The sequence below is a fragment of the Symphalangus syndactylus genome, chromosome 17 (genome assembly GCF_028878055.3).
Source record: "Symphalangus syndactylus isolate Jambi chromosome 17, NHGRI_mSymSyn1-v2.1_pri, whole genome shotgun sequence".
Taxonomy (NCBI): Eukaryota; Metazoa; Chordata; class Mammalia; order Primates; family Hylobatidae; genus Symphalangus; species Symphalangus syndactylus.
The window spans coordinates 19,924,935-19,995,620 of record NC_072439.2 but is presented as its reverse complement, the minus strand read 5'-3'; the positions used below and the strand labels follow the sequence as shown (position 1 = coordinate 19,995,620).

The 70,686-nt window shown below is 45.7% G+C and overlaps 1 protein-coding gene and 1 long non-coding RNA gene across 19 annotated transcripts in view; both read right to left on the bottom strand.

Annotated features, from left to right (window-relative positions):
• Positions 1-22,397, bottom strand: part of LOC129466613 (uncharacterized) — a 26,688-nt gene extending 4,291 nt beyond the window's left edge. For 2 of the 15 annotated variants that reach the window (XR_010116570.1, XR_010116573.1), the window contains exons 1-7: positions 18,757-22,397; positions 10,266-12,442; positions 8,766-8,822; positions 5,406-8,606; positions 4,990-5,054; positions 697-810; positions 459-604 (exon numbers count right to left, since the gene is read on the bottom strand). This is a non-coding gene — a long non-coding RNA (uncharacterized lncRNA). Of the gene's footprint in view, positions 1-44; positions 605-696; positions 811-1,471; positions 5,055-5,405; positions 8,607-8,765; positions 8,823-10,265; positions 12,443-17,955; positions 18,116-18,756 lie in introns of all 15 variants that reach the window. The other 13 variants (XR_010116577.1, XR_010116568.1, XR_010116572.1 and 10 more) reach the window with 13 other exon arrangements.
• Positions 22,398-30,312: 7,915 nt separating this feature from the next.
• LOC129466510 (carcinoembryonic antigen-related cell adhesion molecule 1) lies at positions 30,313-55,222 on the bottom strand. 4 transcript variants are annotated; one of them, XM_055250174.2, is made up of 9 exons: positions 51,927-55,222; positions 50,681-51,040; positions 45,204-45,482; positions 44,544-44,802; positions 38,260-38,348; positions 35,600-35,729; positions 34,824-34,876; positions 34,139-34,170; positions 30,313-32,526 (listed from the first exon to the last, which is right to left on the bottom strand). In XM_055250174.2, exons 1-9 carry the CDS (start codon positions 51,988-51,990, stop codon positions 32,407-32,409), a joined length of 1,386 nt encoding a protein of 461 aa, XP_055106149.1. In that variant the 5' UTR covers positions 51,991-55,222; the 3' UTR covers positions 30,313-32,406. The 4 variants fall into 4 exon arrangements, with proteins under 4 accessions (XP_055106149.1, XP_055106145.1, XP_055106150.1 ...); XM_055250170.2 differs by lacking the exon at positions 38,260-38,348 and adding an exon at positions 42,231-42,518 and having other exon boundaries at positions 44,548-44,802; XM_055250175.2 differs by lacking the exon at positions 38,260-38,348 and having other exon boundaries at positions 44,548-44,802.
• Positions 55,223-70,686: the final 15,464 nt, after the last annotated feature.

Here is a 70,686-nt window from a genome sequence, read left to right as displayed (position 1 = left end):
CTGGCACAGGATTACATGAGGCACACATTAAAAATGATGCTTACCTGTGATATCTTTTCATCTCTTGAACCCTTTTTATGAACTCTTCTCCCTCTTCTAAGATTTAAGGTATATAGGACTTTGATGCTACCCTTATCCCTCTACTTTAATATCTGATCCAGGCCTATCTTGTTCCTCATTTATGGCCCAAATTTCCTGCTTTTGAGTCATTTTCCCAATCCTACCCCATTCCCATTAAAGCTCCCAACTCAGTGTGTTAGATGGAAGCTGGGTGGTGAGGGAAAAGCAGTTTGTACAAGTGATTCATGTATAGCTGAAAGCTCTGTAATCTTCTCAGAATCATTTGCTAAATGAATTAGATGAAATACCATGTAGTTTAATAAAGTGGGATGAAAATTTTAGGCAGAGTGGGGGCAAAATCTTTGAGTAACTGCCCAATGGGAGTTACTCAACCCTACCTGGAGTCAGTCCTAGGGTTAGCATTCCTGTGCGCTTACTGCTTTGACAGATTCTTCCCTTTTCCATCTTTGAAACCAGTTTCACCAGGAGCGGTGGCTCACGCCTGTAATCCTAGCACTTTGGGAGGCTGAGGAGGGCGGATCACCTGTGGTCGGGAATTCGAGACCAGCCTGACCAACATGGAGAAACCCTGTCTCTACTAAAAATATGAAATTAGCTGGGCATTGTGGTGCATACCTGTAATCCCAGCTACTCAGGAGGCTGAGGCAGGAAATTGCTTGAACCCGGGAGGCAGAGGTTGCGGTGAGCCGAGATCGCACCATTGCACTCCAGCCTGGGCAACAAGAGACTCTGTCTCAAAAAAAAAAAAAAAAAATAGAAAGAAACCACAGTTTCTCTCAAAATATTAACAAACAAGTACTCCCACAGAAGTAGCAATGGAGATTCTACTGCTAACATAAGAAGAGAGAAAGAAGGAAACCATTAGCAGTCTCCACTGGATTTTTATAAGTTAGCAACTATTTATAGTTTTGAAAGTCCTATTTTAGAAGAATATGATTTGTTTAAAAGATGATGAGCAAATCAGTAGTTTTATATTATATGTGGTCATAATCAGAGAAAAGACCTGGTTATAGGAGAGGAGATTTTAACGTGGTATGGAGGCACTATGTTTGAAATGTTGGTAAGTCAAATCTGTCGTGAAGCTGCTCTGCCTTAAAATACTTAGGATCTATCTTATCTTCAGCTAGCTCTTCCCTTCCAGATTTTGAAACCAGCGCAATTGTCCCACAGGACTAATGTTTACAGGTTTTTTGAATAAACACAGAAATTGACCTTCCCTAGTCTTAAAACTCTAAACTTGCATTTGTCTCATCTGAGTTCCTTCCTTAGGAAACCTACCCTCAGGCAAGGAACTGAAACTCATCAGATCCTCACACCCAGACAGTGAGATACCAGATTCCTTATCCGTCATTACTGCTTCCCTACCCCTCCCTAATTTCTGTTTTCCCACCTTTCCTGCTATATAAACTCCCCAGTTTCAGTCAGTCAGAGAGACTGATTTGAGACTTTATCTCCTGTTGTCTTTCACTGCACCCCCCGATGCAAGCCCTCCTTCCTGGAAATACTTGTTGACTCAGTGACTGGCATTCTATGCAGCAAACTGCAGGACTAGGCTGAATGTCTGGTATTTCAGTAGTAATTTCCTGTGAGAAGGAAGGAAGTAGTTAGAAGAAAGAGCATGATCATAATAGGAAACTAAAAACTCTGCATCTGTTTCAATATTTTAATATTTAAATATATTTAAGCCTGTCTTATATTAAAAATACCCCTTTTGAACTCTACTTCTCTTACTGGCTTCTACCATATCACTCTCTTCTTTTTTTAGAAACTAACATTTATTTATTTATGGTTATTTTTTTTTTTTTTGAGACAGTATCTCGCTCTGTTGCCCAGGCTGGAGTGCAGTGTTGCAATCTCAGTTTACTGCAACCTCCTCCTACTGAGTTCAAGCGATTCTCCTGCCTCAGAGTAGCTGGGACTCCAGGCATGTACCACCATGCCTGGCTAATTTTTGTATTTTTAGTAGAGACGGGGTTTCACCATATTGGCCATGCTGGTCTCAAACTCCTGACCTCAGGTGATCCACCTGCCTCGGCCTTCCAGATTGCTGGGATTACAGGCATGAGCCACTGTGCCTGGCCTAAACTAATACTTAAAAAGAGTTTATAGTATACTATCTCCATTTAGTTATCTCTCATCTACTCCTGAGCATCCTAGAGTAGATTTATTCCCGTTGTGCAACCAAAACTACTCTCACCAGGGTCGCCAATGTTGACACAGTTGCAAAATAGAATGACCCTTTCTCACCCTTGTTTTACTTGGCATTGCAGCACACTTAACCACAGTCCGCTAGTGCTTTGCTTTGGAATTGCTGCTCTGGCCCTCACACTGTTGGATTCTCTTCTACCTCTCTGGCCATTCCTTTTGAGTTTTCGTTACCACCTTCTCTGATGTGTCCATTCCATTCCTTAAATTCAGTGTCCTTATGTCCTCTTCTCTTTCTATATACTCATGTTCCCTCTGTGACTTCAGTTATAATTGATACCTGATGAATGGCCCATCTCTCTCTCTCTCTCTTTTTATGAGACAGAGTCTCCCTTTGTTGCCCAGGCTGGAATGCAGTGGTGAGATCTCGGCTCACTGCAATCTCTGCCTCCCGGGTTCATGCCATTCTCTTGCCTCAGCCTCCTGAGTAGCTGGGACTACAGGTGCCTGCCACCACACCGGTTAATTTTTTGTATTTTTAGTAGAGACGGGGTTTCACTGTGTTAGCCAGGATAGTCTCAATCTCCTGACCTCATGATCTGCCCGCCTCGGCCTCCCAAAGTGCTGGGATTACAGGTGTGAGCCATCGCGCCCGGCCATCTCTCTGTCTCTTTAAACAGAGATGGGGTCTTACTCTTTCACCCAGGCTAGAATGCAGTGGTGTGATCATAGCTCACTATAACTTTTAACTCCTGGGCTCAAGCAATCCTTCCACTTTAGCATCCCAAAGTGCTGGGATTACAGGTATGAGCCACTGTGCCCAGCTAATTAAAAACTTTTTTTTTTGGTAGAGACAGGGTCTCGCTATGTTGCACAGGCTGATCTTGAACTCCTCCAGCTTCGAGCTATTCAGCTACCTAAGCCTTTCAAAGGGCTGGGGTTACAGGTGTGAGCCACTGTGCCTGTCTCGCGTTCTCTCTCTCTTTTTTTTTTTTTTTTTTGAGACAGAGTCTCCCTCTGTCGCCCAGGCTGGAGTGCAGTGGCATGATCTCTGCTCACTGAAACCTCTGCCTCCCGGGTTCAAGCGATTTTCCTGCCTCAGCCTCCCAGGTAGCTGAGATTACAGGTGCCCACCACAACACTTGGCTAGTTTTTGTATTTTTAGTAGAGACAGCGTTTCGCCATGTTGGCCAGGCTGGTCTCAACTACTGACCTCAAGTGATCCGCCTGCCTTGGCCTCCCAAAGTGCTGGAATTACAGGCATGAGCCACTGCACCCAGCCCTCCATCTCTCTTGAATTGTATATCTCAACAGTTTATTGGACATCTGCTTTTGAATATGCAACATGTCCAAAGAAACTGAACTTACTTGCCTCTAAACCTGATTGTTTAAAACAAAATTGTAGCCAGGTGCAGCAGCTCACACCTGTAATCCCACCACTTTTGGGAGGCTGAGGCGGGAGGATTGCTTGAGTCCAGGAGTTTGTGACCAAGCAAAGAGTAAGACCCCATCTCTATTTAAAGAGAGAGAGAGATGGCCAGGCGTGATGGCTCATGCCTGTGACCTGGGCAACATAATGTCTTTTTTTTTTTTTTTTTTTTTTTTTGAGATGGAGTCTCGCTCTGTCGCCCAGGCTGGAGTGCAGTGGCGCAATCTCGGCTCACTGCAAGCTCCGCCTCCTGGGTTCATGCCATTCTCCTGCCTCAGCCTCTCCGAGTAGCTGGGACTACAGGCGCCCGCCACCACGCCCGGCTCATTTTTTGTATTTTTAGTAGAGATGGGGTTTCACTGTGGTCTCGATCTCCTAACCTCGTGATCCGCCTGCCTCGGCCTCCCAAAGTGCTGGGATTACAAGCGTGAGCCACCGCGCCCGGCCTGAGACCTCATGTCTTAAAAAAATAATTATCTCTGCGTGGTGGCATGTGCCTGTAATACCGGGTACTCAGGAGGCTGGGATTGCTTGAGCCCCGGAGGTTGAGGCTGCAGTGAACTGTGATCACAAGACTGCACTGTAGCCTAGGTGACAGAGTGAGACCCTGTCTCAAAAAATTTAAAAAAAAATTTCAGTGGATGGTACCCCACAATGATCCACACCAGAAATCTGGCCACCATCTTTGATTACTCTTTTATCACCCCCACATCTAGTCAATCACTCCTCTTGACAATACTACCTGCTAAATATCTCTCAAGCTGTCCACTTCTTTTTCCAACCTTACTCACACTACTGATTCAGGCATTTCCTTTTCTAGATCACCGCAACAGCCTTCTCTCTGATTCCACTTTTTTGTCTTCAGTCTAATTCCATGCCACTCTAATTCATTTTCTGCAGTGTGGATGGAGTGGATGTATGAGACAAAATTCTAATCACATTTTCCCCAATATTAAAGCCCTTTAAATGGTTCTCTGTTGCCCTCAGGATGCACTTTGATCTCTTCAATAGGGCCCCCAAGCTTTTTTTTTTTTTTTGTCATATTACAAGTGCTAATCCTGCCCCTACCTTACTCCCATTCTTGTACTCCAGGTACACAGCACATTCTTTAATTCCTTAAATACCCCTGTTCTCTATTGTGTCTGGGCCTTTGCACTTATTCTATCTGCCTAGAATGCTCCTGTTATGCCTCTTTCTTATCAACTTTAGTTATCTTTGGTTTAGACATCACTTCTTCTGTGCTATGCTATGCTAACACCCCAACCCCAGGTCATGCTTCTGAAGTACCCAGTACTTACCCCTGTGTAGCGCTTACCATGCCCTCTCAAGATTACCTGGTGAATGTAGTGTAAGCATTTTGTATGCAGAGACTACATGTCTCACTGTTGAATCATGGGCCCTAGAAAAGTATCACATAATAGATGCTCAGTAAATACACATCATTACTTCGGGTATGTTTCTCATTAAATCAATTAAACAAGTGGTACAGAGCTGGTAGGGAATGACCAGAAATGAGGTCCTAGGCCTCGATGTTAGGTGTTTTTTTTTTTAAAGTAAAGCCAAAGTTCAGATTATTGCAGTTTTATAGGTTGGCTATGGGTCTTAATGGGCTTATGGGATGTTACAATTGAATTGAAACTCTGTCCAGCTGGTACAGTGCTTTATCCAGGCCTCAGTGTTCTTTTTTTTTTTTTTTTTTTAAAAAAAAAACAGCTTTATTGAGATATAATTTATATGTCATACCACTCACCCATTTAAAGTATATTCCTCAATGATTTTTTTCCACAGCAAGAGTGGAAGTTTATTTTATTTTATTTTTAAGATGGAGTCTTGCTCTTGTCGTCCAGGGTGGAGTGCAATGGTGTGATTTCGGCTCACTGCAACCTCTGCCTCCTGTGTTCAAACGATTCTTCTGCCTCAGCCTCCTGAGCAACTGGGATTACAGGCGCCTGCCACCCAGTTAATTTTTTTGTATTTTTAGTAGAGACAGGGTTTCACCATGTTGGCCAGGCTGGTCTCCAACTCCTGACCTCAGGTGATCCACCCACCTCAGCCTCCCAAAGTGCTTGGGATTACAGGTGTAAGCCACCGCGCCGGGCCGGGAGTTTATTTTTAAAAGGCTTTAGAAAATGAAAAAAGAGAAAGTATGCTTGGAAGACATCCAAGTGGGTGACTTGAAGAACAAGTGCCTGATTTTTAGTATAGTCACAGAATTGTATAACTATTACCAAAATCAGTCTTCAGAACATGTTCATCACCCCAACAAGAAACTCCATGCCCATTAGTAATTGCTCCTTTTTTCACCCCACCCTTCAGCCTCCTCTCTCCAGCCCCTGGGAACCCTAATCTACTTTTTTGTTTCTGTGAACTTGCCTATTCTCAATATTTCATATAAATGGAATAATATGTGTTCTTGTGACTGGCTTCTTTCACTTAGCATAATATTTTCAAGCTTTATCCATGTTATATCATATATCAATACTTTATTTCTTTTTATTTTTTACTTAAAATTTTTTTCCTATACAGATGAAGTCTCACTGTATTACCCAGGCTGGTCTCAAACAACTGGGCTCAAGCAATCCTCCCACCTCGGCCTTTCAAGTTGTTGGGATTATAGGTGTGAGCCACTGTGCCCAGCCCCGTTTCTTTTTATTGCCAAATAATCTTCCATTGTATGTATATACCACGTTTTGTAAATCCATTCATCAGTTGGTAGACATTTGAGTTGTTTCTGCTTTTGGCTATTACAAACAGTGCTGCTTATGAACATTTTTTTTTTTTTTTCTAAGAGATGGAGTCTTGCTTGGCTCACTGAAACCTCTGCCTTTCCAGTTCAAATGATTCTCCTGGCCCAGCCTCCTCAGTAGCTGGGATTACAGGTGCACACAACTACACCCAGCTAATATTGGTATTTTTAGTAGAGACGGGGTTTCACCATGTTGGCCAGGCTGGTCTTGAACTCCTGAGCTCAAGTGATCTGCCCACCTCAGCCTCCCAAAGTGCTGGGATTACAGGGGTGAGCCATCAAGCCCAGCCATGGACATTTGTGTATGAGTTTTTGTATAGGCATGTTTTTATTTCTCTTGGGTATATACCTAGGAGTGGAATTGTTGGATCATATTATTACCAGAATGGGGTCCTAATCAAGTCCCCAAGAGAGGGTTCTTGGATCTTACACAGGAAAGAAGTCAGGGTAAGTCCATAGAGTAAAGTGAAAGCAAGTTTATTAGAGAAGAAACAAAAGAATGGCTGGTCCATAGGCAGAGCAGCCCTGAGGGCTGCTGGTTGGATATTTTTATGGTTATTTCTTGATTATATGCTACATATGGGGTGGATTATTCATGAGTTTTCCAGTAAAGGGGTGGCAATTTCTTGGAACTGAGGGTTCCTTTTCCTTTTTGACCATTTAGGGTAACTTCTAGACATTGCCATGGTATTTGTAAACTGTTATGGCACTGGTGGGAGTGTCTTCTAGCATGGTCACACATTATAGTTAGTGTATGAAGAGCAATGAGGACAACCAGAAGTCAGTTCCATCTTTATCTTGCTTTGGGCGTGTTTTGGCCAGCTTCTTTACTGCATCCTGTTTTATCAGCGGGGTCTTTGTGACCTGTATCTTGTGCTGACCTCCTATCTCATCCTGCAACTAAGAATGCCTAATCTGTGAATGTAGCCCAGCAGGTCTCAGCTTTATTTTACCCAGACCCTGTTCAAGATGGAGTTTCTCTGGTTCAAACACCTCTGACATATTTCCCCCCTCCTTTTTACAAGGGGATCTTTAATCCTAAGGGTTGCAGAGGGGCAAAGATCCATCCACTGTAACTTCTTTAGGCTGAATAGGGGCAATGATATTCCTGCCTATTAGGGTCTCTTGTATCCAGGGTAGAGAGGAGCTCAGTCAGAAAGCCTCAGCATGGTGAGGGCCCTTCATAACTCTGAGTTCTGACAAAAGGTGATATCTGAAAGACTAATAAGTGCTCAATTTAAGAAAACATTGAATAAGCTTATCTTGCATTTTTACACAAAGAATATGACAGCAATATATTCCACAAAAGTAAAGCGAAATAAGTAAAATTATTCCAAGTGAACTAAATAAGAAAGCTTTTCATGAATGGGGCAGTTGTTGCAACCAAGCTGATACAGAGTCACTAGCTGATTCCAATACATGCCCAGAATTAAGATATTGATCCAGATTTTTACATTACCTTCCTCTTTTGTTTCTTCTGAGCAGCAGCCAGAGATCACTGGTTGGTTCACAAGAAGAAGCAGAGTCAGTCTAAATTGCAGAAAAAACTCAAAAAGCAACAGATGAGACTAGAATCTAATAACAGGTGTATGACAGTTTTTGAAAAATAATTTTTCTCTAATTCCCATTTTTATTAAAAACAAATCATGGTAGGACTCATTTATTTGCAAACTAAGTTTTAGTCTTATTATAGTAGGTCTGATTATTTGTATAAAGTGCAGCAAGAGTAATGATTTGCCATATAGGCTCTTTTTAAATTGGATTTGATGGAACTTTGTTCCATAAGGAATCTCAGATTAGAGCTTTTAAAGCACTCATCCTAGCCATGAGTTTGTACCTTCAAATACTTGTATGAATTGGGTACATTTCTTTCCTCTCAATTTCCCAGGATAATTGGGACTCCTGGGCCAGAAAGTGACATTTTGGCCAGGTGCGGTCATCACACCTGTAACCCCAGCACTTTTGGAGGCTGAGGTGGGTTGATCACTTGATGTCAGGAGTTTGAGACCAGCCTGGCCAACATGGTGAAAACGCTGTCTCTACTAATAATACAAAAAAAAATTTAGCCTGGCATCATGGCACATGCCTGTAATCCCAGCTGCTCGGAGGCTGAGGCAGGAGAATCACTTGAACCTGAGAGGCGGAGGTTGCAGTAAGCCAAGATCGTATCACTACACTCCAGCCTGGGTGACACAGTGAAACGCTCTGTCAAAAAAAAAAAAAAAAAAGTGACATTCTTTACTTACCACAGGTCAGGATCCCTGTACAAGGACTGCATAGACAAGGCATGAGGCCAGTTTTCCCAGGGGGCTTTTTCTGACTCTGTAAGTCAACTTTGATTCCTTAAAAGTAGTCTTTTTGTACCTGGCATGCCATTCCAGTCCAAGCCTTCATAAAATAACCATTGTCTCCAATGGTGTCCTGTTACGAAAGAAAACAGATTCTTATTGTACTTGTGCAAATATTGCCATAGTTAAGAATATTTACAGTTTCCAAATTTTGGAGAAATGAGGTAGAGAGAAAGAAATATGCTCCAAATTTTCTTTATAGGAATATATTTTACTTGTTAAAAGCTGTAAATAGCTCAAAAGAAAAGTATTCTTGACTCCGAAAAGACAGAAAGGATCAGCAATGTTTTAGGCAAAAAGTCATATAAAGATTATTTTCATCTTTTGTTAGTTCAGTCTATGCAATTAGTTCCTGTTTCACTCAACATTATGTACACATTAGTTTTCCAAGAGAGTCTTTGAAGTTCTTTCCTCTCTATTTTAATGGCACACTTTCCAAAGTTATCAAAGGCCTGCATTTAAGAGTACTCATCAGAGTCCTATAGCTGATTATAAACTGCCCTTTAAAGAGGATCAAAATAAGACAACAATTGTCTGTGGATGACAAAAATTATTATGGCAGTCATGGTTACTTCTGTGGCATACAACAATTTTACAAAACAATTATAATTATTACTGATAAGATACACTAAGTCATATCAGTATTATAGGAGTATAGCATAATTTTGGAAAACATACCAATAACACGTTTATACAAATATAGCCCAAAGAAAGCCAAACACTATTTCATATTTGACAGTGCTTCCTGTATGATTTTAATATACCAAATAAGCCAAATATGTCTCTGTTGGACTTTAGGGTACCTGATATTTAAAGGATTAATCAAGTCAGAAAAAGGCAACTTATAATTTGATTTTGGAAAGTTTTCAAATATTAAAGGTTTAAAATACTTGATATAAAATAGAATCCCAGCACACCGTAAGTCATTTAGCCAAAATGATAACTCAAAGATTTTAAAAAGAGAAAAACCTGGCCGGGCATGGTGGCTCACGCCTGTAATCCCAGCACTTTGGGAGGCCAAGGTGGGCGGATCATAAGGTCAGGAGTTTGAGACCAGCCTGGCCAATATGGCGAAATCCCGTCTCACTAAAAATACAAAAAATTAGCCAGGCGTGGTAGTGCACGCCTGTAATCCCAGCTACTCAGGAGGCTGAGGCAGGAGATTTGCTTGAAACTGGGAGGCGGAGATTTCTTATTTTATTTTATTTTTTTATTTTATTATTTTTTTTATTGATTTTTTTTGCATACAAAAACAATAAACAGTTTCTAAAAATACATACAAACAAAAAGATGCGTATCAAACATATTAGGAAGGTTGCACATGGGAAGTCGGGGAATAGAAATGGGGGTGGGAGTTAAAATAAATGAGAGAGGGACTTTATATGGATCAGTGATAATAACTCAATCCTCTATTTGACAAAGAAGAGGGAGAAGGAAGAGGAAGAAAAAGAAAGTGGGATAAAGGATCAGAAAGGGAGGAAAATAGAAAAAATTAGAGTATGACTCCAGGGTAGACCTGTTTTGTTGTCACTGAGTTGGTTGGTTGGTTTGTCTGTTGTATTCTTCATGTTTCGCCAAGTTGGCCAGACTGGTCTCGAACTCCTAGCCCGAAGTGATCAACCCGCCTCGCCCCTCAGAGTGCCGGGACCACAGGCGTGAGCCACCACGTCCAGCCCCCACATTGCTTCTGGCCTCCGTGGTAGACCTCCCAGACGGAGCGGCCAGGCAGAGGAGCTCCTCACTTCTACCCAGACACGGGGCGGCCGGGCAGAGGGGCTCCTCACTTCCCAGACGGGGCGGCCAGGCAGAGACGCTCCTCACTTCTTCCCAGACGATAGGTGGCCGGGCAGAGGCGCTCCTCACTTCCCAGACGATGGGTGGTCGGGCAGAGGCGCTCCCCACTTCCCAGACGATGGGTGGCCGGGCAGAGGCGCTCCTCACTTCCCAGACGATGGGCGGCCAGGCAGAGGCGCTCCTCACCTCCCAGACGATGGGTGGCCGGGCAGAGGCACTCCTCACTTCCCAGATGGGGCAGCCGGGCAGAGGCGCTCCTCACTTTCCAGACGATGGGTGGCCGGGCAGAGGCGCTCCTCACCTCCCAGACGATGGGTGGCCGGGCAGAGGCGCTCCTCACCTCCCAGACGATGGGTGGCCGGGCAGAGGCGCTCCTCACCTCCCAGACGGGGCGGCCGGGCAGAGGCGCTCCTCACTTCTTCCCGGACGGGGCGGCCGGGCAGAGGCGCTCCTCACTTCTTCCCGGACGGGGCGGCCGGGCAGAGGCGCTCCTCACTTCTTCCCGGACGGGGCGGCCGGGCAGAGGCGCTCCTCACTTCTTCCCGGACGGGGCGGCCGGGCAGAGGCGCTCCTCACTTCTTCCCGGACGGGGCGGCCGGGCAGAGGCGCTCCTCACTTCTTCCCGGACGGGGCGGCCGGGCAGAGGCGCTCCTCACTTCTTCCCGGACGGGGCGGCCGGGCAGAGGCGCTCCTCACTTCTACCCGGATGGGGCGCCCGGGCAGAGGCGCTCCTCATTTCTTCCCGGACGGGGCGGCCGGACAGAGGCGCTCCTCACTTCTACCTGGATGGGGCGCCCGGGCAGAGGCGCTCCTCATTTCTTCCCGGACGGGGCGGCCGGGCAGAGGCGCTCCTCACTTCCCAGACGGGGCGGCCAGGCAGAGGCGCTCCTCACTTCTTCCCGGACGGGGCGGCCGGGCAGAGGCGCTCCTCACTTCTTCCCATACGGGGCGGCCGGGCAGAGGCGCTCCTCACTTCTTCTCGGACGGGGCGGCCGGGCAGAGGCGCTCCTCACTTCTTCCCGGACGGGGCGGCCGGGCAGAGGCGCTCCTCACTTCTTCCCGGACAGGGGGGCCGGGCAGAGGCGCTCCTCATTTCCTCCCGGACGGGGCGGCCGGGCAGAGGCGCTCCTCACCTCCCAGACGATGGGAGGCCGGGCAGAGGCGCTCCTCACTTCCCAGACGATTGGTGGCCGGGCAGAGGTGCTCCTCACTTCCCAGACGGGGCGGCCGGGCAGAGGCGCTCCTCACTTCCCAGACGGTGGGTGGCCGGGCAGAGGCGCTCCTCACTTCCCAGACGGTGGGTGGCCGGGCAGAGGCGCTCCTCACTTCCCAGACGGGGCGGCTGGGCAGAGGTGCTCCTCACTTCCCAGATGGTGGGTGGCCGGGCAGAGGCGCTCCTCACTTCCCAGACGATGGGTGGCCAGGCAGAGGCGCTCCTCACTTCCCAGACGGTGGGTGGCCGGGCAGAGGCGCTCCTCACTTCCCAGACGGTGGGTGGCCGGGCAGAGGCGCTCCTCACTTCCCAGACGGTGGGGTGGCCGGGCAGAGGCGCTCCTCACTTCCCAGACGGGGCGGCCGGGCAGAGGCGCTCCTCACTTCTTCCCGGACGGGGCGGCCGGGCAGAGGCGCTCCTCACTTCTTCCCGGACGGGGCGGCCGGGCAGAGGCGCTCCTCACTTCTTCCCGGACGGGGCGGCCGGGCAGAGGCGCTCCTCACTTCCTCCCGGACGGGGCGGCCGGGCAGACGCGCTCCTCACTTCCTCCCGGACGGGGCGGCCGTGCAGAGGCGCTCCTCACCTCCCAGACGATGGGAGGCCGGGCAGAGGCGGGGAGGCGGAGATTTCAATGAGCCAAGATTGCGCCACTGCACTCCAGCCTGGGTGACAGAGTGAGACTGTACCTGAAAAAAAAAAAAAGGGGGGGGGAACCTTTACTCATTGACAGAGGGAAGACTTAGCTTTCCAAATAATCTTTCTCTTTTCTTTCATTCTTTTTCCTGTAGTTTATGCAAAAGGCAAACAAAAATCTTTCATTAAAAAAATTGGCCGGGCGCGGTGGCTCACGCTTGTAATCCCAGCACTTTGGGAGGCCGAGGCGGGCGGATCACAAGGTCAGGAGATCGAGACCACGGTGAAACCCCGTCTCTACTAAAAATACAAAAAAATTAGCCGGGCGTGGTGGCAGGCGCCTGTAGTCCCAGCTACTCGGAGAGGCTGAGACAGGAGAATGGCGTGAACCCGGGAGTCGGAGCTTGCAGTGAGCCGAGACTGCGCCACTGCACTCCAGCCTGGGTGACAGAGCGAGACTCCGTCTCCAAAAAAAAACAAAAAACAACAACAACAAAAAAAAATTACACAAAAATCTTGTTCAAGAGTGAAAGCCAAGTCTCACCTTTACATTAGTGTACTATATTGATGTTAAATCCAGTTCTTAATAAAACCTAATAGACAAATCTGTTCAGGTGCAATGGCTCATGCCTGTAATCCTAACACTTTGGGAAGCTGAGGCAGGAGAATCACTTGAGCCCAGGAGTTCAAGACCAGCCTGGGCAACACAGTGAGACCCTGTCTCTTAAAAAAAAAATCTTTTTTTTTTTTTTGGAGACAGAGTCTCACTCTGACACCAGGCTGGAGCGCAGTGGTGATCTTGGCTCACTGCAATTTCCGCCTCCCAGGTTCATGCCATTCCCCTGCCTCAGCCTCCCGAGTAGCTGGGATTACAGGTGTGCACTGCCTCACCCAGCTAATTTTTGTATGTTTAGTAGAGACAGGATTTCACCATATTGGCCAGGATGGTCTTGATCTCCTGACCTTGTGATCCACCTGCCTCGGCCTCCCACAGTGCTGGGATTACAGGCGTGAGCCACCGTGCCTGGCCAAAAAAAAAAAATCTTATACACAAATCTGCCTAATCTTAATCATTTTATCATAAGGTAAGATTCTTACAAACCTTTTATAACTCTTTACAGTTTTTTTTTGGTTAAAGAATAGAACCATGCTCTAAGAAATCCATGTTATGCTTTTATTCCAATGTTCAATTTACAGATAAATTGAATAATACCCCTTTAATTTTAGCCAATATCTTCTTATACGGAATTTCTTTTACAACACTAATCTTTCATAAACCTTTCACAACTTACTCAAACATCAGCTTTATCCTGTCCTTTAATTCTCTAAATTAGGAAAAAAAAATCCCCATACTTTCTTATAATCTTTTACCAAAAACACATTCTACTTTCCTTATATATCTTGCATGTAAAACTGTTTCTCTAGTAGTCTCAATTACATATGTTACAATGTTAGCTCTTAGCAACTTTTATTTTTGGTGAAAGACCTGGTAAGTAGGCAATTTTATTTATGTACCAGGTGTGTAGCCTAGGACACCAGACAGAAATGCAGATAAGGTCTGACTATTTCCAACATAGTTGGGGGCATGGATAACTCCATATGTCCCCAGGCCTTACCTAGAATCTAGCTACAAAGCAGGTAAGTTGTACAGTATCAAAAGTCAAAGTAGTAGTTTATAACCTTAAACCATCTAGCAAAGATAGTATTTGACCTGCCTAATTTAGACTAAATGTCTAAGTTTTGAAGATGTTTTTATTTTACCAATAATCTTGAAAAGTGTCTTTATTTCATAAAGATTACTAAAGTCATGTGAACTAAAAGGCATTAAAGTTTTTATTTTTCTGACCAAATATTTGATTTCAGCACTTATTTTTCTTAAAGCCAATTAATTAGAGCTTTTTATATAAATACCACACACACAACACATATAAATACACAGACAAGAAAAACAAAAACAAGAACAGAAAACAAAACTTAGATACACAGACAGAAGCAGAACCAATAGTTGTAAGATTTTTCATTTGCCAGTTTTTAAGTTTTTCTTTCCCATTTTATGAACCCTATCATGACTTACATAGACCATCTAGACTTTCTAACTTGTCTTATGTCTCCCTTTTTCCTAAATAATCAGTCATTCTACTTTAGGACAAGGATTTACCATACAAGATCTTTTCTCACATAATGTTTCTTTTCTTTGTAACTTTCCTTACCAAAAATACATCTTCATATCCATAACTTTCTTCACACCTCTCTCCCCTACTGTTTTTTTCTCTTTCTACCTTTTTTCTATTTTCTTCTGTTCCCTGTCCTAATTGTCAGCTAAGCAATACTAAATTACGTTTCCAAAGGGCCAACTCTTAGATGAAACAAAATAGAGAATTCATATTTTATTCAAACCAAGGAAAAATGGTGTGAATAACAGTTCAGTTAAGACAGCCAGGGCCAGGCGTGGTGGCTTATGCCTGTAATCCCAGCACTTTGGGAGGCCAAGGCAGGTGGATCACCTGAGGTCAGGAGTTCGTGACCAGCCTGGCCAACATGGTGAAACCCCATCTCTAATAAAAATACAAAATTAGCTGGACATGGTGGCACGTGCCTGTAATCCCAGCTACTCGGGAGGCTGAGGCAGGAGAAACACTTGAACCTGGGAGGTGGAGGTTGCAGTGAGCCGAGACTGCACTATTGCACTCCAGCCTTGGAAACAAGAGCAAAACTCTGTCTCAAAAAAAAAAAAAAAAAAAAAAAAAAAAAGACAGCTAGGAAAAACATACGCTCTTACACATAGAGATTTCTCTAAGGATGTAAGTTAAGTTAATTACTGACTGGCTTTAGGGTGGAGCCTTTTAAAGAACAATGCCAGGAAAGCATGAGGTTTCTAGAGCCTAGTAAGCAGACACAGCTGGAAGGCAAAACAGATCCCCGAGAATTAAGGGACCATTTTTTTTTTTTTTTTTTTGAGACGGCGTCTTGCTCTGTCGCCCAGGCTGGAATGCAGTGGTGCGATTTCGGCTCACTGCAAGCTCCCCCTCCCAGGTTCACGCCATTCTCCTGCCTCAGCCTCCTGAGTAGCTGGGATCGCAGGTGCCTGCCACCACACCCGGCTAATGTTTTGTATTTTTAGTAGAGACGAGGTTTCACCATGCTAGCCAGGATGGTCTCGATCTCCTGACCTCGTGATCCGCCCGCCTCGGCCTCCCAAAGTGCTGGGATTACAGGCATGAGCCACTGTGCCCGGCCAAGGGACCCATTTTTGTACTGGATCCTGGATCCCAAAAAAGAGGTAATCAGCCCATCTCCCATGGGAGACTCATCTCTCAGTGGGAGTTGCGGATGTTTCCATACCTTTTAGGTGGCTGAGAGCATGTTTCTCTGATCCAAATATGCAAAGAGCTGAGTATCCCCCCATAACTGCCATTAGCTGTCCCTTAAGTATATTTCCTACCTAGTTATTACACATGGAGGCTAAAAGCTCTCTCATAATGCAAAGTAATTTCTTTTTTTTCTTTTTCTTTTTTTTTTTTTTTGAGACAGAGTTTCGCTCTTGTTGCCCAGGCTGGAGTGCAATGGTGCGATCTCAGCTCACCACAACCTCCGCCTCCCAGGTTCAAGCAATTCTCCTGCCTCAGCCTCCCGAGTAGCTGGGATTATAGGCATGCACCACCACACCTGGCTAATTTTGTATTTTTAGTAGAAATGGGATTTCTCCATGTTGAGGCTGGTCTCAAACTCCTGACCTCAGGTGATCCACCCGCCTCAGCCTACCAAAGTGCCGCGATTACAGGCATGAGCCACCGCGCCCGGCCAATGCAAAGTAATTTCTGATACCCCCCAAAAGTCAAAATGTCAGGTAATGCAATGCAAAACAGAACAGAGCATTAGATTTTGAGAGGCATCTATCCGCTTTTATTTTATTTTTTTTGAGACAGAGTCTTGCTCTGTCACCCAGGCTGGAGTGCAGTGGTGTAATCTCAGCTCACTGCAAACTCCACCTCACGCGTTAAAGCAATTCTCTGCCTCAGCCTCCCAAGTAGCTGGGATTACAGGCACCTGCCACCATGCTTTAGCTAATTTTTGTATTTTTAGTAGAGATGAGGTTTCGCTATCTTGGCCAGGCTGGTCTTGAACTCCTGACCTCGTGATCCACCCGCCTTGGCCTCCCAAAGTGCTGAGATTACAGGTGTGAGCCACCGCACCCGGTCTATCCACTTTTAATTATTGCTGGGGTTCCGTGAAGAAAAGAGAAGTTTTCCCCAAAATGGGGTCTGTGTCATCCTCTGTTTTTCCCAAGGAGTCCCAGGCTGTTAGAAATTATCTTAGGTCCTCTTATGTAAGCATGAAGGTGGCAAGAATAAAAACTGGAGAAAGAGAATTCAGTCGCCTGAGAAGAAAAAGTTTTTGTTTTTGTTTTTTCCAGAAAAGTAAGATCCAAGAAAAAAACATAAAGGCCTTTAAAACGTATGTATATCTTGGACATCTGCTTTAAATTAAGCCGGCTTTTAACCAAATCTCTTATTACTAGACTCTAGTTAAAGACAAACAGCCAATATTTCTGGCTTTTGGACTTTACCAAAGGTAACTTGCCAGATGAAACCAATAAGTTTTAACTAAGGTTATGACTTAACTGTGGGTGTACCGGGTATTTCCAAAGAGTTGGTAAGCAGTTTTTACAAGATCTAGAATCTCTAAAGGTAGCACAGAGAAAGGAAAATTTGAGAAGGGAAGCCAGAAGTTGTTCATGGACGGGGGCACATGTTTTCAGGATCTCCTGAGGGTTATGTCACGGGCAAAAAAAAAAAAAAAAAAAAAAAAAAGTAATAAAAATAAAAAATAAGTTGTTCATGGAGAGGAAGAGAATTAATAAATGGTAAAGGTCACACAAATAAATCAGAAAGGACTTATTTCCCAGGCTAAAAATTGAACCCAGGCCACCATTGTGAAAAGATGAAATCTTAGCTACTGAGCGATAACATTGGGCAGTTTCTGTTATCCTTCCCAGAAGAGCCTAGAGCAGCCAATTTTGAACTTGCTAAGGCTTTTAACTGCTCAAGATAATTTTTAGGGCTATGACATGAGCCCCCAAATTCCTGCCCTCCAGATGGCAGAGACCAAGAGAAAGTACCATGGTTACAATGTCAGACTCCCAAGGACATAAAACAAGATGAGGGAGAAACCTCATCCAGGTTTTTGGTTGGTTTGTTTTGTTTTTTGGTTTCGTTAACCTGCAGCAATTTGTAACTGAACAGCTTTCTGGGGTGGCTTGAACAGAGGGCTTACAGGGGTCCTTGGCCTGCATTCTATCCTGTGGTATCTCTTTTTATGACAGAACGACACAGAAAGACAAATTCATAGCACAAATTACACTGGATTTGTTACAGCCTAAGATTAGCTTCATAAATCCTTTTTCCCAGTAATGAAAACTTTGCAGAGGAGATAAAAAGTGATTTTTACCATGCATTCAACTGGTTCGCACAGAGAGAGAGAGAGGAAAGGGAAGGGAGAGGGAGAAAAGCATTGACTGCAGCAGGGTAGGGGAGGCAAGGAGCTCGGGGGCCAGGGAAAGACCCACCCATTGCAGTGACACTGGATCAAATGTTCAGGCAGCTGATCGTCAGTCTTGAAGGGATCGTTTCTGGTAGTCTCATTGGCTCTCAAGTTTCCCCCTTTAGGGAGAAAAAAGCTCCCTGTGTCCCACGATCCTGTACATGCCTAATCCTGTCACTCATAGCCTTCAGCAAAGAGCACAAGGCAGATTAATCCAAAGAGAATAGCGGTTAACATCCTGTAGTACCAAATCCATTTTTAACCAACAATAGTGTTACCAAGGGAGACCTCTAACTCCCTATGTCTTAGGAGGGACTCTGACCTTCCTAAGTTGGGCCTTTAACCCAAGTTCAGACAAGCGTCCTTGCCCTTTACTGTGATGGGCCTTTTAACCCCTTATGCATGCATGCCTGCCTGCCTGCCTGCCTGCCTGCCTGCCTGCCTGCCTTCCTTCCTTCCTTCCTTCCTTCCTTCCTTCCTTCCTTCCTTCCTTCCTTCCTTCCTTCCTCCTTCCCCCTTTCCCTCCCTCCCTTCCATCTTCCCCCTTTCCCTCCCTCCCTTCCATCTTCCTTCCTCCCTCCCTCTCTCCCTCCTTTCCTCCCTCCCTTCCATCTTCCTTCCTCCTTCCCTCCCTTCCTTCCTTCCTTTTCTCTTTTAATATATAAAAATTTTTAGCTAATCTTCTCTGTATCTTTCCAATTTTAGTATATGTGTTGGTGCAGTGAGCACAATCCGCTATGTCTTAGGAGGTATTCTAAACCTTTCAGGTTGGGCCTCTAACCCAACTTTGTCCTTTACCCAGGATAAAATGTACCCCAGCACTTACCCAAAGTTAGCCAATTGGTGCTGCGTGGATGATTTTCCTTTGGAGTTGGGGGTCTCTCCAGTATTGTCCCTTCATGGTTCCCTGGAAGATGTTATGGGAAATGGGTCCCAATCCAGACCCCGAGAGAGGGTTCTTGGATCTTGCACAAGAAAGAATTCAGGGCAAGTCCATAAAGTGAAAGCAAGTTTATTAGAGAAGTAAAGAAACAAAAGAATGGCTACTCCATAGGCAGAGCAGCCCTGAGTGCTGCTAGTTGGTTATTTTTATGGTTAGTTTTTGATCATATGCTAAATATGGGGTGGATTATTCATGAGTTTTCCAAGGAAGGGGCAGGGATTTCTCAGAACTGTGTAGACCATATAGGGTAACTTCCAGACATTGCCATGGCATTTGCAAACTGCTATGGTGCTGGGGGGAGTGTCTTCTAGCATGCTAATACATTATAATTAGTGTATAATGAGCAGTGAGAGCAACCAGATGTCAGTTTCATCGCTATCTTGGTTTCGGTGGGTTTTGACCAGCTTCTTTACTGCATCCTGTTTTATCAGCGGGAGATTTGTGACCTGTATCTTGTGTTGACCTTCTAGCTCATCTTGCAACTAAGAATGCCTAACCGCCTGGGAATGCAGCCCAGCAGGTCTCAGCCTCATTTTACCCAGCCCCAGTTCAATATGGAGTTGCTCTGGTTCGAACACCTCTGACAGTATGGAGGGCTTACAATTCTTAAGAAGAGAGAAGTTGCTGAGCTTTAGAGAATAAGCTGAAACATGCATGAAGCACTAATAACTCTTGCCCTGTACTTTGTTACTTTAGTGATAAATTTTACAGCTGGTTCTTTGAATAATTTACATTAATTAAGTTTCTCTGTCTGATGTGAAGTAGCCAGCGAATAAGCAAAGTCTAATTCTCCAATAAAGATAAAGCCCTTTTTGGGTTAAATGGAAGTAGGAGAATGTCACGTCTGTTTCTGTCCATTTCCATTCCTGCTCCTTCTCCTCTGGACCAAACAGGGCTGGCTGATGGAGTTAACCAGGAAGACTTCAAATGGGGAGATTGGCTCATTTAAACTCCTGCTAGTATTAAACTGTTCCTCAGTCCTATGTAAGTTAAGACAAAAAAGTTATGAAACTCATGTGAGTTATAGTTATAGGATTCTGTTAACAAGTATATCATATCCAGATAAATATGGGCACCTTGAAAGTAGTTGTCCTGGGAATAAATACACATCTATTCAAAAAATTCTGTCATCATTACTCAAAATATTTTGGTCAACTTGCCATGTAGAGTTACTTTCAAAATCAGTCTGAGGCCTACAAGAAAACCAGTTTCACTTCCTTATAATCACACTTAGGATTTCAGATACTTGCTACTCTGCTTGTGTTTATTAGCCTTTTTAAAATAGTTACCCCTTTTTATTTCTCTAGCCTCAAGCAAGGAAAACTCTGGGTTCACATAGTGCTCCAAGTACAGGACAAGGCTCACGTCATACAGAACCCAAGCAATGAAGAAAGATTGGCATGCTTCACAAGACTTTGACCTTTAAACAAAGCATGGTCAGTCTGTTTTCTCCAGTGTCCTGTTTCTGCTTTGTGATCCCCTCCCCCACCCTTTTTGTATTAAAGAACCCTTAAACCTGAGGCTGGGGACATGGCCTTGAATTGTCCTCTCAGAGGAAACAGGGAGAATGGGTAGAGAGAGGTACTTCAGAGGTCTCTTTTTCCTTCTGCTTGTGGGTAGTTAGTTAATGATCTACCAGCAGTCCCCACTCTTGGGGATACTGGGATCATGTTCCAGCCCCACATCACGGCTTAGGGCAGAGGGCACTTTGTACACAGAGGGAGCTGCATCTGACTTTCCTACTTGATCTGTAGAGTCAGTAGCCATCTGTGGTCTTGTATGTTCTCAGTTGTCAGGCTCCGGTTATGAAAATGGATCTTTCAATTTTCTTTCCCTCTGAGTCTACTCTGAGGGAAAATGGGGACGTTTACTAGCAGAGGAAAAAGAAATACTGAAGTTTGCAAAAATTGATAGAAAGCTGGGCTCCCTGCTCACCATGCCTCCTTCCTCCCCAGCAGTTTCTAAACCCCCAGAACATTACAGTGAGATTTTAGCTGATGGTACAAACATGTCTACAGGATTTCCTCAAGCTGGGGCTACATTTGAAGGCTTTATATTTTGGCCATCTGACCTGCTTTTCTCTTTTTCCAGAGGATTCTACTTTTCACAAATAGGTATGATCTAGGAGTTCAGCCTCCTTCATCCTTCACTAATTGCAGAATAAGCAATGCAGAGGCTGTTCAGAGAGTATCTTATCTGTGGGGAGAGGGAGAGGAAGCACTGGGACACCTGCCAGGGGAGGGACCAGAGGGCATAATTAATAAATGAACAACCCTGGAGCAGAATAGGGGACGAGTTAGACACAAGGAAGGAAGCTAAAGGAAGCCAGAGAATTTCAGGAATTGAGGGTATCACATGGAGAAATAAAGAGCGAGTTAGACAGAGGCTGTTGGTAGTCCCTACCCTGCCATCTGAAAGAATTGCCTGATCAAGGCCTACTATGGGCATGGTCTTAGGCTAGGTTTTAGGGATAAAGAGATAAATAAGACACAGTCCTTATTTAACAAGTTTACAGTCTAACAAAAAGGAGATAAATTGACAAATTGGAGGTGATTTTTCAGAATGTGTGGTATTGTGGGCTAGGAGTCTGCTACCATTGCTAATAGCTGGCATTTATTTTTTACCCACCGTCTTCTAAGCATTTTATGCATTAAATAACTCATCAACTCCTGACATCAGCCCCTTGAAGTATATATTGCTATTGCTATAATCCTTGTTTTATAGGTAAAGAATCTGAGGCACAGAGATATTACACATAGCCTGCATGAGGTCTTACAGCAGGCACTCAGAAGCAGAACTCCAGCACAGGTAGTCTGGTTCTAGAACCTACACTGGCACTAACATAGCTGCTAATAAGTCATGTGGGGAAGCTCTACCACTTCATGTCTTCATGCCTTTGTACCCACTTGTCTTTCCTTGGCCTGAGATACTCTTCCTTAAAGCCTCTGGTCAACGAGAGACTCTTCTTTGATATCTTCTCTGACTCCTTCTGCCTATCCGAGAGCCATTGCTGCCCTTGGAGCTTACCCAACACTTTGTCATTGCATTCTATTTATTGGAATTTCTGACTCCTTTTATTATAAGCTTCTGGAGAGCAAGGAATTTTTATTCTCGGAAAACAGTTGTAAAAGTAGAGCCAATAATATAATGAGTTTAAATGTACTTATCATCCACCTTCAGTGATGAACATTTCAGTTCAATCTTATGTCATCCATACTCCTCCTTCCAACCATGAATTATTTTGTAGAAAATCATAGACATCAAATCATTTCATCTGTAGATATTTCAGCTTACTCCCAAAATAGAAGGGCATTTTAAGAAACAGTATCACGGCCGGGCGCGGTGGCTCACGCTTGTAATCCCAGAACTTTGGGAGGCTGAGGCGGGCGGATCACGAGGTCAGGAGATTGAGACCACTGTAAAACCCCGTCTCTACTAAAAATACAAAAAATTAGCCGGGCGTGGTGGTGGGCGCCTGTAGTCCCAGCTACTCAGAGAGGCTGAGGCAGGAGAATGGCGTGAACCCGGGAGGCGGAGCTTGCAGTGAGCCGAGATTGCGCCACTGCGCTCCAGCCTGGGCGACAGAGCAAGACTCCGTCTCAAAAAAAAAAAAAAAAAAAAAGAAACAATATCACAAACATATCAGAAAACGTTATCACACTAAAAGATTATTTCCTCCTGGGCCAGGCGTGGTGGCTCACACCTGTAATCCCAGCACTTTGGGAGGCCGAGGCAGGCAGATCACAAGGTCAGGAGATCAAGACCATCCTGGCTAGCACGGTGAAACCTCATCTCTACTAAAAATACAAAAAAATTAGCCAGGTGTGGTGGTGGGCACCTGTAGTCCCAGCTACTCGGGAGGCTGAGGCAGGAGAATGGTGTGAACCTGGGAGGCGGAGCTTGCAGTGAGCAGAGATCATGCCACTGCACTCCAGCCTGGGCGACAGAGCGAGACTCCGTCTCAAAAAAAAAAAAAAAAAAGATTTCCTCCTTAGTATCAAAATATCCAGCCAATGATCAAATTTCTGCAATTACCTTATAATTGTTCTTCCTTTCCGTTTTTCATTTATTTGTTCTTTCATTCCTTCCTTTGTTCTTTCCCTCCCTCCTCTTCTTCTTTTTTAAATAGTAGGTTTGAATCAGAATCCAAATCAGAAGGACTTTATTTTTTAATCTTCATGTTCTCTTCAACACCTAGATTAGTATTTGACATATAGTAAGTCCTCAATAAATGTTTGTTAAACAAATAATCAGAAACCTAGAAAAGGTCCTGTTTGATATTTGGTTGGTTTCTTGGAATGCCTTTCAATTTCTGATAACCTTAGTTTTTCAGGGGTTAACTTTGGTGCTAGCTATTATCAGTGTATGAACATTGCTAGAGGTTTGAGGGCAATGGGTATATCCTTGACTCAGATATTTCTAGGCTAGGAGGAAATGGGGGTCCTTGCTTTCTTTCTTTTTTTTTTTTTTTTGCTTTGAGACAGAGTCTCATGCTGTTACCCAGGTTGCAGTGCAGTGGCATGACCTTGGCTCACTGCAACCTCTACCTTCCAAGTTCAAGTGATTCTTGTGTCCCAGCCTCCCAAGTAGCTGGGATTACAGGCACGCACCACCATACCCAGCTAATTTTTTGTATTTTTAGTAGAGACGGGGTTTCACCATGTTGGCAAGGCTGGTCTCGAACTCCTGGCCTCAGGTGATCCGCCTGCCTCGGCCTCCCAAAGTGTTGGGATTACAGATGTGAGTCACTGTGCCTGGCCTGGTCCTTGCTTTCTTGTTTCTGTTTTTTGTCCTTGGTCTCTGTCATGGGCTGAATTGTGTTCCCTTAAAATTCTTCTGTTGAAACCTTAACCCCTAGTGCCTCAGAATGTGACTTTATTTGGAAATAGGGGCTTTAAAGGTGACTAAGATAATGCCTGTAGGGTGGGCCCTAATTCATTCTGACTGATGTCCTTAAAGAAGAGGAAATTTGGACACAAAGAGAGACACCACGGATGTGTAGGTAAAGAGAAGAGACCATGTGAGGAGACAGCAAGAAGGCACCTCCAAAACTATGAGAAATAAATTTCTGTTGTTTAAGCCATTCAGGCTTTCTGGTGCTCAGCCATATAGTCATATGGCAGCCATATAGTCTGTTATAGCAGACTAATAACAGTATCTTATTGCACGTTAAATTGTCGCTCACTCCTGTAATCCAAGCACTTGGTTAGGCGGAGGCAGGAAGATTGCTTCTGTTCAGGAGTTCAAGAACAGCCTGGGCAACATAGCGAGACCCTGTCTGTACAAAAAATAAAAATATTACCCCCATGTGGTGGTATGCGCTTGTGGTCCCACCTATTCAGGAGGCTGAGCCTGGGAATTGCCTCAGTCTGGGAGGTCAAGACTGCAATTAGCCATGATTGTGCCACTACACTCCAGCCTGGGCAACATAGTGAGATCCTATCTCAAAAAATAAAAGTTGAGGGCCAGGCACAGTGGCTGACACCTGTAATCCCAGCACTCTGGGAGGCCAAGGTAGGTGGATCACTTGAGGCCAAGAGTTTGAGACCAGCCTGACCAACATGGTAAAACCCCATCTCTACTAAAAGGAATACAAAAATTAGCCTGGTGTGGTAGCATGCACCTGTAATCCCAGCTACTGGGGAGGCTGAGGCACGAGAATCACTTGAACCCAGGATACCAGGATTGTAAAGGAGCTTCCAGAAAGCACCAGCGGCTTTATGTGTGCTTGGTACACAGAATTCTAAGATGGCCCCTAATACCTAGAACTATGAATATGATGAGATATCACACCCACGATTATGTTGCCTTGTGTGGCAAACAGGATTTTGAAGACATAATTAAGGTTACAACTTAGTTGATTTTGAATTAATCAGAAGGGAAATGATCTGAGTGGACCTAATGTAAACACATGAGCTTTTTAAAAGCAAAATCAGAGAGTTTTCTTAGGCTGGTCTCAGAAGGAAAAATCAGAGATAGTAGAAGTGTGAGAGGGATTTGACTTGAGAGAGGTTCTCCATGGCTAAGATGGAGGAGGTCACAGTGCTAGGACCTGAGAAGGTCTTCTAGGAGCTACTAATAGTCCCTGGCTGACAACAGGACAATGGGGAACTCAAACTATGACTTCAAGGAACTGAATTCTGCAAACTAATGAGTAAGTGTTGTTTTAAGCCACTAAATTAGTGGTGGTTTATTGTATAGCAATAGAACATGAATACAGGTGCTTTGTACCTGATAGATTGAATTAGTGGCTTCTTTCCTTAGTTTATATTTAAAAATTGAAGTAAAAATTTTTTTTTTTTTTTTTTTTTTTTTTTTTTGAGACAGAGTCTCGCTCTGTCGCCCAGGCTGGAGTGCAGTGGCGCGATCTCGGCTCACTGCAAGCCCCGCCTCCCGGGTTCATGCCATTCTCCTGCCTCAGCCTCTCCGAGTAGCTGGGACTACAGGCGCCCGCCACCACGCCCGGCTAATTTTTTGTATTTTTAGTAGAAACGGGGTTTCACCGTGGTCTCGATCTCCTGACCTCGTGATCCGCCCGCCTCGGCCTCCCAAAGTGCTGGGATTACAAGCGTGAGCCACCGCGCCTGGCCTAGTAAAATTAAAATACATTGAAATGTCTATAGATCTCAAGTATACAAGTTGATTTTTGGTAAATGTGTATACCCATGCAATCACTACCTGAATTGAGATGTAGAACATTTCCATCAGCCCCAGAGCTCCCTTGAGCATCTTTGTCATTAATCCCACCCTCTGGGGCGAATTCTTTTTTTTTTGAGACAAGTTTCGCTCCTCTGTCACCCAGGCTGGAGTGCAATGGCGTGAGCTCAGCTAACTGCAAGCTCCGCCTCCTGGGTTCACCTCATTCTCCTGCCTCAGCCTCACGATTAGCTGGGACTACAGGCGCTCGTCAACACGCCTGGCTAATTTTTTGTATTTTTTAGTAGAGACGAGGTTTCACCATGTTAGTCAGGATGGTCTTGATCTCCTGACTTCATGATCCGCCTGCCTCGGCCTCCCAAAGGGCTGGGATTACAGGTGTGAGCCACCGCGCCCAGCCTGGGGCGAATTCTTAACATCTTTAATTGGAATTGCCTATTCTTGAGCTTCATTTAAATGTCATCATATAGGCTGGGCTTAATGGCTCATGCTTGTAATTCCAGCACTTTGGGAGGGCCGAGGCGGGAAGATCACTTGCCTCGAGGAGTTCAAGACCAGTCTGGGCAACATAGCGAGACCTCCTCTCTACAAAAAAATAAAATATTAGCTGGGTGTGGTGGTGGCGTGCATCTGTAGTCCCAGCTACTGAGGAGGTTGAAGTGGGAGGATTACTTGAGCCTGGGAGGTCAAGGCTGCAGTAAGCCATGATTGTGCCACTGCACTTGGCCTGGGTGACAGAGTGAGACCTCCTTCTGGAAAAGAACAATGACATTATATAGCATGCGCTCCTTTGTGTCTGGCTTCTTTTGCATGGCATAATGTTTTCAAGATTTATCTTTTTTTTTTTTTTGAGATGGAGTCTTGCCCTGTCACCAGGCTGGAGTGCAGTGGCGCGATCTCAGCTCATTGCAACCACTGCCTCCCAGGTTCAAGTGATTCTCCTGCCTCAGCCTCCTGAGAAGCTGGGACTACAGGTGCACGCCACCATGCCCAGCTAATTTTTGTATTTTTCGTACAGACAGGGTTTCACCATGTTGGCCAGGATGGTCTTGATCTCTTGACCTCATGATCCGCCCGCCTCGGCCTCCCAAAGTGTTGGGATTACAGGCGTGAGCCACCGTGCGTCCTTACAGGGAGGGTCTCATTCTGTTGTGCAGGCCAGAGTGCCATAGTATGATCATAGCTCACTGCAGCTTTGAACTCCTGGTCTCAAGCAGATCCTTCCACCTTGGCCTCCTAAAGTGCTGAGATTGAAGGTATGAGCTATGCTGCCGGCCCATCCATTTTGTTTTGTCAGTAGATTGTACCCTTTGATTGCTGATTAGTATACTATTGTATGGATATTCCATAATTTGTTTATCATTCATCTGCTGATAGACATTTGGGTTTCCAGTTTTTAGCTATTATGAATAATACTGCTATGAGCATTCATGTACAACTGTTTGTGTGGATATGTATTTTCATTTCTCTTGGGTAAATATCTACGAGTAGGATTGCTGGATTGTAAAAGTGTATATTGAACTTTATAAGAAAGTGTCAACTGTTTTCTAGAGTGGGTGTGCCATTTTATATTTCCCCTAACAATACATAAGAATACCAATCATTCCCCATCCTTACTTGGTATGGTCAAGTCTTTTAAAGTTCAGCCATTTGCCAACAATTTCTTCTTGAGTACCTCCCTGTGCTTTGCAGAATAGATTATTCATCTCATGCCCATCATATAGTATGTCTTTCCAACTCTTTATAATTTAATTCCTACCTGTGCTTCAGGTCACTGTTTCCTAACACGGAATACTTGTGAGAATCACTTGGGAGTGTTTCAGAATACACAAGCCCTAGTCTCACTACAGGCATATTGTATCAGCTTTTCCAGGGATGATATATATACTTAGTTATGTTGAAAAGGTTCCCTAGGTAATTCTGATGCATACCCCTAGCTAAAAACATTGATTTAGCCCCAGGTCCTACCTATTATCTCCATCCTGGCTATATGTTGGTAGTGTCTTGGAAGGCTTAAAAATTACAAAGCCTGGGCTGGGCGCTGTGGCTCACGCCTGTAATTCCAGCAGTTTGGGAGGCTGAGAGGGGCAGATAACGAGGTCAGGAGATTGAGACCATCCTGGCTAACACAGTGAAACCCCGTCTCTACTAAAAATACAAAAAATTAGCTGGGCGTGGTGGCGGGTGTCTGTAGTCCCAGCTACTCGGGAGGCTAAGGCAGGAGAATTGTTTGAACCTGGGAGGCGGAGCTTGCAGTGAGCTGAGATTACGCCACTGTACTCCAGCCTGGACAACAGAGTGAGACTCGTCTCAAAAAAAAAAAAAAAAAAGTACAAAGCCTGGGTCCCTCTCCAGACCAATTATATTGGAATTTGTGGGTGGAGTCTGAGCATCAGTTGTTCTTTTAAAAAATTCCCCAGTTATTCCAATGTGTAGCCATATTTCCCATTAGATTTCTCTGACTTCTTGTGGCATTTACACCTTTCTTTTTTGGTATTATGATTATTTTTCAGGTCTTATCTCCTGTCTTGGGCTTTATATTCCTTGGGATAGGGACCTTGCCTTCTTCATTTCTATATCTTTCATGAACACATGAATTGGTCATCAGGAAGAGATTCTCAGCCACACATAGGTTGTGTCCTGGGTCTCAGGTTCACATGTTAATGCTATAGTCTTTGTTCTCCACAAGTTCAGAGGTTGCTTGGGATGAAGGATGTGGGTAACTCCACAGTGCAGCTGGTAGACGGAGGTCACCCTGTTTGGTATGTTTTTAGGTGTAGCATTGGAACTAAGAATTCTGTGTGTGGGATGGAGGGGCAGGGATATGTAGGGAGAGAGATCTAATTAGGATGGAGGAATTATACAAGGAAGTAGTGATAAAGGAAGGAAGAAACTTCTTTTTTTTCTTTTTTTTGAGATGGAGTCTGGCTCTGTCACCCAGGCTAGAGTGCAATAGCATGATCTCGGCTCACTGCAACCTCTCCCTCCCGGGTTCAAGTGATTCTCCTGCCTCAGCCTCCAGAGTAGCTGGGATTACAGGCGTCCACCAACACACCAAGTGAATTTTTGTATTTTTAGTAGAGACAGAATTTCACCATGTTGGCCAGGCTGGTCTCGAACTCCTGACCTCAAGTGATGCAACCGCCTCGGCCTCCCAAAGTGCTGGGATTACAGGCATGAGCCACTGCACTCGGCCAGAAACATCTTCTCTTTAGAAGAAGTTTGAACTTATCTAATAGGCCAGAGTAGGCCACTGTAGATTTTTGAATAGGGGAGTGAACTAGCTTTTAGGAGGGTAATGAAGCAGTCATATGCAAGGAAGATTTCAGAGAGACTGGAGACAAGAAGTCAAGCAAGACTTTGAGTGTTGTTGAGGGTCTGGGTCAGTTAGGTTTATGGGAATGGTGAGAACAGCATAACTGAGCGTTGTTAAAAAAGGATCAAGAGGCTTTCACAATGTATTGAATCTGGAAACAAATGAGCAGGGGCTGTGGAAACTTAGGGGGTGTCACTGGGAGGAATGAGTGAGCTGTGTGGGAGAGCTTGTTTAAATGGGTAACTTCAGACAGTATTTGGATGTGGGTGTCATGAGTTCTGGAAGTAGTTGGGGCTAGAGATATAAATTAAGAGCCATCTCCAGAGTGGTCACTAAGCTGATGAAAGAGGGTGGATGGAGGGAGACAAGAAGGGTCTGAGTACTAAATCTGGCATGAGGGAGCAGTACATAAGTGGGAAATGGAAGGAGGAGAGCTTTCCAGAACGGAAAAGTTGTCTGTGATCTTAGATATTGTAAAAGGAAAAAGTGTGAGGTCCCTAAAAATGCCTTTGGATTTGGCCAAGACATGGATACTGATTTTGTGCTGTTTCCAGCGATCTTGGGTATGGAGGCACTGCAGAGGGCCAGGAAAAATTAGGTGATGAGGGAAGGCAAAGACAGCACATGTGTTTCAATTGCTTGCAAGTGAAGGAAATGAGGTTGTAGCTTAGTACTTAGCAGAATTAATAAATGAAGGCTATTTGGGTTAGAAGAGATCCGACCCTCCTAGAGGGCAGAATAAAGGAACTCGGAACCAGGAAGAGTTAGAAGGTCTAGAGAGATTTATATGTGAATGAACCTGTGGAGACCCTTGTATAGCTACATCTGATTCACTGGAGCCACCGGTGTGGGGAGTGTTGTTGGCCCCTAATGAAGAGGCTGGGAGGTCTTTTACTCATGAGATCATCTTCTTTCCCAGAGGAAGATAGGCACTTCCTCCCAGGCAAGTTGGAGCTGTGGTCTGTTGTTCCCAGATATACTCACTTTGTTAGCAGGTATGCAAATGAATTTAGCTAATTCTCTGATCACTAGATCAAATATCTGTAGGCTTAGAAATAGTTTCATGGCTGGGCGCAGTGGCTCACGCCTGTAATCCCAGCACTTTGGAAGGCCAAGGCGGGCAGATTGCCTGAGGTCAGGAGTTTGAGACCAGTCTGGCCAATATGGTGAAACCCTGTCTCTACTAAAAATACAAAAAAATTAGCTGAGCATGGTGGCATGCACCTGTAATTGCAGCTACTTGGGGAGGCTGGGGTAGGGGAATTGCTTGAACCAGGGAAATGGAGGTTGCAGTGAGCGGAGATTGTGCCACTGCACTCCAGCCTGGGCGACACAGCGAGACTCTGACTCAAAAAAAAAAAAGAAGAAATAGTTTTACTCTGACTCCCCATTGAACAATTTGTTTATTTTATTCTGCCTGTAGAGAAAAACATTGTCTAAGGTAGTATCAACCATGAGGCAGCATGTCGATATCTGATATATTATTTTTATTATAAAAACATAGAACAATTTTCATACATAATTCAGACATGGTCTTAGCCAGGAAAAATTAAATAACACAGCACAGCATGGATGAGGGAAGGTATGCACAGTCCATGTCAGGGTTAGAAAACCCTGAAAGAGGTACCTGAGTATAGAGAACTCCAAGCTAATCCTGTTGGAGAAAGCCTCTTAGGCCTAACCTGAGATCAGGTAAGCAATATAGAATAAAACCTTTCTCTTAGCCCCAAAGGGATTCCATCTGTGTAGAAGACTGGATGAGAAGTACATTTGCCTGTCTTCCTCCTGTCCTTCCTTTTTTTTTTTGAGACGGAGTCTCGCTCTGTCACCCAGGCTGGAGTGCAGTGGCGCAATCTCGGCTCACTGCAAGCTCCGTCTCCTGGGTTCACGCCATTCTCCTGCCTCAGCCTCTCCGAGTAGCTGGGACTACAGGCGCCTGCCACCACGCCCGGCTAATTTTTTGTATTTTTAGTAGAGACAGGGTTTCACTGTGGTCTCGATCTCCTGACCTCGTGATCCACCCGCCTCGGCCTCCCAAAGTGCTGGGATTACAAGCGTGAGCCACTGCGCCCGGCCCCTGTCTTTCCTTTTTATTATAAGATACATTTATAGACCCCATAGAAGAAAAGATAAATTTCAGAGGCTGTTAAAAAAGGCTAGGCCTAAGTTATAATCTTCCTCCTCACAGCCCCGTTTCCCCAAGGGGCATTAGCACCAGTGCAGCTTTCTAGCTGTAAACAATGCCACCAGCATGAGTGATAGTGTCCCTGTAGGGTGCTCCCACTTCTCAAGGACCAAATATACCTTAGCAGAGGCCAAGGTTTCCTGACAAAGTGAATGGGGGCAAACAGAAAATGCACAGGTGCAAACATGGAATAGAATGGTAGTTGATGATTGGTCTGAGGTGCCTAGAAACTGAGTTAAATCTAGCTCTAGCCATGAATGAAGAAAACCTTTTCTTATTTTCTATTTGGAGCCTCTGACAAAAAAAACCTTGAGAGGCTCCTGACCAAGGGACTTGAGGGATTTTGGTGGTTTCTTTCATCTAAGGCAATCGGATTGGCTTACATAGCTAAGCTAAGTAAAAATAACCCTTTTCACATAAATAAGCAGTTACAAAAATTAAAATGTTGGAATGTCTCAAGAGAAAAGGAGAAAAATCCCAATATCCCAAATTGTGTATTCTTTAACAATAATTTAAATAATTGCTGAAGGGCAGATCTCTGATTCCTTTCCCAAGTTCCTAGCAGATTGTGTTTATCAGAAGCTGGTTCCCTCCTAAAGCTATAACCCCTCCCTCTCAGCACTGCCTTGAATAGAGCCCATAAAGATATTATATCTGTGCTTTTGTATTTTCCATCAGGAATTGCCTTGGATTTTGGCAAGTGATTTTCCTAGTTGCTTCTAGTGGGTTCTCTGAAGACAGGCTTGCCAGAAGGACTAGGTGGTATTCTAGCTAACCATCAAGGTGCTTAGACCCTGATCCTACAGGTAGACAACCCTGACAGTGGACAAAGGTGTGGAATTTCACTGTTGGTTATATATTTGATTTTCTTGGGTTTGGTGAGTTTACACAAGGCTTTGGAGAAATAGGAGAAGGCATTACTGCCTTTACTTTCTCTCTCTCTCTTGTTTTCTGGCACATGTACTTAATGGAAAAGGACATAACCTCAAGGCTATGGCAAATCCGAATTACATTGATAGAACAGGACTGGGGTGGGAAGGAGTGAGTGCTCTGTACAGGCAAGTTTAAAACAAGTCCAGGTTGGGAAAAGGGGAAGGGAGGGGAAGTTCTGGCCACTGTTGCCCAAAGTCAGCTTTGCCAAATTTCAGTGACAAGAAGGTTGGGTTTCCTACAGACTCCCAATGTACCTTTTCGTCTGTTGACACTGAGGGAGGGGCAGTAACCAGGCAGCCTGGAGGTGCCTATTAGGAAGGAAGAGTAGGAGAAAATTATTTCTGTCCCCACCCCCCTACCCCTACAGGGGAAAGGAATCTCCTAGTGATGAGGGTGAGAGACTTGGAATACATCAGCACTGCAGTGAGCAGGACAGGTTTCATTACTTCTTTTTTACTTCTGAATAAATTATTTCTGTGGCTGTTGGGGATGGGGAGGCTGAAGTTGGTTGTGTGGGTTGCTGGGCTTCAAAGTTCAGGGTGGAATAAGTAACTTCATTCATCTGAAAAGCACAAGTAATGATCAGTTAAGTCAGTGACACAGGGCAGGGCCTCACCTTGCCTGGTGTGATTCAGCACCACAAGCTGTTACCATTTTGAAATTTTAGCTCTGGAGAAGGGCTTTTGTTGTTACCCATTCTCTGCTTGCTGACCTCCTGATGAATGATCATTAGAAGAGAGAAATTATGGTATATATGCAATGGAATAGGATAATGCAGCAATGAGAACCAGCAAACCACAAATACATACAACAATATGGATGAGTCTCACAAAGCAATGTTGAAGAAGCCGCATAATAAGGATATGTTGTATTTCTCCTTTATATAAGAACAAAACCAAGCAAAACTAATCTGGAGCATTAGAAGTCAGGATAGTGGTTACTCTGGAGGGAAGTGACTGGTAGAGTTTCTTTCTTTCTTTCTTTCTTTCTTTCTTTCTTTCTTTCTTTCTTTCTTTCTTTCTTTTCTTTCATCTTTCTTTCTTTTCTTTTTTTTTTTTTTTGAGACGGAGTCTTGCTCTGTCGCCCAGGCTGGAGTGCAATGGCATGATCTCGGCTCACTACAAGCTCTGCCTCCTGGATTCAAGTGATTCTCCTGTCTCAGCCTCCCAAATAGCTGGGATTACAGGCATCCACCACCATGCCTGGTTAATTTTTTTTGTATTTTTGGTAGAGACAAAGTTTCACCATGTTGGCCAGGCTGGTTTAGAACTCCTGACTTCAAGTGATCCACCTGCCTTGGCCTCCCAGAGTGCTGGGATTACAGGCGTGAGCCACCACGCCTGAGTGGAAGAGTCTCTTTTTAAGGGGAGGTCATGTAGTATTTCATGATTTGGGTGCTGCTTACCTGGGTGTGTTCAACTTGTGAAAGTTCATACATTGTGAAAGTATAATTATGATTTAGCACTTTTCAGTATGTATGTTTGCTCTATTGAAAAGGTAAAATGAAAAATTCTTTTTTTTTTTTTGAGACAGAGTCTCCCTCTGTCGCCCAGGCTGGAGTGCAGTGGCGCGATATCGGCTCACTGCAAGCTCCACCTCCTGGGTTCACGCCATTTTCCTGCCTCAGCCTCCCAAGTAGCTGGGACTACAGGCGCCCGCCACCATGTCTGACCATAAAATGAAAAATTCTATAAAATTATTATAAAAAACAGGATGTCAGATCTATTAAAATTGAAATTGTCCTTTTGACAGTAAGAGAAGGATCAGACTGAAATTAGGGGAGTGAGAATGATTCAGTGCCTTCCTTTTTTAGGCCATTGTGCTGGGTGCTCTATGTAGGTTATCTTGTTTAATCCCTTCAACTTCTCTTTGAAGTAGGCAGAATGCCCATTTTACAGATGACAAAGCTGAGGATCAAAGATGTTAGGTTACTTGACAAGGGTCACAGAGCTACTAAGAGTCACATCCAGTATTCAGACACAGGATGGGAATAATTCCAAAATGCATGTTCTTGCTACAAAGTAGACTCATGGGAGTGATTACAAATAGTCTTTGTTGTTGCACTGAGGAACATTAACCCAAACTTGATGTTACATTGTGTCTTCAGGAATAATCAATTCTACACAGAATCATTTCTATGAGAAAATAAGCCCATGAAAACCGGCTATGCTTACCTTGTTAGGTGGGTCATTGGAGTGGTCCTGAGCTGGAGAAGCAAAAGAAGAGTTAGCAATCCATGGAAATGCAAAGCTGACTTAAGGTGATTCTAGCTGAAGGAGGTGGCAGTTGGAGGGTGGGGAGTTTAAGGACCAGTTAAGGAATTTACTTCCCTGAATGTATGGTCCAGACCCAGCACGTTAGTACCAGAGAGGGGTCAGGGGCAGAACCACAAGAGGCCACAATCCACTTGTGAAGAGTTCTACCAGTTTACAAGGCCTTGATTTTTGCCCAGATGTGTTTCTCAGCAACATGCTCCAGTGGCAAGGAGGGGCATTGAGACTTGTAGCACCCACAGCACCCACAAGACAAGGAAAGTCTCACCAAGGGAGAGTGCCCACATCCGTAATAGAGGCAGGAGGCGGAAGGAGTAAGGCTGAGGAAATGGCTCCTGGAAACATGGGATCTTCCTCAGGCCTGCCTGGCCTAGGCAGAGTGAGCCTCTCTCCTCAGATGTGTCTCAGGGGACTCCTGTGGCTAGGAAGGGTGGGAAGACCTATGCCACCTTAGGGTTGGGAAATAGAGATCCTTTCTGTGAAAATTCAGAAGGGAGGGAGTGGTTTGGGAATCCAGGATTCCCTGCCAGGGGAGGGCACGTGGTGGAACATACCAGTTCTCACTGGGGTAAGTGGCTTTACTTACTGTGGTTGGAGACTGAGGGTTTGTGCTCTGTGAGATCACGCTGGTCGCTTGCCCTAAATAAATATCAGACACTGTGACTGCTATTCCCAAGCATAGAATCTTTGTTCCTTAAGTTAGGAAAGACACTGTGAGCAGGTAATTCCTTGGAGTCCTTGATGTTCATACTGCGTTTCTTCTGAGGGCCTTGTTCTTCAGTCTGACTACAATCCCTTCTAGTGTTTACTCTTTTCCTGTTTGCTGGATGTTCACATTTCATTTCATTCTTTATCAGCTGCTTCTTTGCCTACTTCTATCCTTAAAACCTTTCCCATTTTGTTTTCCAGGGTAGATACTGTTCTTTTTTTCCCTCTATTTATTGTTTAAGAGGACTTTGGTTGTTTTTACTTTCTCTTAGGTTCTCTTCCTATGCTATTTCTCCCTCCTCTTCCTACTGTGGTCAACAGAGCACATGACTTGCTTTCTCCTGCTGCTTCTTTCATTTTTTCATTTGTTTTCCTTCTTAGACCTTGCTTTCCCTGACTAGGGGACAGAGGAACATACTTGAGTCTCTTCCTCTAGATTAGATGGGGATTGGAATAGCCATGTCTGAGAGATAATGGGAGACAGGGAGCATGAGATCAGAGAAGAGGAAACCTGTGGGAATTAGTGCCGAGAAGCAGGAGTTTAGTGGGAGGAGTATGAGATCCAGGCCCAGAGACAGGCAAAGAATTCTTTCCCTCTCCCAAGCATGGCAGTCAGCCTTGGAGGAAACAGAACAAGAGGAAAGGCCATCATACCTGCCAGTCTTCCTGAAATGCAGAAAACATGCCAGGGCTACTGCTATCAGAACAACCAGGGCCAGTACTCCAATCACAATGCCAGCAATGGCCCCAGGTGAGAGGCCATTTTCTGGTGATGGATCATTATCTGTCATGGGAAGAAAAGAGGAGAAGAAATGAAGGTGAAATTACTTTACAGTGGGGGCTGGGAAATAACTCTCAGAGTGAAGTAGTTTCTAATTGTTCCTTCAAGGAATACAGTTTCTTTGTAGGAAGGTTGCTGGAAGGTGATTAGCTAACTATATCCTTGCAATTTTTTTTTTCAATCACCGTGTTTCTTTTTTTCTTTTCTTTTTTTTTTTTTTTTTAAGACAGAGTCTTGCTCTGTCGCTCAGGCTGGAGTGCAGTAGCATGATCTTGGATCACTGCAACCTCCGCCTCCCAGGTTCAAGTGATTCTCCTGCCTCAGCCTTCCAAGTAGCTGGGACTACAGGCACGTGCCACCAAGCCTGGCTAATTTTTGTATGTTTTTAGTAGAGACGGGGTTTCACCATATTGGTCAGACTGGTCTTGAACTCCTGACCTCGTGATCCGCCTGCCTCGGCCTCCCAAAGTGCTTGGATTATAGGCGTGAGCCACTGCGCCCAACCCCAATCACCATGTTTCTTGGTTGATGATCTCTCTTCTGTCAGTTTCACCCCGGCCTTTCTGCACTCAGACATTTTTAAGGCTTTGAAATGTGAGAAAGGCTGATTGCTATTTTGTATGTGATTAGAACTTTCCACCTTTTTCGTGGTTGCATCTTTTTCTCAGTGTCTCAGTTGTGGCAGTCGGTGCATCCTGAATTCACCACCTCTTTTGCATAGAGAACTGGCTTCCCATAGGCTCCCAGCAGGGGTATGAAAGCAAGCCCAGTTTTGTGTGACTGTTTTACTCTGAAGTGTGAATGGCTGGAGGACTTCCTGTCAGCCTTGCAGAAACGCTATTAGAACTGCACTGCAGGCCAGGCACGGTGGCTCACGCCTGTAATCCCAGCACTTTGGGAGGCTGAGGTGGGTGGATCATGAGGTCAGGAGTTCAAGACCAGCCTGGCCAAGATGGTGAAACCCCATCTCTACTAAAAATACAAAATTTAGCTGGGCGTGGTGGCAGGCGCCTATAATCCCAGCTACTTGGGAGGCTGAGGCAGGATAATTGCTTGAACCCGGGGGACAGAGGTTGCAGTGAGCCTAGATCACACCACTGCACTCAAGCCTGGGCGACAGAGTGAGACCCTGTCTCAAAAAAAAAAACAAAAACAAACAAACAAACTGCAATCTAAAACTTCCTTCCTCTCTTTCTCTTCCACAGGAATCAGATTTGCATCATGGTCTGAGATTCCTCTCACTCTCGCCTCACTTTCCCTCACAGGCATTTACCCCAATAAATTATCTCGTATGTTTAATCCCATCTTCACTGTATCGCAGTAGATGGAAACTAACATACCAGGCTTAAGACTTTGCTTTACCTCCTTTTTTCCGCCTTTCCCATATTTGATCATAGCCATGTCCCATTTCTTGTATAATGCTTCTCCTCCCATATATGTATAAAATAAAGATATAAATAATACCTTTTGCATCTATTTCTTCTTCTTCTTCTTTTTTTTTTGAGGCAGGTTCTCACTCTGTCACCCAGGCTGGAGTGCAGTGGCACAATCATGGCTCATTGTAGCCTCTTGGGATCAAGTGATCCTCCCACCTCAGTGTCCTCAGTAGCTGGGACTACAAGCACATGCCACCATACCTGGCTAATTTTTTTCTTTCTTTGTGTTTTTTTTGAGACTGAGTTTCGCTCTTGTTGCCCAGGCTAGAGTGCAATGATGTGATCTCGGCTCACTGCAACCTCTGCCTCCCAGGTTCAAGCGATTCTCCTGCCTCAGCCTCCTGAGTAGCTGGGATTACAGGCATGCGCCACCACGCCTGGCTAATTTTGTATTTTTAGTAGAGATGGGGTTTCTCCATGCTGGTCAGGCTGGTCTTGAACTCCCGACCTCAGGTGACCCACCTGCCTCGGCCTCCCAAAGTGCTGGGATTACAGGCGTGAGCCACCATGCCCGCCCACCTGGCTAATTTAAAAACATAATTTTTGTAGAGATAGGGTTCCACTATATTGCCCAGGCTGGTCTTGGACTCCTGGGCTCAAGAGATCCTCTAGCCTTGGCCTACCAAGTGTTGGGATTACAGGTGTGAGCCACTGTGTCCAGCCTATTTCTTCTTTATATCTGTTGCAACTATTTGGGGCTTAACCCTCACCAGTCAACTCAGGCTGGTGATTAATGCTATGTTAGCTACTTTTGTGGGGTACTTCCTGTGTGCTAGGTCCTGTGCTGCTAAATGCTTTACATATATCTCATTTGATCCATAAAATAGTGCTGTCAGGTAGACATTATTTCCATTTTAAACATGAAAAAAATGGAAGCTTAGAGTGGTAAAAAGCTTACCTAAAGTCAGATGGCTAGTGAGAGGTGGATCTGAGATTTGACTCTAGGACTATCTGATTTCAAGGCTAATGATAATAGTAGTAGTAATAGCAGGTAACATTTATGAAACATTTCCTCTGTGCGTGGTGTTTTGCTGAAGGTTTATTATTACATTAAATCTTTAAAATAACACTATGGGGCCAGGTGTGGTGGCTCACACCTGTAATTCCAGCACTTTGGGAAACAGATGGGAGGATTGCTTGAGCCCAGGAGTTCAAGTTCAGCCTGGGTAACATGGTGAGATTCTGTCTCTCCGAAAACAAAAATAAAAATATATTAGCCAGGTGTGGTAGCGTGTACTACTTAGGAGGCTAAGGTGGGGGAATTGCTTGAGCCCAGGAAGTTGAGGCTGCAGTGAGCTGTGTTTGCACCACTGCACTCTAGTCTGGGTGACAGAGTGAGACCCTGTCTCAAAAACAAAACAAAAACCCAAAACCCGTGCAATTCTATGGAGCAGGCATTCTCAGTGCAATTTTCGGTTGAGGAATCCGAGGCTCAGAGTAGTTAAGAATCTTGTGCAAGAAAGAAATTTATAACTGTAGGCCAGGTACAGTGATGCGCGACTGTAATCCCAGCAATTTGGGAGGCTGAGGCAGGTGTATCACTTGAGCTCAGGAATTTGAGACCAGCTGGGCAAGATGGTGAAACCCTGTATCTACAAAAAATTACAAAAATTAGCTGGAGGTGGTAGTGCGTGTCTGTAGTTTCAGCTACCCAGGAGGCTGAAGCAGGAGGATTGCTTGAACCTGGGAGGTTGAGGCTGCAGTGAGCCATGATAAGCCTCGGTGACAGAGTGAGAAACTGTCTCAAACCAAAAAAAAAAAAGTTGTTCTTCAAAAAAGATCACTATAATTGACAACTTTTAACTAGATTGACTAAGAAAGAAAGAAGATTCAAATTACTAAAGTCAGAAATGAAAGTGAAACATTACTACTAATTCTGCAGGAATAATAAGGATTATAAGAGTACTATGAGTAATTGAATGCCAACAAATTGGATAACCTGGATGAAATGAACAAATTCCTAGAAACACAAAACCTGCCATGATAGAATCATGAATAAATAGAAAATCCGAATAGACCTATAACCAGTAATGAAAATGAGTCGATAAAAGCATTTGACAAAATTCAACATTCTTTCATGCTAGAAAACACTGAAACTAGGAATAGAAGGAAATTCTCAACAAAATAAATGCTACACATGAAAACCCCCAGCTACCATCATAGTCAATGGTGAAAGATTGAAAACTTTTCCTTTAAGATCAAGAACAAGACAAGGATGCCTGCTTTTGCCACTTCTATTCAATGTAGTATTGGAAGACCTAGACAGAACAATTAGGCAAGGAAAAAAAAGCATCTAGATTGGAAAGAAGTAAAATTATACCTGTTTGCAGAGTAGACTAACTTATATATAGAAAACCCTAGAGATTCCACAAAAAAAAAACTATTAGAATAATAAATTCAGCAAAGTGGCAGGATACAAAATCAACATACAAAAATCAGTAGTATTTTTGTATACTAATAACAATCTAAAGGAAAATTAAGAAAAAAATTCTATTTATAAGAGCTTTAAAAATACTTAGAAATAAACTTAACCAAAGAGGTGAAAGATTTGTACCCTGAAAATACAAAACATTGCCAAAAGAAATTAAAGAAGACATAAATGGAAAAGTCACCCCATTTTCATGGATTAGAAGACTTAATATTGTACCCAAAGTGATCTACAGATTCAGTGCAATCTCTACCAAAATTCCAGTAATATTTTTTGCAGAAATAGAAAAATTCATTCTAAAATTTATATAGACTCTGAAGGGACCATGGATAGCCAAAGCAATCTTGAAAAAGAACAAAGTTGAAGGGCTCACACTTCCTGGTTTCAAAATTTTTTACAAAGCTATGGTAATCATCACACCCGTAATCTTAGCACTTTGGGAGGTGGAGGCAGGTGGATTGCTTGAGCTCAGGAGTTTGAGACCAGCCTCAGCAACATGGTGAAACCCCATCTCTACAAAGAAAAGCAAAACAAAACAAAACAAAACAAAAAAACCCCAAACAACAACAATAAAACAAACAAACAAACAAACAAACGAAATCCAAAAGCTACGGTAATCAGAACAGTATGGTATTGGCAAAAAGAAATAGAAACCAGTGCAATAAAATATAGAGTCCAGAAAGAAATGTTTGCATACATAGCCAAATGGTTTTTGACAAGGGTGCCAAGATCATTCAGTGGGGAAAGGATAGTCTTTTCAACAAATGGCATTGAAGAAACTGGATATTCATGCAAAAGAATGAAATTGAACCTTTATGTAACATCATATATGAAAATTAATTCAAAATGCGTAAGAGACCTAAATGTAAGAGCTAAAACTATAAAGCTCTTAGAAGATAGAGTGAAAACTTTGGAACATTGAATTTGGCAATGATTTCTTGGCTATGACGCTAAAAGCATAGGCAACGAAAGAAGAAGTAGAGAAATTGGACTTCATGAAAATTAAAAGCTTTTGTGTATCAAAGCACATTATCACAAAAGTGAAAAGACCTCTTATAGAATGGGAGAAAATATTTGAGAATCATATATCTGATAAGGGATTAATATCCAAAATATATAAAGAACTACTGCAACTCAACAAAAAATCTCCAAACAACCTAACTAAAACATGGGCAAAGGACTTGAATAAACATTTCTCCAAAGAAGATAAATGGCCAATAAGCACATGAAAAGATGCTAAATATTGCTAATCATTAGGGAAGTGCAAATCAAAACTCCAATGATATACCACCTTATAACCATTAGGATGGCCATTATAAAAAACAAAACAAAACAAAACCAGAAAGCAACAAATGTTTTTGAGGATGTAGAGAAATTGGAACTCTAGTGCATTGCTGGTGGGAATGTGAAATGGTATAGCCACTGTGGAAAATGGTATGATGGTTCTTCAAAATTAAACAGGATTACCATTTGATCCAGCAATTCCACTTCTGAGTATCTATTTAAAAGAACTGAAAGCAGAGATTTGAACAGATGTTTGTATACCCATGTTTGTAATAGCATTATTCATAATAGCCAAAAGGTGGAAGCAACCTAACTGTCCATAGATGGATGAGTGGATAAGCAAAATGTGATGTATCTATCTACACAGCATAATATTATTCAGTCTCCAAAAGGAATTAAATTCTGATACATTCTACAACGTAGATGGACCTTGAAGACATTGTGCTAAATGAAGTAAGCCAGACACAAAAGGACAAATGTTGCATGCTTCCATCTGTATGAGAGGTACTTAGAATAGTTAAATACGGAGTGGGCACAGTGGCTCATTCCTGTAATCCCAGCACTTTGGGAGGCCGAGGCTGAGATTAGGAGATTGAGACCAGCCTGGGCAACACAGTGAAACCCCACCTCTACAAAAAAACTTAAAAACTTAGCCAGGCATGGTGGTGCACACCTGTAGTCTCAGCTACTCTGGTGGCTGAGGTGGCAGGATTGCTTGAGCCCAGGGTATTGAGGCGGGAGTGAGCTTTGATCACACCACAGCACTCCAGCCTGGGTGACAGAGTGAGACCCTGTCTCAAAACAATAAAACAAACAAAAAAACCCAGCAAACCAAAAAAAAAAAAGAAAAAAAACAAACAAACAGCTAAGTATATGTATATTTGATTCAGAGCCTGAGCTCTTTTTTTTTTTTTTTTTTTTTGAGACAGAGTCTTGCTCTGTTGCCCAGACTGGAGTGCAGTGGTGCAATCTCGGCTCACTGAAAGCTCCGCCTCCCGGGTTCACACCTTTCTCCTGCCTCAGCCTCCCGAGTAGCTGGGACTACAGGCGCCTGCCACCACTCCTGGCTAATTTTTTTTTTTGTATTTTTAGTAGAGATGGGCTTTCACCATATTAGCCAGGATGGTCTTGATCTCCTGATCTCGTGATCCACCCGCCTCGGCCTCCCAAAGTGCTGGGATTACAGGCATGAGCCACTGCGTCGGCCTGAGCCTGAGCTCTTAACCACTTTGCAATTCTGTTTGCTATAATGGTCTCTTCGTTGATATTCTGCCTCCTGTGAGTTTCATCCATTTTGCACACCATTGGCAGAGTAATCCTCCAGGGACATATAGGAAGGGGTGAGGAGTCACTTACAGTTTACGGTCAGCATGATGGGGTCGCTTTGGTTCTTACTGAATGGGTTGAAGACCTCACACCAATACTTCCCAGCATCCTCCCTCTTGACAGGGTTTATGCTGAGGGTGGTGTTGCCCTGGGACAGCTTCATCCTCTCTGAGGACGGGAGACTCTGGTTATTGAAGAACCAACTGATGGAGATTCCAGTGTCATTTGTGGAGCAGGTCAGGTTCACAGAGTCCTTATCTTCTGTGACTGTGGTCTTGCTGGCTTTGATTTGGGGCTGTGCTACTACTGGACTTAGCTCTGTGGACAAACAGAGTATCTGAGATAACCTACTGAGAATAGGGTTGGGGCCTGGAGCCTGGGGCTATGCTCCTTTCCCTGAGATCTTAGCCAGCTCTCAGGTCCCACAGTGAGCTGTGCAAAGGTGACCAACCAGGGGATAACCCTGACCCTCTGCAGAAGGTCGAGTGTCTTTGTTCAGGTGATGATCTGTAAGGAGAGGGCTGCACCTCCCTCCTGACCCCAGATCGTCTCAGAGTGATCCTCTGGATATCTCTGTATCCCCACTTGGAATCCTCTTCTCAGTGCACAGACCGAGCAACCTCATCATCAGGTAGGATGTTTTTCCCACTGACTTTTTTTTTTGAGATAGAGTCTCACTCTGTACCCAGGCTGGAGGGCAGTGGCGTGATCTCAGCTCACTGCAAACTCTGCCTACCGGGTTCATGCCATTCTCCTGCCTCAGCCTCCCGAGTAGCTGGGACTAAAGGTGTGTGCCACCATGCCTGGCTAATTTTTTGTATTTTTAGTAGAGACAGGGTTTCACCGTGTTAGCCAGGATGGTCTCGATCTCCTGACCTCGTGATCCGCCCGCCTCGGCCTCCCAAAGTGCTGAGATTACAGGCATGAGCCACCGTGCCCGGCCTCCCACTGACCCTTTCCTGGAGCTTTCTGTGATCAGGCATCCTTCCTGTGACTGTCACTTTACATACAAAAGGGAAGGTAGTGTTTTTTTTCATTAAATAATTTTTTTAGGGAATGATGATGCCCCATCCAGTCTTTATGACCTCAGTATCTGCAGAAGTTCCAATTTGAAGGATTTCTCACTGTAAAGAGGAGTTTTACTTCCTGGTCTGTGGATAGAATATCACAGTGGAGATTCCTAGAGAGTAGGCACAGTGTTAACAAAAGGCTGATATTCTTATCTTCTCTACAAATACACGCTGTTATGGCATTGCCCATTCTCTCCAATGCAGAACCCCTGTGGCTGAATCTCCCAATTTCTCCAAGTGTGGGTCACTCGCTGTGCTCTGTGTTATCCCATGTGCTGTGCCCACAGCCTCATACAGCTGGTGACTTCAGAGCCGGGACAAGCTCAGGGAGGCAGCCTGACCCAGGGGAGGCTCAGGTGTTGACTGCCTTTTTTTTTTTTTTTTTTTTTTTTTTTTGAGACAGTCTCTCTCTGTTGTCCAGGCTGGAGTGCAGTGGTGCCATCTCAGCTCATTGCAACCTCTGCCTCCCGGGTTCAAGTGATTCTTGTGCCTCAGCCTCCCTAGTGGCTGGGATTACAGGCACGCGCAACCATGCCTGGTAATTATTTTTTTTGTATTTTTAATAGAGACAGAGTTTTGCCATGTTGGTCAGGCTGGTCTCGAACTCCTGATCTCAGGTGATCCTCCCACCTTGGCCTTCCAAAGTGCTGGGATTACAGGCATGAACCACTGTGCCCAGCCATTGACTGCATCTTGATTTAGCTGGATTCATGACAGGCCACCTGGACACCTTCTGCACACACCTGCGTCCTACCCCACATGGAGTCAGGGCAGAGCCAATCACCAGGCAAGCTGGGAGTAGAGCGGGGAGCAGAGTCTGAGCTGCTCATCCCTGATGAAGGGCATTTTCTTCCCTCATTTAGGGAAAACTAATGTGAGCCTGTTTTAAAACCTCACATATTCCTTATATCTCATGGAGTAGGTAAAAGAAGGCCAAGAAGTTACAGAAAGGGACATGTTAGTGACAGAAGCAAATTGATCTTGAGGACCCTTTCTGCTTCCCCCTCCGTGAAGCCCCTCCTGCTACATGGGGCTTTCTGGGGCTGAGAGAACCCCCTTCCCACATTCCAGGCTGGACCTAAGGTCAGCTATGAGAAATCAGAAAAACAAAGGGAAGAGAGTCTGCAGAGATGAATTGAGAGGGTTCAGGGGAGAATTTGGACTTGTTTGTGCCTGTTGGATACAGGCTGGAAAAGAAAATTTCTTCTCTGCTCCTATTTGAAAACCAGAAAGCTTGTACCCTAGATCTTAGTGTCGATGCTCCAGGAATTACTTACCAGAGACTATGATTGTCTTGACTGTGGTCCTGTTGCGGCCAGTGACTAAGTTATTGGCGTGGCAGGTATAGGATCCACTATTATTCACAGTGATGTTGGGGATAAAGAGCTCTTGTGTGCTTTGCTGGAATGTTCCATTGATAAGCCAGAAGTACTGTGCAGGTGGGTTAGAGGCCGCATAGCAGGAGAGGTTGAGGTTTGCCTCTGGACGGTAATAGGTGTCTGAAGGGGAAATGGTGGGGGTGTCCGGGCCATCTGGAGCAAAGAGAATAAAGCCACAGGTGATATCATCAGAGGGAAGGGGAAGCTCCTGGTCTGGAGAAGGGCCACAGTGTTCCTCTCTACTAAGTCACAACTCTGAAGTCCCAACCAAACCTCCATTGTGTCCACTGAGTCTGGGTCTCAGACATTGACCTGTTTCTCCCATTACAGGCTGTGGACCCTGAGCCTCCCAGGACAGGAGCAGCCCCTCCCCTCTTATTCTTGGTCCAGGCTGGGGCTGCCCAGGTTTGCTTGGGACAGGAAGTCATGGCCAGCCTGGGTGTCTAGGGTTAAGGGTCTGCATCCTTGGACCTGAGAGGGACTGAGAGGCCTGCCCTCTGGCTGCATGGATTTGGGCTGGCAGCCTGGGCCACAGAGGAACAGAAGATACTCACAGGTGACATTCAAGGTGACTGGGTCACTGCGGTTCGCACTCACTGGGTTCTGTATTTCACACTCATAGGGTCCTGTGTCATTCCTTGTGACACTGAGTAGAGTGAGGGTCCTGTTGCCATTGGACAGCTGCAGCCTGGGACTGACTGGGAGGCTCTGACCATTTACCCACCACAGGTAGGTTGGGTCCTGAGCCTCAGGTTCACAGGTGAAGGTTACAGCATCCTTGTCCTCCTCGGGGTTGGAGTTGTTGCTGGTGATGTAGGGCTTGGGCAGCTCCGCTGTGCAGATAACAGAGAGAAGATTGCCCTGTGTGGCACCTTTGATTCCTCCACAGACATTTTTCTTTTCTTTTCTTTCTTTTTTTTTTTTTTGGAGACAGAGTCTAGCTCTGTCGCCCAGGCTAGAGTGCAGTGGTGCAATCTCAGTTCACTGCAAGCTCTGCCTCCCGGGTTCAAGCAATTCTCCTGCCTCAGCCTCCTGAGTAGCTGGGATTACAAGCTCATGCCACCATGCCTGGCTAATTTTTTTGTATTTTAGTAGAGACAGGGTTTCACCGTGTCTCCTTCCAGGCTGGTCTGGAACTCCTGAGCTCAGGCAATCCACCCTCCTCGGCCTCCCAAAGTGTTGGGATTACAGGCGTGAGCCACCGTACCCAGCTGGGCATTTTTCTTTCTTTCTTTTTTTTTTTTTTTTTGAGACGGAGTCTCACTTTGTTGCCCAGGCTGGGGTGCAGTGGTGCGATCTTGGCTCACTGCAGCCTCCTCCTCCTGGATTCAAGTGATTCTCCTGCCTCAGCCTCCTGAGTAGCTGGGACTACAGGCGCACGCCACCACACCTGGCTAATTTTTTGTATTTTTAGTAGAGATGGGGTTTCACCGTTAGCCAGGATGGTCTCGATCTCCTGACTTTGTGATACACCTGCCTCGGCCTCCCAAAGTGCTGGGATTCCGGCCGGGCATTTTTCAATCAGAGCTGGCATCTCCCCACCTCTCAGCCAACCTGAGTCCTTAAAAGCTCACGGCAAGTGTGTGTTTCACAAGACAGATGCGTGATGATCTGAGGGCTCAGAGACCATGAGGCTGCCTGCTCTGTGTGAGAGAAGCACAGACTTTCTCAAGTGTGAACTGAGCAGCAGTGTTGGGTCGTGGACAGACCCAGGACTGGGAGTCACAGCCCCGGGCACTTCTGGTCCTTCCCTGACTGGCTGACGCCTGCCTGACCCACCTGTGGGTCCTCACCTGGAACATGCAGGTGCTGGGTCCCTTCCAGCTTCACAGTCCTACTTTGCCCCACTAGGTGTGTTTTCTCTGCAGCTTCCCTGTCTGAGGACATCCTAGAGATGGGTGATGATGGGACCTCCCATTGTCCTTAAACCCTGAGGATACCGCGCAGCCTGGCCTGGGACTGTATGTTTCAGCAGAAATAACAGGGGACACCAGGGGCAAGCCTGAAGGTCAGCTCAGTCGTTAGGCAGCAGAACCACAAGGTAGGGCAGTTTTTCCCAGGTGTTAGATGATGACTGACTCGAGCCAGTGACCCTAAAGATAGAGCAGAGTCCAAGGAATAATCTAGAAAAGAGTGAGGGTGACAGGCAGGAGATGCCTGGATTTAACAGCATATCTATGTTCCTTTTCTTTGGTCTTTAATGTCCCTTTTCCCCCTGAAAAGAGCAGGTGATGACACTGTGGATCTTTTCTGAAATATGTGGGTTTTTTGCAAATGCAGAATAACCAACTAGTGGAATGGAAGGAGCATGAACTTGCTGAAAACCTGACCCTCATGGACTGTGTGTGTTTGGTAGATCTGGGATATAAATTTGAGAAGTTAAATTATTCCATTTGTGAAAATTGTTATTAATACTCTGGATCTAACACCAATTAATAGGAGGAATATTCTCTAGAGAGCATGATAAACTCTTAAACCAGGCTCTGAAGTCCAGTAGGATCATGTTATGATCAAAGAAAGATGCTGAAGTCAGTTTGAAATCAGTGACTCCCTGGGTAGAAGCGACTCATGGGTCCTATTAGGAAGACAGAACTTGTCAGAAAGGATATCTGAGGGTTCTTAATTGCATTAAGAGAGAAACGATGCCATATGAGGAGAAGTGATGTATGTTATGTTAGTAAATTTAGAAAGAGTTCTATGTTACAAATTTCTGTGGAAATTCAGGTAAAAAGAGGAACCCAAAACAGTCATGTGAAATGCTTTCTTCCTTTTCTCTCAACTTCAGGAAACACAACTAGAGTTTGACCAAATTCATCCAAATTGGTCAGAGACTTAAGTGAGACACCAGTGGCTAATGCATCTCCCTGTCCGAGAGACCCCACATTATGACAATGGTGTCATCATGAGGACACAGATGTATGTGGAACGGGCAGCAAACCCATCAGATAGCACCCGCCTGGCCAGCTCCACCTGGGGAAGGTCCCAGGAACCACTAGAGGATGTGAGGCCACAGCAGGACAGGGATGGGGTTAGGAGTCAAATGGGTGAAATGAGCCCATGGGCTTTGGGGACTGCAGACCTGTCCTTCTGCCTCTGATCCCGTGGTGAGTCAGTATAGAGAGTGTATGGAGGAGTCACTCGTCCCTGTCCTGTGGCCTGTTCCACATGTCAGCCTTACTGAGGGACCTGGGGACAGTGGCTTGTGATGGACCTGGGAGGGGCAGCTGCTCTGGGCTCATTTCTGTGCCTTTCCTATTGCCTGGGAGGTGGGCCTGGCCACAGTGTGAGTGGGAAGGGAACAGGACAGTCAACCTTGTTAGAGGGAGTGTCTGGGAAAGGCCTAAGAGTGGAGGAAACTGTGCAGTTCAGCTGGGATAAAAGAAGAGGAAAAGGCCGGGCACAGTGGCTCACGCCTGTAATCCCAGCACTTTGGGAGGCCGAGGCGGGTGGATCATGAGGTCAGGAGATCAAGACCATCCTGGCTAACACAGTGAAACCCCGTCTCTACTAAAAATAAAAAAAAATTAGCCGGGCGTGGTGGTGGGCTCCTGTAGTCCCAGCTACTTGGGAGTCTGAGCCAGGAGAATGATGTGAACCTGGGAGGCGGAGCTTGCAGGGAGCCAAGTTTGCGCCACTGCACTCCAGAGCCTGGGCGGCAGCACGAGACTCCGTCTCAAAAAAAAAAAAAAAAAAAAAAAAAAAGAAGAGGAAAATGAGGACATGGAGGAGCAGAGAGAGTCAGAGATGCCCATGACAGTGAGCAGTGGGGGCTAAGTGACCTTAGAGACCCCAGCAACCAGGAGCCTCTGGTGTCCCAGAACCAAGAAAACCTTCCCACAGCTGAGCAGCCCCAGAGTCACATGAAATATGGTACTTGGGGTGGCTTTAGGGGCAGATGATCAGGGGATGGAACATGGGTCTCAGTCTCTGGAGGAATGGGGAGCAGGTATGGCAAAAACCTCCCAGGATTCTGCAACCAGATCCAATCTCTAAAGAGGTTATGGATCATTCAAATCATTCATTCATTCATGAGAGAACTACTGAGTGTGTGTTTCATATTGGGCCCTGGCTGGTACAGGGTGTGAGCAAGGAGAGAAAGCAAAGTCCTTTCCTTTATCCTCCTGTGGAAGTGACACCAACACATCAGGAAACACAGGATTTCAAGTCCAGGGAGCAGAGGTGTGGGTCTGGGTCTGAGGGGATAGGCTTGAACATTTTTTTTTTTTTTTTTTTGAGATGGAATCTCACTGTCTCCCAGGCTGGAGCACAGTAACATGATCTTGGCTCACTGCAACCTCTGCCTTCTGGGTTCAAGCGATTCTACCACCTCAGCCTCCCAAGTAGCTGGGATTACAGGCATGCACCACCATGCCTGGCTAATTTTTTTTTGTATTTTTAGTAGAGATGGAGTTTCACCATGTTGGCCAGGCTGGTCTTGAACTCCGGACCTCAAGTGATCCGCCCACCTAGGCATCCCAAAGTGCTGGGATTACAGGTGTGAGCCACAACGCCTGGCCCAGGCCTGAACATTTCTGACACTGACTCTAACTGTTGAATAAGTTCCAGAATAAAACTTGGTTAATTCTCCATTTGATCTCACTCCCCAGACCAGGATCTCCCCTCTGGGTGGCAGATGCCTAAGAAGAAAGGAACTGAACCAACTCTGGTATTGGGGTCCACAGATGCCAAATAAGGCCCCTGGAGTAGAGGAGAGGTTAAGGCTGTGGCTGAAGACGAATCTCCTGTAACTGATCTGCCAGTTACGGTCTGTGTGACCTTGATATAATGACTGTATTTATTGCCATGTGGCTCAGTTTCCCCTCAGCAAAATAGTATAAATGGTTAATGGTTTTGGCTTGTTTTGTGGTCTGTGAATTAACCTTAAAATATTTATAATTATTTGACCTCAGCTCTGCATAGGGGAGCTGCCCAAATAAACAATCTTATTTTTATTTTTATTTTTGAGACGGAGTCTCACTCTGTCACCCAGGCTAGGGTGCAGTGGTGTGATCTGGGCTCACTGCAACCTCTGCTTCCCAGGTCCAAGCGATTCTCCTGCCTCAACCTCCTGAGTAGCTGGGATTATAGGCACGCACCACCACGCCCGGCTAATTTTTTTGTATTTTTAGTAGAGACAGGGTTTCACCATGTTGGTCAGGCTGGTCTTGAACTCCTGACCTCATAGTCCATCCACCTCGGCCTCCCAAAGTACTGGGATTACAGGCGTGAGCCACCGCCCCCGGCCACAGCATCTATTATTGTTGGATTCCATGAGAGTGCCTCTCAGCCTGATCCCTGGTGGACAAGGAGCTTTCAGGAGCATCTTGTCTCCTCTGTTCCTCCTCCTGGGGATGCTGAACTTCCTATGGCATCTCCTAAGCCCCCAGGGCAGTTGGCTGGTGGCCTGGGGAGCTTGTCCATCTGTCCTCTCCAGGCCGAGACTAAGGTGAAGGATGAGGCTCTGTCCTTGCCCAAGTGAGGCTCTAGTGCCTGAACTCTGGCTGGTTACCAGCTCCAGGAGCCACAGCCTTCGGATAGCTCAGATTCTTGTTCCTAGTCAGCTCTGCCCAGGCCACAATCTAGCCCTGGCCCAGGCTCCTCAGGGTCACCAGGAGTTGAGAACCTTGGGATAGTGTTTTGGAGCAGGGGATTCCCAGGGCTGAGCTTGTCTGTGAGGATCCCAGAAGGCCCCTCAGGCCACACCCTGACTGACTCCTACTGGGTTTTTCTTAGGGACATGTTCACCAGGAGGGTCCCATGGGGACTAGATTGAGACTGGTCTCCCCTCGATAAGTTGCCCACATCAGATTGTCCTTCCTCTGAAATAAATGTCTGCAGGATCAGGACTCCAGAGTAAGATATTCGATATTTTGATGTCTGTCCCATAGTGTATCCTGCACTAAATGCTCAAACCTTAACATGGGGTATATAATGCAGAGGGGGCCACAGGCACAGCCCAGGCCTGACAATCCCCTGTGTGGGAAGTAGAACTAACCCCCCAACACCCAGAGGTCATGGGGGAATCACTCACGGTATACATGGAACTGTCCAGTTACTTCTTCATTCACAAGATCTAACTTTACAACTTGTAGGGTGTAGAAGCCTGTGTCATTCTGGGTGACGTTCTGGATCAGCAGGGATGCATTGGGGTATACTGTCTCTCGACTGCTGTATGCGGGCCCTGGGGTAGCTTGTGCAGTTCCAATTGCATATGCTACAATTAAATGGTTGCCATCCACTCTTTCTCCTTTGTACCAGGTGTAGCCAATACGATTCTGGGGCAGATTGTGGACGAGTAGAAGAACTTCCTTCCCCACCGCTACATTGAATGGCGTTGATTCAACAGTGAGCTGGGCAGTGGTGGGCGGGTTCCAGAACGTTAGAAGTGAGGCTAGGAGAGGAGAGAGCATCCGTCAATATTGGGACGTATGCATTAGGGTGGAAAAACGGGGCCCTGGGTCCTGAGCAGGTGTCTTCACCCCTCCACCTTGGAGTGTGTGTGTGTGCGTGTGTGTCCTACTGGGCCAAGGTCAGCAGTGTGACTCCCATTCCCCTAGTGCCTCTGACCTTGTCATTTCTCTGGAATGCTCTTCCCCAGGGATCTGCACAGCTCCCTCCCCACTGCCCTCAGATCCTGTGCTCACATCAGGGTGCTCTTGGGAGATCCTTTCCCTGACACCTCCTGTAGAGACCCTGGGTCTTCCCTTTCTGACCTTTTTCTGCTCTGTTCCCTCCAGGGCTCTTGTCAACACCTGACCTCACATTCTAGATCTCTTTGCGTGTCTGTCTTCCCCACCCATGAGAGTGTGAGCTCCGTGAGGGCAGGGATTTGTGTAATGTTGGTTGCACCCCAGTGCCTGGGATAGGCTGCAGACTCCTGTGGATGAGTTACTGAGCCTTCCCAGGGCTCTTCACGTCCTGGGGTTTATTTGCCAACATCTGAGGTTGGTGGCTCAGGGCTCTGTTTAATGCCCCTTTTAAAATGTTTTCCTTAATTGTCACGCTGACTTAAATTGTGATTATTGTCACCAGTTTTTGAAATTTATTGCTCATTGATGATTCAGTTGGAAACGGTAAAAAATGGGAGATCGTTTATTCACTAACAGTTTCAGATCACTGAGACTTTCCTTTTATGATCTCTATCCCTTTCATGTCCTCTCTCCTGTTTGGCTCCAAGAGAAGCCCTCTGTCCCCTCTTAGAGCTCCATCCTACCCAGAGGACCCTAGCCATTCTCTGCGCCCTCCTTCCTCCCCTTCCCAGGGAGTCCTCCCCTCACCTGTGAGCAGAAGCCCCTGCCAGAGGACACGCACTCTGTGAAGTGGGGCTGAGAGGTGCCCCATGGTGTCTGCTGCTGGCCCTGTCTTCACCTGTGGAGGAGAGCTTGGGCTCCAGGAACGCTTCAAGCACGGTAGCTCTGTCAGCTCTGCTGTTTTCCACTGTCTGTGCTGAGCCTCCTCCCTGGGGCCCAGAGCTTTGTCTGATCATGTGTGCTGGGGCGGGGTTTGTCCAGGAAGCTGTTTCCTCTCCTCTCATTCCTGCCTCTTTGTCCTTACTTTCTTTTTCCTTTCTGTCTACATTTTGGTTTTCCAGACCACACTTTGAGAATCAAGGCTGATGGGACCTCTGTCCCCATCAGGGGAGGAGGATCCCCCCTCTCCAGCACTGACCTCTATTGTGTCCTGGCTATGGGTCTGTCAGCAGCACACAGAGAACCCTGGCATATCCAAATGTGGTAATTATTTTCTTTGCGACACAGTGAGCTGCCAGGTCTCCCCATGCTCTCCAGTGCGCTGGGAAGGTAGGAAGACACCCAGCAGGAAGGTGACAGAGGTGGCTCTGGGGGATGGAAAGGGGCTCACTTGGGGATGACTGGGGAGGGACCAGCCCTCTGTCTCTAGTGTCACCAGCCTGGCCTCTAACCCAGGGAGAGAGACCCAGGCCCAGGGGTCTCAGATGGAGCTGCAGCTCTTGGATATGGAGGGGGAGGTGTCCTGTGTGTCCTGGGAAGAGAGGACTGTGATAGAGGGAGGTGGGTGGCTCTGGGCTCTACTGTCCTTGGGGAAGGCTTCAGGGGGACCCTCCCTCGCCGTGTCTGTTGGCTGAGCTGAGGCTCAAGGCCTTTCCATGTTCTCCCTGACCATCCTGGTTGGTCTCTGTCCTCTGCAAGGCTGATTGTCCTGTGGTCACTGCACCTTCCCCACGAGTGGTGCCAGGAGAGAATGGGGAGCTGCACAGGGACCCCTCACAGAACAGGGTCCTCAGAGGGCCCAGGAAGGGACAGAGCAGGTACATGGGGAGGGCCCAGAAGGGTGTTTTGGAGCAAAGGATGGAGAAAGTGGGCTCTACCTTCACCTCCTTAGCAAAGCCAGGTTCATGACCAGGGGAATCTGTTTCCTGAGTGTTGTCTGTGTGCAATGTCTCCCCCTGGAGGGTAAGATGAGACCTGCAGCCTTGTCAAGGACTGCCCCAGGGATGCTGACCAGGGTCCACATGATGTGAGCTGGCCCAGACCTCTGGGCAGACGTGGGCTCTGACCTCCAGGCTTCAAGGTCAAGTCACCCCAGGTCCTGTTCACTGCGGGTCCCCAGGCTGCCCAGCTCCATGCAGTGCAGGATGAGCCCAGGGAGAGGATGTGAGTTGTCTAGAGGACTTCTGTCAAGATTCGAGAGAACTGTCCACCACGGGGATGGGCTGCCTTAGAAGGAGCCATCTGTCCCAGAAGTTTGAAAAACAAAAACAAAAACAAAAACAAAACAAAACAAAACAAAAAAACAAAGGCCCAATGAGGTGTCTTTGGGGGCTTGAGAATGAAATCCTGTCACGTGTGGCAACATGAATGGAACTGGGCTAGGAACAGAAAGTTAAACACCACATGTTCTTACTAATATGTGGAAGCTAAAAGCTAATCACAGAATTGTCATATGAAATAGGAATTTCACTGTTAGGTATATGTCCAAAGAATTGAAAACAGGGACTCAAACAGATACTTGCATGGGAATGTTCACTGCAGCATTATTCACAATAGGTAAAACGTAGAAACAACCCAAGCGTCCATCAACACATGAATGGATAAACAAATATGGTGATACATACAACAGAATGTCAATCAGCCTTAAAATGGAGTGAAGCTCTGACATATGCTGCAACATAGATGGACCTTGGAAACATTATGCTAAGTAAAATAAGCCAGAAACAAAGTGACATATGTGTATGATGCCATTTACATGAAAAATCAAGAATGGGTAAATTCAGTGACAGAAAGTAGATTAGGGATTATCAAGATCTGGGGGCAGGGAGCAATGGGGAATTATTTTTTTTAATTTTTAATTTTTGTGGGTACATAGTAGGTGTATATATATATATGGGGTACATGAGACATTTTAGTACAGGCATGCACTGTATAATAATCATATCATAGAAAATTGGGTATCCATCCGCTCAAGCATTTATCCTTTGTGTTACGAACAATCCAATTGCATTCTTTTAGTTACTTTAAAATGTGTAAATAAATTATTGTTGACTATAATCCCCTTGTGCTGTTGAATAGTAGGTCTTATTCATTCTTTCTATTTTTTTATACCCATTAACTGTATACCCGCCTCTCCCCTATCCCACCACTACCCTTCCTAGTTTCTGGGAACCATCCTTCTCTTCTTTATCTCCATGAGTTCAATTGTTTTGATTTTTAGATCCCACAAATAAGTGAGAACATGTGATGTTTTTCTTCCTGTGCCTGGTTTATTTCACTTAATATGATGACCCTTGGCTCCATCCATATTGTTGCAAATGATAGAATCTCATTTTTTTTATGGCTGAATAATACTCTATTGTGTATAAGTGCCACCTTTTCTTCATTCATTCATCTGTTGATGGACACTTAGGTTATGTCCAAATCTTGGCTGTTGTGAACAGCTCTGCAACAAACATGGGAGTGCAGATATCTCTTTGATGTACTGATTTTCTTTCTTTTGGGTATATACCCAGCAGTAGGATTGCTGGATTGTATGGTAGTTCTATTTTTAGTTTTTTGAGGAATCTCCAAACTGTTCTTCATTGTGGTTGTACTAATTTACATTCCTGCCAACAGTGTACAAGGGTTCCCTTTACTCCATATCATTGCTAGCATTTTTTATTGCTTGTCTTTTGAATAAAAGCCATTGTAACTGGGGCAAGATAATAGCTCATTGTAGTTCTGATTTGCATTTCTCTGATGATCAGTGATGTTGAGCACCTTTTCATATGCCTGTCTGTTATTCGTATGTCTTTTGAGAAAGTCTATTCAGATATTTTGCCCTTCTTTTAATTGGATTATTAGATTTTTTTCCATAGAGTTGTTTGAGCTCCTTATATATTCTGGTTATTAGCATTTCTAGTTCTTTAAGATGTATCATTAGGTTTTAGGTTATTTATTTGAAGTTCTTCTCTTTCTTTTTTTGACGTAGGCACTTAGAGCTATAAATTTCCCTCTTGGTGCTGCTTTCATTGTATCCCACAGGTTTTGGTATGTTGTGTTTTCGTTATCATTTGCTTTGAGAAATTTTCCAATTTCCTTCTTAATTTCTTTGTTGACCCACTGGCCATTTAGGAGCATATTGTTTAATTTCCATGTGTTTGTATAGTTTCCAGAATACCTCTTGTTATTGATTTCTAGTTTTATTCCATTGTAGTCAGGGAAGATACTTGATATTATTTCAATTTTTTTAATGTTTTAAGACTTGTTTTGTGACCTAATATATAGCCTATTTTTGAGAATGATCTGTGTACTGAGGAGAAGAATGTGTATTTTGCAGCCATTGGATGAAATGTTCCATAGTTCCATTTGTTCTATAGTTCAGATCAAGTCTGATGTTTCTTTGTTGATTTTCTGTCTAGGAGATCTGTCTAATGCTGAAAGTGGGGTGTTGAAGTCTCCAGCTATTATGGTATTGGGGTCTATCTCTCTAATATATTTGATTTATATATTTGGGTGCTCCAGTTTTGGGTGCATATATGTTTACAATTGTCATATCCTCTTGCTGAATTGACCCTTTTATCATTGTATAATGACCTCCTTTGTCCCTTCTAACAGTTTTTGTCTTTAAATCTATTTTGTCTGATATAAGTATAGCTACTCCTACTCTTTTTTTGGTTTCCATTGGCATGGAATATCTTTTTCCATCTCTTTAATTTCAGTCTATATGTATCTTTATGGGTGAACCGTGTTTCTCGTAGGCAACAGATCATTGGGTCTTATTTTTCAGCCATTCAGCCATTCTATATCTTTTTTTTTGGAGAATTTAGTCCATTTACATTCAGTGTTATTATTGATAAGTAGGGAGTTACTCCTGTCATTTTGTTGTTTTTCTGTTTTTATTTATTGCAGTCTTCTCTTTCTTCTTTCCTTCCTGTCTTCCTTTTAGTGAAGGTGATTTCCTCTGGTGGTATACTTTAATTTCTAGCTTTTTATTTTTTGTGTGTCTGTTGTATGTTTTTTGATTTGTGGTTACTATGAGGCTTGCAAATACTATCTTAAAACCATTACTTTAAACTGATGACAACACTGATTACATAAACAAACAAACATGCAAAAAGAAAACTAATAAAAACTCTACACTTCAACTTCGTCACCCCACTTTTTAATGTTTTGTTGTTTCTCTTTATGTCTTATTGTACTGTCTGTGTCCTGAAAAGTTAATGTAGTTGTGATTTTTGATTGGCTCATCATTTAGTCTTTCTACATAAGAGAAGTTTATACACCACAATTACAGTGTTATACTATTCTGTGTGCTTAACTATTAGCAGTGAGTTTTGTACCTTTAGGTGATTTCTTCTTCGTCATTAACATCCTTTTCTTTCAGATTAAAGAACTCCCTTTAGCATTTCTCATAGGACAGGTCTGGTGTTGATGAAATCCCTCAGCTTTTGTTTGTCTGGGAAGGTCTTTATTTCTCCTTTGTGTTTGAAGGATATTTTTGCCTGATATACTATTCTAGGGTAAAAGTTGTTTTCCTTCAGCACTTTAATTATGCCATACACTGTCTCCTGGCCTGTAAGGTTTCCACTGAAAAGTCTGCTGCCAGATGTATTGGAGCTCCATTGCATGTTGTTTCTTTTTTCTTGCTGCTTTTAGGATCCTTTGATCTTAGGGAGTTTGATTATTAAATGCCTTGAGGTAGTCTTCTTTGTGTTTTTTTTTTTTTTTTTTTTTTTTTTTTTGAGACGGAGTCTTTCTCTGTCCCCCAGGCTGGAGTGCAGTGGTGCAATCTCGGCTCACTGCAACCTCCACCTCCTGGGTTCACGACATTCTCCTGCCTCAGCCTCCCGAGTAGCTGGGACTACAGGCGCCCGCCACAATGCCTGGCTAATTTTTTTGTATTTTTTTAGTAGAGACGGGGTTTCACCGTGTTAGCCAGGATGGTCTCGATCTCCTGACCTCGTGATCCACCTGCCTAGGCTTCCCAAAGTGCCAGGATTACAGGTGTGAGCCACCACGCCTGGCCTAAGGCCAATAACTCTTAGATTTGCCCTTTTGAGCCTACTTTCTAGATCTTATAGATATGCTTCATGGTTTTTTTTTTTTTGTCTCCTCTGTGTTTTCAAATAGCCTGTCTTCAAGCCCATGAATTCTTTCTTCTGCTTGATCAATTCTGCTATTAAGAGACTCTGTTGCATTCTTCAACATGTCAATTGCATTTTTCAACTCTAGAATTTCTGCTTGAATCTTTTTAATTATTTTAATCTCTTTGTTAACATTTTAATTTTATTTATTTTGTAGAGACAGGGTCTCACTCTGTTGCCCAGGCTGGTCCCAAACTCCTGAGTTGAAGTGGTCCTCTGGCCTCTGTCTCCCAAAGTGTTAGGATTACAGTCACGAGCCACTGTGCCCAGCCTCTTTGTTAAATATATCTGATAGCATTCTGAATTCCTTCTCTGTGTTGTCTTGAATTTGAGTTTCCTCAAAACGATTATTTTGAATTCTTTGTCTGAAAGGTCACATATTTCTGTTTCTCCAGGATTGGTTCCTGGTGCCTTATTTAGCTTGTTTAGTGAGGTCGTGTTTTCATGGATGGTGTTGATGCTTATAGGTGTTTGTTGGTGTCTGGTCACTGAGAAGTTAGGTATTTATTGTAGTCTTCATATCGTAGTCTGGGCTTCTTTATGCCTGTCCTTCTTGGGAAGGCTTTCCAGGTATTTGAAGGCACTTGGGTCCCAAGCCCAAGAATGCTGTGGTTTTTGCAGACTTATATAGGTACTGCCTTGGTGATCTTGGATAAGATCTGGAAGAATTATCTGGATTACCAGGTAGAGACTTGTGTTCTTTTCCCTTAATTTGTCTCAAACAAATGGAATCTCTCCATTTGTGCAGAGCCACCTGGAACTGGAAGTATGGTGATGCAGGCACCCCTGTGGCTACCACCACTGGGATTGTGCTGGGTCAGACCTAAGTCCTGCACTGGGTCTTGCCCAAGGCCCTTCCCTTCAGGGTGATGAGTTCTCCTAAGCCTCAGATGTGTCTAGAAATGCTGTCTGGGAGGCAGGGATGGGAGTCAAAAACTGCGGCTGATTAGCCAGGCATGGTTGTGGGTGCCTGTAATCCCAGCTACTCAGGAAGCTGAGGCAGGAGAATCGCTTGAACCCAGGAGGCAGAGGTTGCAGTGATCAGAGATTGCACTCCAGCCTGGGCGACAAGAATGAGACTACATCACAACAAACAAACAAACGGTGGCTAATCTGCCACTCAAACAATGCAAAGTCTTTCCTGCTCTTCCTTCCCCTTCCTCCACCACCACCACTGTTCCACAGGGGATTCCACCTGTCCTCTGCTGATGTTCACTTAAAGCCCAGGGGCTCTTCCATCAGCTTGTGGTGAATGCTGCCAGGCCTGGGACTCACTCTTCAGGGCAGTGGGCTCCCCTCTGGCCTAGGGAAGGTCCAGAAATGCTCTCCAGGAACATAGGCCTGGACTCGGTAACCCCAAGAGACTGCTTGTTACTTTATCCCACTGTGGCTGAGCTGGTACCTGAGGCACAAGACAAAGTCCCCTTTACTTTTTCCTCTATTTTTCTCAAGTTGAAGGAGTCTCTCCCCATGGCTACCACAGCTGGGAATGCATTGGGTCACCCCAGAAGCCAGCATGTCTCAGAGCCCAAGGCCCACTGCATATTACCTGGGTATCACTACTGGTTATTCAGGACCCAGGGGCTCTTTAGTCAGCATGTGATGAGTTCTGCCAGAATTGGGTCCTTCCCTTCAAGGCAGTGGGCTCCCTTTTGGCTCACGGTGTGTCTAGAGATGTCATCTGGGAGCTAGGGCCTAGAATAAGGGCCTCATGACTCTGCCCAGTTCCCTGTCCTACTGTGGCTGAGCTGGTATCCAAGATGCAAGACAAAATCCTCTTTACTCTTTGCTCTTCTCTCCTTAAGCAGAAGGAGAGTCACTTTCGTTGCCTCTAGCTGCATTGCCTGGGGTTGGGGGAGGGGTGGTGAAAGCATTCCCTTAGCCATGCCAGCTGGTGTCTCCCTTGGTTACATGCCACGCTAGTCCACTTGCTTTAAGCCCAGCCTAACTAGGAGTTGCCTTTTAAGTTCACCTAGGACTCCAGAGCACATCAGCCCACCATGGGGAGGCTTGCTGAAAAACTAAAGTTCCGACTGCTGGGATGGGTGATTCCTCTCTGGCTAGGACTGGTCCAAATACTGCCTCTGTGTGTGGGCACTGGCTGAGCCCAGCACAACTTTATTCTTTGCTGTGATGGGGCAGCACTGAATTCAATGTAAGGTGCTCCAGTGGCCGCACTCACCCTTCCCAAAGGGCAGATTCTGTCTCCACACTGCAGGGCTGCTGCGGGATGGTGGGGGATGGGTGAGGGATGGCGTGGCCTCTGTCCAGCCCTCTTCAGTGCCTTTTTTCTTTCTTTTTGTAAGACAGAGCCTCGCCCTGTCACCCAGGCTGGAGTGCAGTGGTGCAATCTCAGCTCACTGCAGCCTCTGCCTCCTGGGTTCAAGTGATTCTCATGCCTCAGCCTCTCGAGTAGCTGGGATTATGAAAGTGCGCCACCACGCCTGGCTAATTTTTCTATTATTATTATTGTTTTTTGAGGTGGAGTCTCACGCTGTTGCCCAGGCTGGAGTGCAGTGGTGCAATCTCGGCTCACCACAACCTCCGCCTCCTGGGTTCAAGCAATTCTCCTGCCTCAGCCTCCTGAGTAGCTGGGACTACAGGCACGTGCCACCATACCTGGCTAATTTTTGTATTTTTAATAGAGATGGGGTTTCACTATGTTGGTCAGGGTGGTCTCAAATTCCTGACCTTGTGATCCGCCCGCCTCAGCCTTCCAAAGTGCTGGGATTACAGGCGTGAGCCACTGCGCCCAGCCTAATTTTTGTATTTTTAGTAGATATGGGGTCTACGTAGCCCAGGCTGGTCTCACGCTCCTGACCTCAAGTGATCTGCCTGCCTCGGCCTCCCAAAGTGCTGGGATTGCAGACATGAGCCACTGCACCTGGCCCAATGCCTCTTTCAGCGATATGAAATTAAAACCAGGTACTGTGATTGCTCCCCTGGTTTTTGGTTCTTGTGACAGTGCTTTTCTATGTGCAGATTAAAATGTAGTGTTCCAGTGGGGTGGGGGGGGAAGGGACAAATGGTGTAGGCATCTATTCTACTGTCTTGCTGTGTACCCTGGAAACTATTATCTAATGATACAAAGTTTCTGTTTGGGGTGATGAAAATTTTCTAGAAAAATTAGTGGTGATTGTGGTTTAACATTGTGAATATAGTTAATTCCACTTGTGTATTTAGAGACAGGGTCTCACTATGTTGCCCAGACTAGACTCCAACTCCTTGCCTCAAGCAATCCTCCCTCCTCAGCCTCCTGAGTAGTCGGGGCTACAGGAGCACTCCATCAGGGCTCTGTAGTAAATTCCATTTAATTGTATAGTTTAAAATGGTTAAAATGATACTTTTTTATATGTATATTTTATTACAATTTTAAATAAGTATTTGGTGAAAAAAAACCCCACCATATAAAATACCCACCCTGGGCAGATAGTCCTCAAACTCATGTGCGGACCCCTCATGACATTCTGTGCAGAGATCCAATGATTTAGACGTGAGACTGACTAGACAACTGCAGATGCATGAAATAAACGTACTTCCAAATAGAGTTCCGCTGGGACCTGTGGGCCCCGCAGAGGGGAGGTCAGCAGCCCCCTGGAAAGACCCCAGGTTGGAGCCCTCTGGTGGACAGTGAGGAAATTGTAGAAGAAACAGTCATGCCAAGCTGGTTTGTTTTAAAAAAACATCCTTTGTTTTTAATGTTTCTAGACAAAATGTCAACACTGTCATGTTCCATATATTTTCTTTCGCAATGTTCTTTGATTCTAGCTCTTCTCTGGTGTTTTAAAACAAGCCTACACTAAACTCAGATGTTCAAAGTCTGATGCCCTGCCACTTTCTTACTTCAGTGCATGTTTCTTTTTCGAGACAGAGTCTCGCTCTGTCGCCCAGGCTGGAGAGCAGTGGTGCTATCTCGGCTCCTGCAACCTCCACCTCCTGGGTTCCAGCAATTCTCCTGCTTCAGCCTCCTGAGTAGCTGGGATTACAGGAGGGTTCCACCACACCCAGCTAATTTTTGTATTTTTAGTAGAGATGGGTTTCACCATGTTAGCCAGGGTGGTCTTGAACTCAGGTGATCCACCTGTCTCCACCTCTCAAAGTTCTGGGATTATAGGCGTGAGCCACTGTGCCCAACCTCAGTGCACGTTTCTTATAATTCCTTTTAAAATCTGACCATTGTCATGGGCATTCATCAAGTCTGTGAATGCAGGCCTCTGGGATATGCCCAATGGGAATATTGGGGACTCAGGGAATAGTTATCACCCAGGGTAGGATGGCATGAGGCAGTATCAAGGGACACCTGCGGGGGGTGGGGGTTGTGTCCCACAGATGGTGGGAGCCACAGATGGTTTCATCAGGACAGAGGCACAATAACCGTATCTTGATGGTCTCAGGGCTTAGACTCACCTGTTGTGCGTCCAGAACCAGGCATTGACCAGGGTTCAAATTAGTGCTCCACCTGCGGAGCCCTGGGCAGAGATGGACAACGACTTCCCCCTGCAGGACAGTCAGTGCAGGGCTGGGTCACCTCAGCACTCCATGGGCCTTTGCCTGCAGTGTTCTCCTGGCCAGGGAGGAGGCCAGGCCCATACCTGTCTCATCACCTAAGGGGCTGTCTGCCCTGAGGGTCTGCAGAAGAGTTGAACAGAGTAAAGGGCATAGGAAGCAGTAGAGCCGTGTCTCTTCTTGAGCTCTGTGAACTTTTGTCTTCTTAGTCCCTGAGGTCACTCCCAAATGTGGGCATCTAGACCTGAGGCAGGAGAGTAGGATGGGGCCAGCTTCTTGGCATGTGACCTGTGTCATCACATGGGGGCCTGTGCATAGAAGGGTCCTGCACTTAATATAATGCCCTTCTGTGGCTGTGTTGAAACCCTCTTAATCCTGTCTTGAAGAAGGCTACTGCATTTTCAGGTTGCACTGAATGCCCCACATTATGTAGCTCTTCCTGGGTCAGGAGCAGGGAGAGGGAGAGGCCATGAGGTGAGGGGGAGGCTCAGGGCTGGATGGGACCCATGTCCCCTAGGGCTCTGTGCTGCCCCTGTCTTAGGACCTGCAGGGCGGTTTGGTCTCATCTGTTCGCTCCCAGTGTCCACTGAATGGTGCTTGTATAGCAGGGACTGTCCCACTATCCAGGACAAGCCTACAGTGTGTGTGCTCACTCCGTATGTGTGTCAGGCTGGACAGAACCTCACTTTATCCCTGTCTGCTGTGGGAGCTGCAGCAAGGATCCCCTCCTGGGAGTCTCCGTGTCTCTGTACCTGAGTGGTGGGATGAGGAGACCTCAAAGGGCCATCTCAGAGGGGACTCAACAGTGTTGGGGCTGGAGGAGGCCTGGGCTCTGGGGCCCGAGGATGTCACACACCTCTTGAGTCTTTTGAAATGGTTTCATCTGTTATTTTGAAAATCATATAGGTGGCTGGGCGCAGTGGCTCACGCCTGTAATCCCAGCACTTTGGGAGGCTGAGGCAGGCAGATCATGAGGTCAGGAGATCGAGACCATCCTGGTTAACACGGTGAAACCCCGTCTCTATTAAAACTACAAAAAATTAGCCAGGTGTGGTGGCAGGCGCCTGTAGTCCCAGCTACTCGGGAGGCTGAGGCAGGAGAATGGCATGAACCCGGGAGGTGGAGCTTGTAGTGAGCTGAGATCACACCACTGCACTCCAGCCTCAGCAACAGAGCGAGACTCCATCTCAAAAAAAAAAAAAAAAGTCACATAGGAAAGCACACTTATTGTAAATTCCAGCAATATAAGCACTTGTAAAATAATGTGTCAGATCCCTGACCCCACCCCACTCCAATTCCATTTCCAGGATGTAACTGCTGTTTACAGTTGGTATGAATCTTTCAATAATACTTTCTTATTTGTTCCACTCATTGTTTATACAGCCAAACGTTAATGAATTATATTATTACTTGGTAATGTTGTTTTATAGTGAAGCATGTGTGGTGGACACTTCCTTTCTCAACACATGCGGATTTGCTCCAATTGTGTTTCTTTTTCTGTTTCAGAGGTTTTATTTTAGGTTCAGGGGTACATGTACAGATTTATTATATACATAAATTGCATGTCACAGGGGTTTGGTGTACAGATGATTTTGTCACCCAGGTATTAAGCCTAGTACCCAACAGGTGTTTTGTCTGATCCTCTCCCTCCTCCCACCCTCCACCCTCAAGTAGGCCCCAGTGTTTGTTCTTCTGTTTGTGTCCATGGGTTCTAATCATTTAGGTCTCACTGAGAAGTGAGAACATGCGGTGGGGCATGGTGGCTTATGCCTGTAATCCCTCCACTTTGGGAGGCTGAGGTGGGTGGATGACGAGGTCAGAAGTTCGAGACCAGCCTCCCCAGTATGGTGAAACCCCGTCTCTACTAAAAATACAAAAAATGAGAACATGCAATATTTGGTTTTCTGTTCCTCTGTTAGTTTGCTAAGGATAATGGCCTCCAGCTCCATCCATGTTTCTGCAAAGGAAATGACCTCATTCTTTTTTATAACTCTGGGTATATACCCAGCAATGGGGTTGCAGGGTCAAATGGTACTTTTGTTTTTAGTTCTTTGAGGAATTACCATAACTGCTTTTCACAATCGCTACACTAATTTACATTCTCACCAACAGTGTGTAAACGTTCCCTTTTCTGTCTCTCTGTTTTTTCTTTTTTAGATAGTCTTGCTCTGTCGCCCAGGCTGAAGTGCAGTGGCACAGCCTCAGCTGTCTGCAACCTCACCTCTTAGCACCTCTTGGGTTCAAGTGATTCTCGTGCCTCAGCCTCCCAAGTAGCTGGGACTACAGGTGTGCACCACCACGCCTAGCTAATTTTTGTATTCTTAGTGGAGTCGAGGTTTCATCCTGTTGGGCAGGCTGGTCTTGAGCTCCTGGCCTCAAGTGATCCTCCCTCCTTGACTTCCCAAATTGCTGGGATTACAGGTGTGAGCCACTGTGCCCAGCACATTCCTTTTTCTCTGCAACCTCAGCAGCATCTGTTATTTTTTAACTTTTTAATAATAGCCACTCTGGTGTGAAATGGTATCTTACTGTGGTTTTGATTTGCATTTCTCTAATAATTAGTGATGTTGAGCATTTTTTCATATGCATGTTGGTCCATATGTTCAAGCTTTTGAAAAGCATCTGTTGATGTTCTTTGCCCAAGTTGTGTTTTTTAATTGCTTTCCTCTTATTTATTTTATTGCATGGCTACACTGTGATGCTTTATCCACTCGCCTATCGGATTTGACGCTGTGTCCCACTCTTCATGTTGACAAGACATTCTGTGGTGACTATCCTCATACACATATCTTTTCCCCATGTAGAGTATTAATCCAGGAACTCATTCATTCAGCTCTTATAAAGTACCCTGTGCCAGGCTGTGGGCAGGTCAAGGGCTTTAACAGAGACAGGGCAGGCACAGTCCTGCCTTCTCAGAGCTCACCGCTCAGTGGGGCTCTCAGAAGTGGGATAGTGGTCAAAGCGTATGCACACTGAACACAATGAGGCCAGGGCTGGGTGTGATGGCTGAGCTCAAACTTGCAATTCCAGAGCTTCGGGAGGCCAAGGCAGGAGGTTGCTTGAGGCTAGGAGTTCAAGGCTGCAGTGAGCTATGATCATGCCACTGTACTCCTGCCTGGGCAACAGAGCGAGACTGCATCTCAAAAACCCCCACAAAACCCAAAAAATCATGGGCCAAAGTTGTTGTTGTAAGTACTGCAGTCCCATCAGGAATATATGAAAATGTCCATCTCCAGTATCCCCACCTTTCTTGGAATAATGATTGGAGTAGAAAGTGCCTGTGTTCCTATGCCAACCTCTGCCCACACACCGTCTTCACTTACACTTAGTCATCCACCACTTACCCTTTCACTAAGTGCTATTGATTATGTCCCTGTGGTGGACCAGATGGCAGGAGCCCCGAGATGTCCTGAGCAGCTCCCTCTATTGGTCCTTCCAAGAGTTCTGGTTCCACAGGTGACACACCTGAGCACAGGTGACCCCTGCAGAACCTGTGATTACCACTGAAGGCTGACAGTGAGTGGTGGGTGTTCCAGGAGGGGCCGTCACCTCCATGTACAGGGTTGGGGAAGGTGGAAGGGAGCAAGTGGCTGATGACTTTGGCTGTAAGGCTGGTGGACAGGCTGATGTGGGCTCCTGGGAAGGGATGGAGAGAAGAGGGGAGGGAAGGGGAGGGGAGGTGAGGGGAGGGAAGGGGAGGGAAGGGAATGATACAGAAGTTGGAACCTGCCTTCATGGACCAAGAACAGCATCCAGGCTGCAGCTGGGGAGGGAAGACATGGGGAGTAGTGGGTCAAGGGAGAAGCAGACTGTGATTGACCTTGGGGGCTGGGCGGTGAACAGAAGTATGTTACGTGTGTCTGTCCCCGCCATTGATATGAGGAGGGGTAGGGCTGTGGGTGACACCTGGGTCAGTGGGATTTCCTAGTGTCTGCTGTTCCCCAAAGCCTCTCCATATAGAGGGTCAGTATAGATCTGATACTGTGTCTGGGGGAAGGGGCTGGTGGTCCGAGGCAGCCTGTGGTGCTTACTGTCCCTAGGGATGAGAGGAAAGGGATAAGGAAGCCTCTTTACAGTGAAGCCTCAGGTGTGTGAAGCCACAGGTATCTCACCTGGTGACTGTCATCAGACATGTGCCTTGGGTGACAGTTTCAGGGTTCAGGTGGTTGTTACTGTTATGATGTTTGCCCGACAAGGACCCAGGTATCCAGGGATCCAGAGCACAAGACCCCTGGTGAGGGGAGGGTCAGATGAGAATGAGCAGGTTCAAGTGATCAGAGTGGGAGGGACTCCTGGAGAGACTGAACTTCAACTCTTCCTGTCAGGAGCTGTGGCTATGTCCAGGAGAGATGACAAAGGTGACCCAGGACATTGAGTGAGTCATTGAGACATTGGATATGAGGACAGGGCAGAGAGGACCCTGGTGACTGCTCAGATGTGGGATGTGAGGAGGGCTCTGACCCATGCAAGTTACAGGATCCCCCAACCCCGAGCCCACAGGTGACCCTTACACTGGGGATTCTGAGTGCTGTGTGTGCCCAGCAGGGACACTGGATTGGCTGGACCTGAGTCCCTGTAAGGGCAGGGATGGTCTGTAGGGCCAGAGTCTTCTCTGTGGGTGTGATGTAAGCAGGAATGAGCAAGATGGAGGTGATAAGGCTTGGCTTGGAGGAGTTGGTGGAGGAGCCCAGGGGCTTGGGTCATCTCAGCTTCCCAGGGGCTCAGCTGGGGCTGGAGAAGCAGGATGCTGTGCTCAGGGCATGCTTCAGGCAGGGTGATGTGTGTGGTTCCAGGGTCAGGCAAGAGGGTCAAAAATTGATCAAGAAAAGTCCCCACCTTTTGTAGGTAGAGACAGTGGCCTGAGTGTCAGGGGCAGGAAGATGCATCATGAGGCAGGAGCAGGCACTCAGCCTCCCAGAGACCACACCCTGGGTGCAGCACTCAGCCCTGCAGGGAGTGGCAACAGATGTGCCTACAACCCTAATGTCCAGGCACATGCAACAAATGTTTCTCCCTCATTGCATCTTTCTCATGTGGAATAGAATGGGCAGTGATATGATTTGGCTGTGTTCCCACCAAAATCTCATCTTGAATTGTAATTCCCATAATCCCTACATGTTGTGGGAGGGACCTGGTGGGAGGTAATTGAATCATGGGGGTGGTTTCCCCCATGCTAGTCTCATAATAGTAAGTTCTCATGAGATCTGATGGTTTTATTAAGGGCCTCCCCCTTTGGTTGGCTCTCATTCTTCTCATTGATGCTGCCATTTGAAGGACATGTTTGCTTCCCCTTCTGCCATGATTATAAGTTTCCTGAGGCCTTCCTAGCCATGCTGAAGGTGAGTCAATTAAACCTCTTTCCTTTATAAATTACCCAGTCTCCAGCAGTTCTTTATAGCAGCTTCAGAATGGACTAATACAGGCAGCTTTTCCTGCAGTCTCTTTCCATCCATGTGCTGCCTGCTGTGATGCCTGGGAATGGGGCGGGGGTGGGGGGGGGTCCCCCACCGAGTCACTGTCCAGGGTGCTGATGTCCATGAACTGTTGAAGAGCTGATGAGTTGTGATCTCCCAGTTACTTCTGCTTTCTTTTATTCTTAACAACTGAGCATGTCACCAAGGAGAAGATAGAGAGGTACTAGGGGCATGGAGAGCCCTCTGTCTCCCTCTCTCAGGACCTGGAGGGTGCTGGGGACATCACTACAGTCAGGATGACCTCATCCAGGTACCCATGTATAGTTTGTAATGAATGATGATGAGAAAATGGCCTTGAGAGGAGTGATAGACAGAACAAGAGCCTCCCAAAGATGTGCTCATCCTCATCCCCGTATCTGTGAATAAGTCTCATGGTAAAAGACACTTTACAGATTAAAGGAAAGATCGTGAGATGGGTAGTGATAAGGCTTGGCTGTGTCCCCACCGAAATCTCATCTTGAATTCCCATGTATTGTGGGAGGGGCCTGGCGGGAGGTAATTGAATCATGGGGGCAGGTCTTTCCCATGCTGTTCTTGTGATGGTGAGTGGGTCTCAGAAGATGTGATAGGTTTATAAGGGGGAGTTTCCCTGTACAAACTCTCTTTTTGCCTGCTGCCATCCATGTAAGACATGACTTGCTCCTCCTTCCCTTCTGCCATGATTTTGAGGCCTCCCCAGCCTTGTGGAACTGTAAGTCCATTAAACCTCTTTCTTTTGTAAATTGCCCAGTCTCAGGTATGTCTTTATCAGCAGCATGAAAATAGACTAATATGGTAAATTGGTACCAGTAGAGTGGGGTGCTGCTGAAAAGATACCCCAAAATGTGGAAGCAACTTTGGAACTGGGTAACAGGCAGGGGTTGGAACAGTTTGGAGGGGTCAGAAAAAGACAGGAGAATATGGGAAAGTTTGGAACCTCCTAGAGACTTGTTGAATAGCTTTGCCCAAAATGCCGATAGCAATATGGACAATAAAGTCCAGACTGTGGTGGTCTCAGATGGAAGTGAGGAACTTGTTAGGAACTGGAGCAAAGGTGACTCTTGTTATGTTTTAACAAAGAGACTGGTGGCATTTTGCCCTAGCCCTAGAGATTTGTGGAACTTTGAGCTTGAAAGAGATGATTTAGGGTATCTGGTGGAAGAAATTTCTTTCTTTTTCTTTTTTTTTTTTTTTTGAGACAGAGTTTCACTCTTGTTGCCTAGGCTGGAGTGCAGTGGCACGATCTTGGCTCACTGCAACCTCTGCCTCCTGGGTTCAAGTGATTCTCCTGCCTCAGCCTCCCGAGTAGTTGGGATTACAGGCATGTGCCACCACACCTGGCTAATTTTGTATTTTTAGTAGAGATGGGGTTTCTCTGTGTTGGTCAGGCTGGTCTTGAACTCCTAACCTCAGGTGATCTGGCCACCCCAGCCACCCAAAGTGTTGGGATTACAGGCATGAGCCACCACACCCAGCCCTCTGGTGGAAGAAATTTCTAAGCAGTGAAGCATTCAAGAGATTACTTGGATGCTGTTAAAGGCATTCAGTTTTATAAGGGAAGCAGAGCATAAACATTTGGAAAATTTGCAGCCTGACAATGCAATAGAAAAGAAAATCCCATTTTCTGAGGAGAAATTCAAGATGGCTGCATAAATTTGCATAAGTAATGAGGAGCCGAGTGTTAATCCCCAAGACAATGGGGAAAATATCTTCAGGGCACGTCAGAGTTCTTCACGGCAGCCCCTCCCATCACAGGCCCAGAGGCTTAGGAGGAAAAAGTGGTTTCATGGGTTGGGCCCAAGGTCTCTGTGTTATGTGCAATGTAGAGACCTGGTACCCTGCATCCCATCTGCTCTAGCTGTGGCTGAAAGGGGCCAACATAGAGCTTGGGCCATGGCTTCAGAGGGTGCAAGCCCCAAGCCTTGGCAGCTTGCATGTGGTGTTGAGCCTATGGGTGCACAGAAGTCAAGAATTGGGGTTTCAGAACCTCCACCTAGATTTCAGAAGAGGTATGGAAACACCTGGATGCTCAGACAGGAGTTTGCTGCAGGGGCAGGGCCCTCATGCAGAACCTCTTCTAGGGCAGTGCAGAAGAGAAATGTGGGGTTGGAGCCCCCACACAGAGTCCCTACTGGGGCACCACCTAGTGGTGCTGTGAGAAGAGGGCCACCGTCCTCCAGACCCCAGAATGGTATATCCACTGACCGCTTGTACCACGTGCCTGGAAAAGCTGCAGACACTCAATGCCAGCCCATGAAAATAGCCAGGAGGGAGGCTGTATCCTGCAAAGCCACAGGGGCGGAGCTGCCCAAGACCATAGGAACCCACCTCTTGCATCAGCGTGACCTGGATGTGAGACATGGAGTCAAAGGAGATCATTTTGGAGCTTTAAGATTTGACTGCCCCACTGGATTTCAGACTAGCATGGGGCCTATGGCCCATTCGTTTTCGCCAATTTCTCCCATTTGGAATGGCTGTATTTACCTAATGTGTGTACCCCCCTTGTATCTAGGAAGTAACTAACTCGTTTTTGATTTTGCAGGCTCATAGGCAGAAGGGACTTGCCTTGTCTTGGATGAGACTTTGGGCTGTGGACTTTTGAGTTAATGCTGAAATGAGTTAAGTCTTTGGGGGACTGTTTGGAAGGCATGATTGGTTTTAAAATGTGAGGACATGAGATTTGGGACGGGCTGGGGTGGAATAATATGGTTTGGCTCTGTCCCCACCCAAATCTCATATTGAATTACCACATGTTTTGGGAGGAGCCTGGTGGCAGGTAACTGAATCATGGGGGCAGGTCTTTCCCATGCTGTTCTTGTGATGGTGAGTGGGTCTCATGAGATCTGATGATTTTATAAGGGGGAGTTTCCCTGAACAAGCTCTCTCTTTTTGCCTGCTGCCATCCATGTAAGACATGACTTGGTCCTCCACCTTCTGCCATGATTGTGAGGCCTCCCCAGCCATGTGGAACTGTAAGTCCATTAAACCTCTTTCTTTTGTAAATTGCCCAGTCTCAGGTGTGTCTTTCTCAGCAGCATGAAAATGGACTAATACAGGGAGATTATTGTGGTTTATCCAAGATGCGTCCAAAATAACCACAAGGCCCTTTTCTTATAAGTAAGAGAGGGAGGCAGGTGTGGGTGGAGATGTGGAGACAGAAGCAGAGGACAGAGTGGTTTCAAGATGCTGCGCTGCTGTCTCTGAAGATGGAGAAAAAGGACACAACCAAAGATGTAGGCAACCTCTAGGAGGTGGAAAAGGAGAGGAAACGGACTCTGACCTGGAGCTTCCAGAAAGCACACAGCCATGAGGGCACCTTGGTTCATGTTTTTATGTCACTCAGCTTGTGGTAATTTGTCACAGCATCAACAAGAAACTAAAGAGATGTCACCTTTCCTCATCTGATGGTGTATGCAGGTGGGATAAGGGGTCATTTAGAGTTAAATCCTGATGTAAATCAACCCATTGCCAGTTGTTTTC

Coding starts and splice junctions, on each gene's coding strand:
- LOC129466510 (XM_055250170.2), bottom strand. CDS start 51,990: ATGGGGCACCTCTCAGCCCCACTTCACAGAGTGCGTGTCCTCTGGCAG. Junction 35,730..42,230: donor CATCATGCTGACCGTAAACT/GTAAGTGACTCC, acceptor TTCCCATGACAG/ATAATGATCCATCACCAGAA. Junction 34,171..34,823: donor ACCCTCAGTCTCCAACCACA/GTAAGTAAAGCC, acceptor TTGCTTCTCCAG/CTCAGGACCACTCCAATGAC.